This window comes from Ipomoea nil, unplaced genomic scaffold (assembly GCF_001879475.1).
Source record: "Ipomoea nil cultivar Tokyo-kokei standard unplaced genomic scaffold, Asagao_1.1 scaffold1317, whole genome shotgun sequence".
In the NCBI taxonomy this organism is placed as follows: domain Eukaryota; kingdom Viridiplantae; phylum Streptophyta; class Magnoliopsida; order Solanales; family Convolvulaceae; genus Ipomoea; species Ipomoea nil.
Window position 1 is genome coordinate 2,591,156 of NW_017617745.1, and position 72,089 is coordinate 2,663,244.

Consider the following 72,089-nt stretch of genomic DNA (forward strand, 5'->3'; position numbering starts at 1 on the left):
CTCGGTGACGATCAAGCGGATGCAACCAGCTCATCCGATCACCAGCCGAGCCAGCAGCAAGGTCAGACCATGGACCTCAATCTCAACCTTTCACCACCAAATCCGTCTACTACATATCCGGCCCCTCAACAGCCGGTGAATTACATTCAACCGGGATACCCGACGCCTGGTCAGCAATATCAGCAGCCGCTCCAGTACCCCGGTCAGTATGCATACCCGGCTCCACCTCAACCGTACGGGTACTGGCCCGGTCAACCGATGTATTACACACCACCGGTTGGCTATCCACCTTATACGCCTGCGTACACGGCTCCAGCCGCCGCCCCTACAGTATACGCGACTGCTAATGTAGAGCCGCAACATCAGCCCACTTCCCGGGCTCGACGCTCGGCTCGTTCGCGGTTGGGGTCGGGGGTGCTGATGCGATGGAGGCACCACGGCAAGCCCCACAAGCACCGGAGGTTCCAGCCCAAGCGGAAGACCCCGAGGAAGTCAATCAGGCGGTAGCTTTTGATCGTCTCCGACCGGCGCTGCGACAACGCTTGGGACCCCAAGACCCGAGCCGGCAACTGGGAGATGTGCAGATGCAGGAAGCCAGCCAGAAGGCTTCATCCAGGCATAGCGGGTCAAGATCACACCGTCGACGACGCGCTCGGGAGTCAGCCCAAGCCGCCCAGACGGCCGAGCTCAACGAGACCCGAGGATTGCTCTATAACCTCCAGGCGGAATTCGCTCGGTTCCGGAATGAGCATCCCGTGACACCCCCGATCGACCAGTCGTCCTTATTAAGAACACCCTTTACAGCGGAGATAATGGCTCAGCCATACCCGCTCGATTTGAAAGTTTCGGGGGAGAAAAGTTATGATGGCGGTACAGACCCTGAGGTCCATGTTAATGATTACTACGGCAACATGATGATGAAGGGCGTGACAGACGCCGTGATGTGCAGGGCTTTCTATTCCACGCTCACCGGTCGGGCGGCGGAATGGTTCCGGACGTTGCAGCCAGGGTCAATAGCTGATTTTAATACCCTGGCGATCAAATTCGTGAGGAAGTTCATCACCTCCAAGGTGGTGAGGAAGCCCTATATGTATCTGGAAACGACCAAGCAGCTCGAAGGGGAGAGCTTGACCGATTCCCTTGTCAAGTGGAAGGCTGCGGTCGGGGAAGTCGAGCCAATGAACGACGCCACTGCCACTCACATGCTCCACATTTCTCTCCGGGCGGGTTACCTATATCAGGATTTCATCCTCCACCCCCCCGGCCACATATGAAGAGGCCCTTCAAAGGGTCACAGATTATGCCAACGCCTGCGAGGTGAACGCTGTGAAACGCTCGCAGGAGGTCGGGTCCTCGTCCCGTAAACCGGCCGGCCGGGCGGAAAATCGATCGGGTGATGACCATCCCCGATCCCACACCAGGACTGGTGAGTTTACGGCTCTGAACCAATCCGCAGCGGAGGCTATGCAGTACGCGCAGTCCTGCAATCTCATTAAACTCCCCCATCCCGACCAAGATAACCCTGACAAGAGTAAGCACTGTGCTTACCATCGATGTGCCGGGCATGACACTGAGGAGTGTACCCACTTGCGCCAACTTTTGGAAGATCTTCTCAATCGTGGAAAGTTGGACAAGTGTGTAGGGAAGAGAGAGGAAACCAAGAAGAGTACCGATCGGAGGGATCATTGGTGTTCCCATCACCGCTCCGATCGTTCTGATCGTGATGGACGCTCTGATCGGTCGGGTCAGGACCGAAGATATGATCGAAGAGATGACCGTCGAGACGACCGACGAGATCCTGACCCCCCAACAAGTAGCCGACCGGCAGGCAAGCCGACCATCCACGTAATCTTTGGTGGATTGGATGACGCTTCCCGACCGAGGGATAACTACCCGGTCGCCATCGTAGATTCCCGAGACACCGGGAAACGAAAAAAAATGGAGCCCATAACCTTCTCCCTTAAAGATCAACCCAGCAGTGGTGACCACGACATGGAGGCTCTCGTGGTCACCATAGACGTGAACGGGACGGACGTTCAGAGGGTTATGATAGATACTGGGAGTAGTGTCAACGTCCTTTATTTGGACGTGTTTGAGAAACTTGGACTTGACAAGAGAGAGCTGACTCCGGTCGGTGTACCATTGTCGGGATTTACCAGGGCTCTTATCTACCCCGAGGGAAAAATCACGCTCCCAGTTGAGATCGGCACCTCCCCGAAGTCGATCAAGACCGAGATGGAGTTCGTTGTGGTTAACTTGCATTGCGTCCACAACATCATCTTGGGCCGACCCGCAATCATGAAAATCGGTGGGATAATTTCGATGCCCCACCTGTGCATGAAATTCCCCACCCCTAATGGGGTCGGAGTGGTCTGTGACGATGTCCAATCCGCCAGGAAGTGTTACACCCGAGCGGTCAATAGGCGTGACTCCGGTCTATTTTCCCGGATGAACACGATCGCTAGGGAGGAATCCAGAGACCGGAAGGAACAACCTGAGCCTTCCGAGGAAATAAAAGAAGTTGCCCTGTCCGAGGACCGACCGGACAGGAAGATCAAGATTGGCCGGGCCCTCACCCCCGAGCTCCGAGCGGAAGTCTTGGCAATACTCCGAGAGTTTGCCGATATCTTTGCATGGGGGCCCGAAGATATGCCCGGGATCGACCGAACGGTCATTTGTCACAAGCTAGCAGTCGATCCCGCAGCTAAGCCGGTCGTGCAAAAGACCCGGCACCTTTCATCCGATCACTGCGAGTTCGTCAGAAAAGAGGTCAAGAAAATGGCGGCGATCGAGCACTGATGCGTAGTATATTTGCAAACAAATAATACCCGGAGTATTCGGGTTATCGATCCACAGGGAAGTGGTTGTATCAAGCACTAGTTACTAACTTATTCATTAGAGCTAATCCTAACAATTACTTAGATGATTGATTGGCATAAAATAAATAAAATAAAACAGAGGTTCAGGATTTTGAAAACAATTAGAGAGAAGTTGAGATTCATGGGATCAAGTATTTAATCACCTAGTGCCAATTATCGTTTGCAATATTTAGTTTGGAATTAAGATTTGTGTGGGAATGCAAAGTGGAATCGAATTACTCCCGTAATCTCTATTCCTAGTGAATTTCCACTCCCATGGCTTAAACACCCAATAAGATCAAAGATCAGCATTCAATTATTCCTAATTACTACCATCTCCCGATGAGCAATAATCTAGAATAAACTTCCCCTAATAAGTTCCCCTTTCCCAAGGACCAACCATTAGGTGCAATCGTGTGTGCAACTCCCATTGGTGACACAAACATGGCTATGAAGCTAGTAACTATGGCCATTAATTACCAGCATCAAACAATATTATCACGATTGCAACACAAGTATTAAACCCAAATAATAATATATTAAAGAAACTGAGAGCTCAGACACATAGGTTCATAAACACTTCTACCCAAGAATCTCTAAAGAATTTAGCCAAGCATGACTAAATTATACATAGCAAATATAAATAAAGAATTACAAATCATCAAAAGAGTACAAGAATTAACCAGACGATTTTCCCAAATCTCCCTAGTCTTCTTCTTGGCTTCCTCCTTGACAACTTGTGGCTCTTGATTTCTCTCCTTCTTGTCTCCAAGAATCTCTGAATTCTCGGTCTTCCCTTAGGGTTGAGGAAGGAGGGATTTTATAGTGGGTACAAAGTTGAGATGAAATAGGAATCTTGTACAAAATTGGACTCAAATTATAATTCCTATTTAAATAAAGAATTTGGATGTTGAAGATGCTGAAGCCAACGCCCTTTTGTAATTAAGTTGGCGCATTCGCGCTTCGCTCGACGCGTCGAGACCAGCGAGTCTCGATCACAAAACATTCTGGAAATTTTCGACGTGTCGAGCCTTTGGCTCGACGCGTCGAGCCTTCTGGTCCCCGAACTTGTCCAAAATTGCTCCAAACTCATCCTTGAACTTCTTTTGCTCATAGAATTGACCTATAATGGTTCAAAAACGCTAACAAACACCGTAAAACATTCAAAACAAGTGTGAACCATAATTAAATGATAATAGCAAGGAAAATATGTATTAAATAAGCAAAATTAAAGAACTTAAATACTGAGATGATTCAAAATAACTATAAAAACAAGCAAAGATGTGATAACATCACCCCCTCACACTTAAGCTTTTGCTTGTCCTCAAGCAAAACTAAGGAATAAAATCACAAGTCAAAACATACAAATTACTCATGCTCTCTCTCGCACAACCTTTCAAACCACCAATCAACTTGCTACAAAACAACAAGTTTCAAGAATTAAATTAGTTTGGCACATAAGAGACCCATTTCCAAGCCAATAACCTAGCACCAAGAATTTAAAGTATGTGAGGATCAAGTGTGGACAAATACTCAGTTGAGATTATGCAAGACACGGCTCATGAATGAGATCCCATAGGCTTGCCCTTCATACTCCCCTAGATCAAATCTAAGAATTCATGCTAAGATCAAATAGGACTTTATTTAGCTTGTAATGGGGCTACGGGTGATAGCTAACAAAGAAGTGGTATGGAAAAATTAATCAAAAAGAGAGAATGTCACAATTTATCTAAACTTTTCAAAATTTGGAAGAGATGAGATAATCATAATTCCAAGGAGCAAATTTCTTTTAAGAACTTAGCAACTCTTTGGTAAAGTGGGGATCCAAACTCAAAAACTTTCAATCTTTTGTCTTCTTTTTTTTTTTCTTTGGACTTCTTTTGGATATAGCAAGATAATTTTAATCCAAACTTTCATGACCTCCACTCTTAAACATTTGTAACACTAGCTGTTTTTTTTTTTTCGTAGCACAACTCCATAAAACTCTTCTTACGGAAAAGATAAAGATAAAAGTTTCATTCTCTCAAGGGTGGAAGGGAAATATTTGGCCACGGGCTAAGGGTTATAATAATTGGGTAAATCAAAGAAAAATAATCACGAAGAGGGGATAAGTGCTTAGCACTTATTTGAACAAACAAAAGGCACAATGGGGACACGAAGGATAAAAATATATATAGGGACAGGTTTAAAGGGTATGGCTAAACAAAAAAAATTAGCCTAAATCACTTCAAAACATGCAAAACTTAGACATCACTTAGGGAGTAATGAGGCAAGTTCTAGCAAAACACCCATGACCGGAATCTCACATAAGCCTTCACTAGCAATGCAAAACACAAGATCAAGAATTAATCCAATTATTAAGTGGCTAACAAAGCTATTGGCAAGGGAATAGATCAAATATGTGTTACACCTCAAATCATCCATCACAAATTGAGATGCAGCAAGCACCACTAAACAAACCACAAACCAACAAGAGAGAATAATTGTAACTGCATGCTAAGACAAGTAGCTTATTCACCAAAAATAGCATATGAGTCATCCAAGCAAAAGCAAAAAATTTTAAAAATTTAAAAATATCCCCAAGTTAATGATTCCTCTCCCTCACACTTAAAACTTTGCATCATCCCTGATGCAAAATAAAAGAAAAGGAGAACAAGAGAAAAGAAAAAACTAAGAAGCAATAAAATAATCACGAACTAGAAAATAATAAAACTAAATAAGACGAAACTAGAAAGCAATAAATAAATAGGGAAAGTAATAAAAGATAACATGGGGTGCCTCCCATGAAGCGCTAAATTTAACGTCGTTAACTCGACGTTACCTCTCTAGCCATCAAGTGATTGGAGAAGAAAAATCCCCTTCTTTCCATCAACTTTCTCTTCCAAGTATTTCTTCAAGTGGTGTCCATTTATAAACTCTCTTAAGCTCGAACCCTTCACGTCATCATGTAAGGAACCACATTTGCCCGAATCAAGAATTATGCCTCCATTCTCTTTTCCTTCTTTTTCAACACTCTTTTGTTCAATAAGTAATGAGAGTCTCGGATCATTCACATGAACCAGCAAGTATTGGGAATCATTGGATATATAGATAGGCAAATGTGTGCCATTATCCTTAAGAACTCCAATGCCTCCCAAATTCAAAATTTCTCTGAAGTTCTCTCCAAGGGAAGTGTTCTCCATTGGTGAGACATCCTCATTCAAATCATGTGCTCCATTGAGAACTTCCTCATCTAATGGGCAACTCTCTATATGTTCCTTGCCATCATTACCTTGCAACTCTACATTTTCCTCCCAGCTTGGTGTCTCCATCTCAATGCATTTATCAAATATTTCTTCATCTCCCTCTCTAAGATCCTCATCATCCTTTTTATTTCTCTCAACTTCATGACCTTCATTTGGCAAGAGCAACTCTTCTAGAACCTCTCCATTAAATGAATCTTGAAGTGGCTCTTGAATTGTCAAATCTTGCTGTCGAGTCATCATGTGATCGAGTCGAGCATTCATGCGATCAAGTTGAGCATTCATGTGATCTTGTAACTCCAGATATTTCGAGCACAATTGCATTAACTTGGTCTCTTTGGACTTCATCTCAATTATTTGGTCAAGTGATTGACAATCTTGTTGAAACTCTTGGTACGACAACTCTTGAGCTCGCCCTTGATACTTGTAATTGGGATCCATGATAAAGCAATTTTCCGCCTCATGAGATCCACCACATATCATGCACCGTGAGGGTTGTGGAGTAGGTGGTGTGCATCTTTGATAAGTAGCTTGACTCATGTTGGCACAAAATCCTTGAGTAGATTGTTGAGGGATATGGTTGGTGGGGTTGAGCGTGTAACAATTTTCCACAAAGTGATTCCCACCACAAAATGAGCACCATTGGGGTTGTGATGTTTGATATGAACTTTCTTGATAATATCCTTGACTAGAGTTGGCAAAATTTGAGAAAGGAAATTGTTGTTCCATTCCTCCATATTCTCGATTCATATTCCAACTCATCTCATAACCTTGAGAAGGAGGGTAAAACGGTGGCATGGTTCCTTGGAATGCATATCTATCCATAAACTAAATCACACTCAAAACAATGAACTTGTTATGGGTTAGCAAAATAAAATAAAATAAAAAAATAAAAATGGACTAGTCTCCTAGAATAAAGATTTCACTAATGTTAATACTAGAAACGCCACTTCCCCGGCAACGGCGCCAATTTGATGCGTAGTATATTTGCAAACAAATAATACCCGGAGTATTCGGGTTATCGATCCACAGGGAAGTGGTTGTATCAAGCACTAGTTACTAACTTATTCATTAGAGCTAATCCTAACAATTACTTAGATGATTGATTGGCATAAAATAAATAAAATAAAACAGAGGTTCAGGATTTTGAAAACAATTAGAGAGAAGTTGAGATTCATGGGATCAAGTATTTAATCACCTAGTGCCAATTATCGTTTGCAATATTTAGTTTGGAATTAAGATTTGTGTGGGAATGCAAAGTGGAATCGAATTACTCCCGTAATCTCTATTCCTAGTGAATTTCCACTCCCATGGCTTAAACACCCAATAAGATCAAAGATCAGCATTCAATTATTCCTAATTACTACCATCTCCCGATGAGCAATAATCTAGAATAAACTTCCCCTAATAAGTTCCCCTTTCCCAAGGACCAACCATTAGGTGCAATCGTGTGTGCCCTAATTTATGCCCCAACTCCCATTGGTGACACAAACATGGCTATGAAGCTAGTAACTATGGCCATTAATTACCAGCATCAAACAATATTATCACGATTGCAACACAAGTATTAAACCCAAATAATAATATATTAAAGAAACTGAGAGCTCAGACACATAGGTTCATAAACACTTCTACCCAAGAATCTCTAAAGAATTTAGCCAGCATGACTAAATTATACATAACAAATATAAATAAAGAATTACAAATCATCAAAAGAGTACAAGAATTAACCAGACAATTTTCCCAAATCTCCCTAGTCTTCTTCTTGGCTTCCTCCTTGACAACTTGTGGCTCTTGATTTCTCTCCTTCTTGTCTCCAAGAATCTCTGAATTCTCGGTCTTCCCTTAGGGTTGAGGAAGGAGGGATTTTATAGTGGGTACAAAGTTGAGATGAAATAGGAATCTTGTACAAAATCGGACTCAAATTATAATTCCTATTTAAATAAAGAATTTGGAAGTTGAAGATGCTGAAGCCAACGCCCTTTTGTAATTAAGTTGGCGCATTCGCGCTTCGCTCGACGCGTCGAGCCAAGTTTCGACGCGTCGAGACCAGCGGGTCTCGATCACAAAACATTCTGGAAATTTTCGACGTGTCGAGCCTTTGGCTCGACGCGTCGAGCCTTCTGGTCCCCGAACTTGTCCAAAATTGCTCCAAACTCATCCTTGAACTTCCCTTGCTCATAGAATTGACCTACAATGGTTCAAAAACACTAACAAACACCGTAAAACATTCAAAACAAGTGTGAACCATAATTAAATGATAATAGCAAGGAAAATATGTATTAAATAAGCAAAATTAAAGAACTTAAATACTGAGATGATTCAAAATAACTATAAAAACAAGCAAAGATGTGATAACATCAAGCACATCCGACCGGTGATCTATCCCGAGTGGGTGGCCAACATTGTTCCTGTTCCTAAGCCCCCAGCTTGGAGGATGTGCATTGACTTCACCGACCTCAATAAGGCCTGTCCGCTCGACCCGTACCCGCTACCGAGTATCCACTAGATGGTCGATGAGACGGCCGGGGCCGAGTTGATGAGTTTCATGGATGCATTCAAGGGATATCACCAAATAATGATGCACCTTGAAGACGAGAGCAAAACAGCCTTCGTGACCCCGGACGGGTTGTATTGCTACCGAGTGATGCCGTTCGGCCTCCGCAACGCGGGAGCGACCTATCAGAGGATGGTCAATATGTTCTTCGCCGATCTGCTAGGCCGAACGATGGAGGCGTATATTGATGATATGCTGGTCAAGAGTCGGGACCGATCCGACCACACTCGGGATCTCCGGGAGTGCTTCCAAATCATGAGGAAGTACCAGTTAAGGCTGAACCCAACCAAGTGCACATTTGCGTTTCAGACCGGGAAGTTCCTCGGCTACATGATGACCAAGAGAGGAATCGAGCCCAACCCGGCCAAAGTCAAGGCAATTATGGACATGCAACCACCTTCAACCGTTCGGGAGGTCCAGAAATTGACCGGTCGGTTGGCTGCGCTCAACCGGTTCCTCTCCAAATTAGCCGAACGCGTTTTACCTTTCTTCAAGGTATTGCGTAAAGTCAATGGGTTTGTCTGGGACGATGAGTGCCGAGCGGCTTTCGACGAGCTAAAGGAATATCTCATGTCACCAATTGTGCTGTCGAAGCCAGAGCTCGGGGAAGATCTAGACGTGTACCTCGCCGTGTCCGATCGAGCAGTAAGTGCAGTATTGTGCCGAACCGATCCGGAAGGGGTCCAGCGACCGGTGTACTATGTAAGCTACGCGCTACATGGTCCCGAGCTCCAGTACTCCCGGCTAGAGAAGGTTGTCTATGCCTTATACATTGCCGCGAAGAAGTTAGCTCCCTACTTTCAGGGTCGAGCGATTCGCGTTTTGACCGATCAGTCGATCGGGCCAGTCCTCCGAACTGCTTCGTCATCCGGTCGCCTAGTCAAGTGGGCGTTAATGCTGACCCAGTATGTAATTGAATACCGACCAAGACCAACCATTAAAGGTCAAGCCCTTGCAGATTTCTTGGTCGAGTGCACCGCTCGGGATTCCCGACCCCCCGAGGTTGCGGACCCTGAGGCCGAGTGGTGGTCGTTGGCTACTGATGGGTCAAGCAGCAAGAAAGGGACAGGCAGAGGAGTGGTAGTCACGAGCCCGGAAGGATTCAAGGTCTACTTCACCCTTATGTATCAGTTCCATCCGACCAACAATGAAGCCTAGTACGAAGCCTTTGTCAATGGCTTACAGTGTGCTCGGGACTTGGGGGCTAAGTATATTCGGGCTCAAACGGATTCCGCGCTCGTGGTCGAGCAGGTCCTCGGTGATTATGAAGTGAACGGAGAACGACTGCAGCTATACCGAGACCTAGCCATGGAGAAGCTTGCCCAGTTCCGGGGGTATACCGTGTTAGGAATAAAGTGTAATGGTTTTGATATGCCAAATTTGTATTTGTAGATCCCCCAATTTTATTTTATAGGTCTAGTAGAGTCTTAGACCATGATCGGAAAATTATTTAATTATGAAAAGAGAAAAACAGAGGAAAATGGATGAAAATAGAAGAAGAAGATATAAAGCCGAAAATCAAGAATTTGTCTGGAGAAAATGACAAATTGAAGAAGAAGACGAATGATACAATATTCACGTCGCTACTACTCAAAGAAGATATCCCAGAAAATTTTCGTGAAGAAAATTAATATTGGAAGAATGCATGAAATTGACTTGGAGATCAAGCATCTATGGAAAGAAAGAAGTACATCAAATGTGATTGGAGATTTAATCAAAAGCTGTACGGATGAAGTGGATGATGCTTGACATATTATCCGAAATGGCTTAAGTTCAAAACTCACCATTAATAATTTTACAAGGTAAAATTTAAGAATGCAAATTAAATTAATCTGATGGAGTATGGGAGCTAGTTCGAAGCAATTGCACTTGGGAGCCGATTTCATAGAAATTGAAATTGGGAGCTAGTTCGAAGCAATTGCACTTGGGAGCCGATTTCATAGAAATTGAAATTGGGAGCTAGTTCGAAGCAGCAATTGAAATTGGGAGCCAATGTAGTGGGAGATTGAAATCAATATGGGAGCCAATTGAGGTTGTAGTATGGGATGCAATTTCAAAGTTGGGGACCGATTCAAAGAAGACATGGAGATCAAATTGAATTGAGATGAAATTCAATACCAGGAGAAGTCTGGGAGCCAATTTCAAAGTCAAAGTCAACAATTCAAATTGGGAAGCAATTGAAAGCACCAGGAGCAGTTGGGAGCCAATTGCTAGTCAAAGTCAATTGGGAGTCAATTACAATGGAGAAGTTCAAATTGGGTGCCAATTACAAGCCAAATGAAATTGGGTGTCAATTACAAAGGAGAAATTCAAATTGGGTGGAAGTTCAAAGCCAGTTTGAAGTCAGAGAACACCCAGACGTGAGAATGAAGAAGATGAAGCAGAACTTACAGTGAAAAATATTCTCACAAGGAAAATACTAGTCTAACTAGTATGGGATTAAATTGATGAATATTTTTGAATCCCAGAGATACAAGAACCACTTCAGAGCTGATCAGAGAAGCCATTCTACACCAAAACTGAGACCCAGATATTTTCCACTCAACGTAAAACCAGAGGAGTATCAGATGAAGTTTGGGAGCTCATTTACATGGAGATGAAACTCCATCAACGGCTAGCTTATCTCTTTCTGACATTTTTGCAGAAGATAAGATAAGATCTCTAACAAAAGATACAAGATTTCAAAAATGAGAGCGTCTCTTTCCAACGGACAGATTCTCATTACCAGCTATAAAATGATGAAGATATGAAGACTTGAAGATCAGGGAAAAAAAAAAGGAACTCACGAACAAGAGAGCAGAAAATTCGAATCCATCAAAGGGATCGAATAGAGCAATTAAGCTTGAAAGAGCATAGAGCAAAAATCTCATTTGGTACAGAGCATATCAAAAATCTTCAAGTGAGAAGTGAGAGAAGAAAAAGAACTCAGAGAGCTTCAAAAGAGAAATATTTTGAGAGTTCTTAAACAGAGCAAAGCAGAGCAAAATATCAAGTGCTTTACTTGATATATTCAAAGAGAGAAAACACTCAGAGCTATCAAGAGAAATCCTTCCAGAGTGTTTATCTTCATCAAAGAGACCTGCGCATCATTGAAGATCATCTACAGAGTCTCAGAAGTTGGAAGCAAGACAACACTTGTTTTGGAGCAAAACAAGAGAAGGGAGGAAAGTAGCACGGAGCTGTGAAATCCTGGATTGTCACACGGAGCTGTGAGATCCGAAGCAGCAGTGTCGGAGGCACTGGGCGTGATTGGTGTGGGCTTGGTGATCAAAGCACCAGATCACGGGATACGTTTCTACCGGAGTGTGGAAGACGGGGGGAAAGTAACGCGGAGTCGTGAAATCCTGGGATAGTAGCGTGGCGACGTGAAACCCGAAGCAGCAGTGTGGTGTCACTGGGCGTGATTAGTGCGGGCTTTGTGATCAAAGCACTAGATCACGGAAATTCATTGTATCTTGGAACCAAGGAGTGGTAGATATAGTGAATTGGCTCTTGGAGAAAAGAGCAAGTGGAGTAGGAGGATTACACCACCTCGCGAACCACTATAATTGTCTTGTGTTCTTTACTACTTTCTTTACATACTGCTCTTTACATATTTGCTCTCACGAAGATATACTGATCACACAATCTCACACACACTTTATGTTTATTTATTTCCGCTGTGCACCATACTCTAACAATCTAGTTATGAGTTTTGGTTTATCTCTGTCTTAGCAATTGTTGTGCTGTGCGAAAAAGTTTGAAAGTCTATTCACCCCCCCCCCCCCTCTAGACTTTCACCTTACCTCTTTTGGGACCAACAATTGTTATCAGAGCCTATAGCCTATTTGAGTCAGTTTGTACCAACCTTTGGTATTAAAACACGTTGCCCAACTGGGTTAACTGTTTTTGACTGCTAGGCTGATCCATTCTATAAAGTGTGTGAATTGGATTAATCTTTCATATCTCTCATGATGATGATGAAGAAAGATTTAGCTCAAAATCTATTATTCTCACTTGATAAATTTGATGATTGGAAAGTTCGTATGCAGGTACACTTATCGGCTTTACACGATGAAATGTGGGAAGTTATTTCCACTGGCCCTATAGAAATATTAAAAATCAATACGGCATTTGTTATATCCCCGGATGCTCCACAGTACGTACAAAAGCCAAAACCGGAATGGACATCGGACGATAGAACGCGGAATAATCTTGATAATATTGCCAAGGATATTCTATTCAAAGCCGTTGATGATACAATATTTCCGAAGATCCGAAAGTGTGCCACTGCCAAAGAAATATGGGAAACTCTCATCAAGATTGGCGAAGGAGATGAACAAGAAAAAGACAATAAGCTCACAATCGCCATGAAGAAGTTCGAAGATTTCAAAATGCTCTCAAATGAAAGTGTTGGAGACATGGAAGCTCGAATGATCAAAGTTCTTGGAGAGATTAGTGATCTTGGCAAAAATATTGGCCAAAAAGAAATTAATCTCAAAATCCTATGAGGCTTACCATCTGCATGGGATATGAAGGTTATGGCTATGCGCGATCACCGAGATCTAAGAATGTTGTCAACAGACAAATTATTTAGTGATCTAAAAGCATATGAGTTCGAAATGAAGGCCAAAGATGATGATGTTCATGAAGCTCGAAATGCTGCTCTAATGGCCGAACAACCGTCAACCTCCAGGTCAGTAGAAAATAATGTTGATTTTATGACTGACGAACAATTTGCTCTTTTTGTCAAAAAGTTTAGAAGGTTTATGCGAAAAGGAGACAACAAAAATTCTGCTCGTGGAAAATTCATCTCTCGCATAACACAAGAAGAAAAAGTCGAAGAAAATAAGGATTTGTGCTACAATTGCCGCAAACTCGGACATTTTAAAATAAATTGTCCGTATCCGATCGTTAGCAAGTATCAAGGCAAAAATATTGAATCTACACCGAACAAATCCGAAAGCAAAAGGTTCAAGCGTGACAAAAGAAAAGCTCTCGTTGGCAACGAACCAAACGAAAATGATGATCCGGAGGATTCATCATCAAGCGATGAAAGTTCATATTCGGATGATGATACGACGCTAATATGCAAGTCAATTGAGTTGAGTACAAGTGAAGATTGTCTTATGGCTCTTGAAGAAGAGGAAGAAGAGGTAAGTTCTAATTCTTTCAATTCTGTTAATTCCTCTTTTTCTCGTGAATCTATTGACAATCTAATGCGAGAATGTCAAGAGATTATGCTCACTCATCCTCAACTCAAGGAGCGCAATAATATTCTAATTCTTGAAAAAGAAGAAATGAATAAAAAATTGCAAGATGCTTTACTTGAAGTGAGTAAATTGAAGAATGAAAATATTCATCTTCAAGAAGAGTGTAAAGCAAGAGAGGTTAGAGAACATAATCTTAGAGCTACTATTGCTACGTTCACTAATTCGTCTAAAATTATAGATAAAATGGTGAGCATGCAAAAGCCATCAGGAGATAGAACCGGAATTGGTTATGACTCCACATGTTCTCAAACCCCTCAAAATCTGACTAATTCTACTACTACTTTAAATAATAAAGTTCAAGTGGTAAAATTTGTTAAAAGTCAGAATAACACAATGAGACAAGGACTTGGCTATCAATCAAACGCAAAGTTGAATGTTGAAAGGCCGAAACAAGTTTATAATACGGCTAAGCAACAAAAATTCGTCAAGCAAAGATATGCCAAAGAGTCAAGTGCAAAAAGATTTCATAGAAAAGAGGGAAGCTTTTCTAGAAATAAAGTTGGGAGATTTCATCCCACTCAAAAAGACTGGTTGTGTAATAGATGTAATGCTTTTTATAGACCAAAGCAACCATTCTCTTCCCAGGTGCCAAAATATAAAAATAATTTTCAAAACCCGGCGCCAAAAATATTTTCTAATGTGAGTTATGATTATCGTGTCTCTAATGGTTACAAATCACCTCATCTTAATTCAATAAGATCAAGGTGGGTTTGGTTACCAAAAATCACTAACAGTAAAGGACCCAAGCAAGTATGGGTACCCAAAGTTAATTAATCTTTTTTGCAGGATGTTTGGTACATCGATAGTGGTTGCTCACGCCACATGACTAGAAATAAATCATATCTAGTTAATTTCAAAGAAATCGATGGACCAAAAGTTATATTCGGAGGAAATCAAAATTATGGAATTACAAAAGGAGTTGGCACGATCAAGAAAAATGGTTTAAAGATTGAAGATGTTTCTTTCGTTGAAGGATTAAAATTTAATTTGTTGAACTAGTCAATTTTGTGATAAAGGCTATCTTGTAGAATTTTCTAAAGATAATTGCCTAATCAAAAATGAGCTCACAAATGAGATTATTTTATCTGGAAAACGGCGAAAGAATATGTATGTTGTTGATTGGAGCACAAGCAAAGATTCAGTGTGCTTAATGGCCAGAAATTCGAATGAAGCTAATTTGGAATGGCACAGAAAGCTCAACCACTTAAACTTCAAGATCATCAATCAGCTTGCAAAGAAGAATCTAGTAGAAGGCTTGCCAGATATTATCTTCAAGAAGGACCAAGTGTGTGATGCATGCCAACGCGGAAAGCAAATCAAATCATCATTCAAATCAAAGACACACGAGTCAACGTCAAGACCGCTAAGCTTACTACATATGGACTTATTTGGACCGGTTGATCCAATAAGTGTAAGTGGTAAGAAATATACTCTCGGGTGTTGTTGATGATTTTTCCAGGTACACTTGGACCGTGTTTCTCAAGAAGAAAAATGAAGTTGAGCAAGTTCTACCGAAGCTGTTGAAGCAACTACAAAATGAGAAAGAATTGCAAATATCAAAAATACAAACGGATCGCGGAACCGAGTTCGTGAATGGAGTTATACAAGCTTTTTGCAATTCACATGGAATTTCTCATCAATTATCTGCCGCAAGAACACCGCAACAAAACGGTGTTGCCGAAAGAAGAAACTGGACCCTCAAAGAAGCCGCACGAGTGATGATTAGTGCTGCCGGTCTCCCGAAACGCTATTGGGCGGAAGCTATCAACACTGCTTGTTACACGCAAAATCGAAGCATGATCCATAAGCAGCACAAGAAGACGCCATATGAGCTATATAAAGGGAGAAAACCAAATATTGGTTATTTTCATATTTTTGGATGCAAATGTTTTATTCATATTAATGATAAATTGCATCTAAAAGCTTTTGATGAGCGTGCAGATGAAGGAATTTTTCTAGGATATTCAGCTACCAGCAAGGCGTACAGAGTTCTGAATAAAAGATCAATGGTGGTTGAAGAATCCATACACGTGGGAATGGATGAGTTGGAAATTAATTCTCTAGAAAATCCCATCCCTCACTCAGAAGAAGTTGGAAATTCTTTAAATAATAATTTTGGGAGTGATGCCTCACGTGGGAATGGAGATGCAGTACAAGTTGGTGATCCAATTAATGATCAAATTGCATGTGATGTTGGTAATCAATTTCAAGACAATTTAATTGATGAAATTCGAACCAACACTGCAAATTCACAACAAATGGATCCACCCAGTACCATGCACCCATTTTAACCAGATTTAAGATGGCTCAAAAATCACCCTCCAGAATTAATTATTGGGAATATCCATGAAGGCGTGAAAACAAGATCATCTACCATGGAAGCATTGTTCACGTGTTATCTATCTCAGATTGAACCAAAAGAAATTGACGAAGCTCTCAATGATCCGGATTGGATAAATGCTATGCAAGAGGAGCTCGATCAATTCAAAAGAAATGATGTTTGGGAACTTATTCCAAGACCGCCGAACCACAATGTTGTAGGAACCAAATGGGTCTTCTGGAACAAAGCAAACGAAGAAGGCGTGATTGTTAGGAATAAAGCAAGGCTCGTTGCAAAAGGATACTCTCAAGAAGAAGGAATTGATTTTGATGAAACCTTTGCACCGGTGGCTCGACTTGAAGCAATCAGAATTTTCCTAGCCTACGCCGCACACAAAGATTTCACCGTTTATCAAATGGACGTGAAAAGCGCATTCTTGAATGGTCTACTTGAAGAAGAAGTTTATGTCGAACAACCCCCAGGTTTTGAGGTAAAAGGCGAAAGTGATAAAGTCTACAAACTTAAAAAGGCATTGTATGGGTTGAAACAAGCACCTAGAGCTTGGTATGATACTTTATCAATGTTCTTAATAAGCTGTGGATTCACCAAAGGTCTTGTTGACAAAACTTTATTTAGAATTCAAGATGGTGATCATATTTTATTAGTGCAAATATATGTTGATGATATTATGTTTGGAAGCACTAACAATTCTTTGTGTGAGAAATTTTCGAAGCTTATGCAGAATAAATTCAAAATGAGCATGATGGGTGAATTGAATTACTTCTTGGGCTTACAAGTCAAACAACTGAAAGAAGGAGTATTCATCAATCAAGCAAAGTACACCCGCGACTTGATAAAGAAGTTTGGCCTTGATGGAAAATCATCGATCAAAATTCCAATGAGCACATCAATAAGGCTAGACAAAGATGAAGATGGAAAGGATGTCGATCAAACAAAATATAGAGGAATGATTGGTTCACTTCTATATCTTACTGCAAGCAGGCCGGACATTTCTTATGCTGTGGGAGTGTGTGCAAGATTCCAAGCAAATCCAAAAGAAAGCCACCTCACCGCAACAAAGAAGATCATACGATATCTGAAAGGCACAATCAATGTTGGATTATGGTATCCAAAAGGTACAGATTTTACTCTAACAGGTTTTTCAGATGCGGATTTTGCAGGTTGCAAAATAGACAGAAAAAGCACTTCCGGGACATGCCAGTTCTTGGGGGAAGGCTTGTTTCTTGGTTCAGCAAAAAGCAAAATTCCATCGCAACTAGTACCGCCGAGGCCGAATATATTGCTGCAGGGAGTTGTTGTGCGCAAATTTTGTGGATGAAGCCACAATTGAAGGATTACGGAGTAAATTGTGATGACGTTAGTATTTATTGTGATAATACTAGTGCAATCGCTATCACTCACAATCCGGTGCTTCACTCAAGAACCAAACACATCGACATTCGACATCATTTTATAAGGGATCACGTTGAAAAGAAAAATCTGAAGATCGAATATATCCCTACGGAAAACCAAGTTGCTGATATTCTCACGAAGCCTTTATGCGAAACGAGATTTTCTAACTTAAGGCACGAGTTGGGAATGATCGAAATGAGCTAAGTATCACTGGACTTAATCTCTCTATTTAAATTGATACTTGTGCTCAAAATAAATTGTTCTATATGAATAAATTGTTTTATGTGTTTATATGCATGTTTTTATTTGAAATATTTATGTGATAAAATTTCAATATGTGTTAGGAATTTATTTGTGTTTTTGCATGTGTTATTTAACGTGAGATCATATGCCATGCAAATTAATTTGATAAAATGTGCAATTCGTGATTTATTTGATAATTTGTATAAAATTGCATGTTTTAATGTGTCAATCAGTTTTTGAGTATGTGTTCATGTTTCTGTAAATTAACTAACTTGTTTGCATGAACGATTTGCTCTAAAAATGATTTACCATGTTTATTTGATAATATATATGTGCTATGTGCAAAATGTGATTTAATATGTTATTTGTATGTGTGTTTCGTATATATGCAGTATATGTGATATAAATTGCTATAAAATGTTTTAGAAATCAAGAAATTAGTATTTTTGTTAGTTTCTAAAATATTTTGGAATCTGATTAATATGTTTTTTATATAAAGTTGTTTCTAATTATAAATTAGGAATATGTGTGTTAATTGTGTTAATTTCCAAATTATATGTATTTTAATTAGGAATGCCGTGTATATGTGTTTAATATAATTGGTATGTGTGACTAATTATTTGTGGAGTAATTTTTGCTACTAACGAGATGTTTGAGTATGTTTATATCTGTGGTACACGATTTTGAGAAGGAAATCAGGAGATAAAGGAGGAAAATTTAGAGTTTAATTGGGCATCAAACCTCCACCCATAAACTCCTACACTTTCTAAACCTTCACCCAACCTAAACCTCCCCCCATAATCCTCTCCTAGATCAAATCTTTCCAAGCTGATATTCTCTCTCTCAAATCGGCACCCCATACCTTCTCTCAGCTTAATAATATCAATCGTCTCCCACAAAGCAATTAAAACCTAACCCCTCATTAAACTCTCCCCTCTAAACCGTTGCCCATCAAATCTCTTCCCATCCACCGCCATCTTAGCCAATGAGAAGTCTTGCCGCTATCCATCACATCTGTAAACTCTAAACGACGGCAAGAAGAATTAACTCTCCATCGGCAAGTGAACCGATTACACTCCTGATCGCCCTATATATTGGGAGACAGCCGAGACATACCTGTTGTGGAAGATTTTGTTGTTTGAATTTTTGCAGGTGCAAGATGGTGTCCAGCGAGTCTCAAGAAAATGAGATAATGAAGCAAAGTCAGAGAACCTGGGAGAAAGTTCTCAAAAAACCCCGAAGGGCAACACGCACAGACGGACGAAAAATGGCAGGAGAAACACCAAGCAACCCTCTGGTGTTAATATCTGATGAAAGGGAGCAAGAAAAGGAGTCACCAAAAATTCAAGCTGTAGCAGAATCACCACCGCGTGAGCCGGGCTTTATCTATGAAGAAAATGATGGTGCCAAGAAACCATTGGCGGAACAAGAGAAAGTGGAAGGGTCTGAGCCTCCATTCATGAAATTCTCTCCGGTTGTTCAACCTGACATATATGCTGAAATTCTGAATATGAGCAATTCAGAATATCTTCAGTATTTAAAACAACTGACTTTTGGACCGGTTCTACCTCCTCCCGGTTTCGGTTTTGATGGGTTTTATCAACCTCCACCTCCACCAGAGCCTCTCCCGAAGTTTCCACCAAGTCTGCCAGTTCTTGCACCTCTGCCACAAGAAATCCCTGCTCCTCCACCGCCTCCTCAGCAGATGCCACTCAACCCGTTCATCCGTCCTCGAGTGGACTTTACTAGGTTTTTTAATCAAACCTATTCATCTTCAAGCTCAAACGGGTCGATGTTCGAGGAAAGTGAGTCCAGTGGTGACTCAGGACCGGGATATGCTCCTTCACCACCAGGAGGCTATGACTCAGAAAACTGCATGAGTACAGGCTTTTCTGCCTGTTGAAGAAATGTTATGCTATCTCTCTCTCTCTCTCTCTCCTTCTCTGTAAGAAGGAGATAAATAAAATTTTATGGAAGTTTTTGCTACTGATCTTGTCTATCTCTATTTTCTCTCTGTCTCTTTCTCCTACAAAATGAAAATCCCTACGGCATATAAAAAGAAAAAGTTTCATAGCCAAAAAGACACAAAAAATATATGAATAAAAATAAAATAAAAAGGAATTAAAAATTTATATATTATGGCTAAAAAAGGGACAAAAGAAGAAAAGAATTAAGAGGAGAAGTGTCAGTACGAGAAGAAATAAGAGAACAAGTGTCAGAAGAAAGAAGAAGAGATATACCAGTGGAAGTTGCAGTAGAAGTTGCTACTGAGAGTAGACTGCAAATCACAGAGGATTTATCCAGTGTATTGCCGGTACACCATACCGAGTCTACCATGACTACCATGGACCCTGTTCTAGAAAATGAAGATTTATTTACAGAGAACTACACGAGAACAGAGGTCTTAGAAGAAGAAATTGGTGATCTCAATCAAGAAGCCGAATCACCTGAAGAAGAAGGGATGCAACTTATTGACACAGTTATTCTCACAGATCCGAATAAAAGTCCACTCGGATCCCCTCAAAATTTTGTGCAAATGGATGAACAAGAAGATGACATATTTTCATCCTTATTTGCCAAAATGGCCGAATCCAGTGATGTTGTTTGTCAAACTATTGGAGAAAAATTGGTTGAACAAAACCAAATGCTAGAACAACAACACACGGATACCCGAGTCAATCTGAAAGAATTAATGGAGCATCAAAATTCTTTGAAGACTCAGATTGACAAAGCAGAAAGAATTCTGAAAGGAGAATTGGCAAAAGGCTTACTTGAAGTGCTTCAGCTCATGAAGAAGGAACGTGAAGCAGCTGAAAAGATTCACAACGAACGTCACTTGCGACAAATCAAAGCAATTCAAGATCAAGAAAGCCGAATCAACAAACTTGAAGCTGAACTCGCAGTTACAACAAACAAGCTGGACAACGTGCAAACCGTTTCCATTGAAACACACAATAGTGTTGAAACTGTGAAGGCAAACCAAGACCGAGATTTTAAGACCCTTGCATTTTTGGTTGATAACGCCAAAAGGGGGGAAGAAATTCTTAGTCACTTGGCTTTGCAACAACAAGAATTTATTCTTGGAAGTCAACAACAGCCAGTAATGTCTACTCAAGGTAGAGGCCGAAGCCGCGGACAATCCTCACAAGGATCATCTCAGATTGGTTTTGCTCAGTTCGCGAATCCTAGTCTTGGTACGAGTACATCAAAGGTTGCTGAACAGCGTGGCTGGTTCGAATGCTCTAAGGGTACCGCCACTCAGACAACAATATGGACCAAAGAAAATTTACCAAGCATGATCAAGAAATGGCCTGCAGCCGATCAAGCCCAATGGATCTCGGAGAAAAATAAAGAAGAAGAAGGCAAAAGGAAAAGAACCGAGATGTGGTATGAACTAAGAGATTTCACCGGAAATATGGGCATGAATCTTGGAGAAGAAAGAAGCTTCGAAGAATGTGTCTTATGGTGGGAAAACGGAGTTCTTCCGGGTAACAATATCAAAGAAGCTTTTGGACATTACATGGTCGGACAGCTTACAAAGAAATTTCAGAATGCAAAGTTCAAAGATGATTTCTTCAAGCTCAGAGAACATGTCAAAGAAATTTTGAAGAAAGACTTTGGTGTGAAGAAACCCAGAAGGTAATCTGAAAATTCTCTTAAGCTGATATTCTCTATTTTCGAACCTCTGTTGCGTTTTTCTCTATAAATTCGAAATATATCAATAATAATTTCCCATGGTCTATTTTGAGTCTTTAATTTTATTTGTTTAATGTAATTAGACTTTCGTGAATTAAAAGACAAGAAATATGTCAAACACACGACAAAATTAAAAAATTGATGATGATCAAAATAAAAATAATTCAAGATGCGTTTAGGAGCTTGTCTAAAAATTTAATTCACACGTTTCTTTTAATTGTGTCTAGAAAACCATTTGTTAAACTCATCTTGGCTTTGTCAAATAAAATTGAGCAAAAAGATTATTTTTCAAAGACTTAAAGCCAATGACTGAGTATAGGTTTTGGCATTATCAAAAGGGGGGAAATTGTTAGGAATAAAGTGTAATGGTTTTGATATGCCAAATTTGTATTTGTAGATCTCCCAATTTTATTTTATAGGTCTAGTAGAGTCTTAGACCATGATAGGAAAATTATTTAATTATGAAAAGAGAAAAACAGAGGAAAATGGATGGAAATAGAAGAAGAAGATATAAAGTTGAAAATCAAGAATTTGTCTGGAGAAAATGACAAATTGAAGAAGAAGACGAATGATACAATATTCACGTCGCTACTACTCAAAGAAGATATCCCAGAAGAATTTTCGTGAAGAAAATTAATATTGGAAGAATGCATGAAATTGACTTGGAGATCAAAGCATCTATGGAAAGAAAGAAGTACATCAAATGTGATTGGAGATTTAATCAAAAGCTGTACGGACGAAGTGGATGATGCTTGATATATTATCCGAAATGGCTCAAGTTTAAAACTCACCATTAACAATTTTACAAGGTAAAATTTGAGAATTCAAATTAAATTAATCTGATGGAGTTGGGCGCTAGTTTAAGCTTTGGGCGCCAATTACAAGTGGAAATTGGGTGGCAATTGAGATGCAATTGCACTTGGGAGCCGATTTCATAGAAATTTAGAAATTGAAATTGGGAGCCAGTTTCAGAAAAATCAAAATCAATTGAAATTGGGAGCAAGTTTCACATGGAAATCAATTCAAATTGGGAAGTTGGGGACCGATTCAAAGAAGACATGGAGATCAAATTGAATAGGTTGTAGTATGGGATGCAATTTCAAAGTTGGGGACCGATTCAAAGAAGACATGGAGATCAAATTGAATTGAGATGAAATTCAATACCAGGAGAAGTCTGGGAGCCAATTTCAAAGTCAAAGTCAACAATTCAAATTGGGAAGCAATTGAAAGCACCAGAAGCAGAAGTCAAAGTCAACAATTCAAATTGGGAAGCAATTGAAAGCACCAGAAGCAGCAAATTGGGAAGCAATTGAAAGCACCAGAAGCAGTTGGGAGCCAATTGCAAGTCAAAGTCAATTGGGAGCCAATTACAATGGAGAAATTCAAATTGGGTGCCAATTACAAGCCAATTGAAATTGGGTGTCAATTACAAAGGAGAAATTCAAATTGGGTGGAAGTTCAAAGCCAGTTTGAAGTCAGAGAACACCCAGACGTGAGAATGAAGAAGATGAAGCAGAACTTACAATGAAAAATATTCTCACAAGGAAAATACTAGTCTAACTAGTATGGGATTAAATTGATGAATATTTTTGAATCTCAGAGATACAAGAACCACTTCAGAGCTGATCAGAGAAGCCATTCTACACCAAAACTGAGACCCAGATATTTTCCACTCAACGTAAAACCAGAGGAGTATCAGATGAAGTTTGGGAGCTCATTTACATGGAGATGAAACTCCATCAACGGCTAGCTTATCTCTTTCTGACATTTTTGCAGAAGATAAGATAAGATCTCTAACAAAAGATACAAGATTTCAAAAATGAGAGCGTCTCTTTCCAACGGACAGATTCTCATTACCAGCTATAAAATGATGAAGATATGAAGACTTGAAGATCAGGGAAAAAAAAAAGGAACTCACGAACAAGAGAGCAGAAAATTCGAATCCATCAAAGGGATCGAATAGAGCAATTAAGCTTGAAAGAGCATAGAGCAAAAATCTCATTTGGTACAGAGCATACCAAAAATCTTCAAGTGAGAAGTGAGAGAAGAAAAAGAACTCAGAGAGCTTCAAAAGAGAGATATTTTGAGAGTTCTTAAACAGAGCAAAGCAGAGCAAAATATCAAGTGCTTTACTTGATATATTCAAAGAGAGAAAACACTCAGAGCTATCAAGAGAAATCCTTCCAGAGTGTTTATCTTCATCAAAGAGACCTGCGCATCATTGAAGATCATCTACAGAGTCTCAGAAGTTGGAAGCAAGACAACACTTGTTTTGGAGCAAAACAAGAGAAGGGAGGAAAGTAGCACGGAGTTGTGAAATCCTGGATTGTCACACGGAGCTGTGAGATCCGAAGCAGCAGTGTCGGAGGCACTGGGCGTGATTGGTGTGGGCTTGGTGATCAAAGCACCAGATCACGGGATACGTTTCTACCGGAGTGTGGAAGACGGGGGGAAAGTAACGCGGAGTCGTGAAATCCTGGGATAGTAGCGTGGCGACGTGAAACCCGAAGCAGCAGTGTGGTGTCACTGGGCGTGATTAGTGCGGGTTTTGTGATCAAAGCACTAGATCACGGAAATTCATTGTATCTTGGAACCAAGGAGTGGTAGATATAGTGAATTGGCTCTTGGAGAAAAGAGCAAGTGGAGTAGGAGGATTACACCACCTCGCGAACCACTATAATTGTCTTGTGTTCTTTACTGCTTTCTTTACATACTGCTCTTTACATATTCGCTCTCACGAAGATATACTGATCACACAATCTCACACACACTTTATGTTTATTTATTTCCGCTGTGCACCATACTCTAACAATCTAGTTATGAGTTTTGGTTTATCTCTGTCTTAGCAATTGTTGTGCTGTGCGAAAAAGTTTGAAAGTCTATTCACCCCCCCCCCCCCCCTCTAGACTTTCACCTTACCTCTTTTGGGACCAACATACCGTCCGGCACATACCCCGACTGGATAATGCTGATGCGGACATCTTGTCCAAATTGGCCCAAGACGCCCCGGAACATATGTCGAAGATCGCTCAGATTTTGGTGATCCCGAGACACAGTGTCTACCGGTTAATCCTATCCAACCGGCAGAAGACAATTGGATCACCGATCTGAAGGAGTTCCTCGAGCATGGTCGGCTCCCAGACGACCCTCAGCGTGCTCGAAAGGCCAAGCTTAGAGCCCCGAGGTTCCAAGTCTTGGACGGTGGCCTCTATAGACGATCGTATGGAGGCCTCTTATGCGTTGCTTGACCGCATTTGAGGCCGATCTCGTAATGAAGGAATTGCACTCGGGCATCTGTTCGTCACATCAAGGAGGCCGATCGTTAGCTCGTCGAATCATGCTGATCGGGTATTATTGGCCGTCCCTCCAGCTGGACTATGAGAAGCTCGCTCGGGAATGTGAGACGTGCCAATTATTTGCCCGGATGCCTGGACAACCGGCCACCTTTTACCAGCCGGTCACGACTGCAATTCCCTTCGCAAGGGGGGGGGTGGGGGGGGGACATTTTGGGACCATTCCCTCAGCTTGCGGGCCGGAGAAAGTTTGTCATTGTCGCCATCGATTACTTCTCCAAATGGATTGAAGCCGAGCCGTTAGCCACAATCACCTCTCAACAATGTGCTCGGTTCTTATGGCGCAATGTGATTTCCCGCTTTGGTGTGCCCGTGTATCTCATCAGTGACAACGGCCGCCAATTTGTAAGCCAGTACTTCCAGAATTTCTTGGCCACGATCGGGACGACCCACGTCCGGTCGTCGGTGGCTTACCCACAGGGAAATGGACAAGTGGAGAATGCTAATCGGACAATCCTGGAAGGTCTAAAGAAGAAGCTACACTCGGCTGGTCGTAGTTGGGCCGATGAGTTGCCGTATGTTTTGTGGACTTATCGGACGACCCCGAGAGAAGCGACTTTGGAGACTTCATTCGCCCTTGTCTACGGAGCTAAAGCCCGACTCCCGATCGAGGCACGGATCCCGACCGACCGAGAGCGAACCTACAATGCAGAGGAAAATGAACACTCGATGGTCGTGGACCTCGATGGGGTCGAGGAAAAAAGAGAGCTAGCCGCTCGGCGTATGGCCGAGTATCAGAAGAGAGTCAAGAGTTCAAAGGACGTTTGGGTCAACCCTCGGTATTTTCAGGTGGGAGATTATGTTCTACGTCGACGGGAGGCCAGGCAACCTTTGGAAGGCGGAAAGCTAGCTCAGAATTGGGAAGGGCCGTATGTTATCAGTGCTGTAGTGCGGTCGGGAACGTACCGACTGGAGACGACGACCGGTCGGGTGATCGAGGGAACTTGGAATTCCGAGCACCTCGTTATGTTTAGGCATTAGCCTATTTTTTGTAATTTTAGGCGAAGTGGGGGCTCGACCTCTGAGTCGGCTTCGTTCGTCGTTTGATTGTAATTTATTGCTGAAAATATTTGCCTAACCGCCTACGAGCGGGAGAATTTAATGTATATACGATCGGTGATTGCTCGACCGTTTGCACATAGCAGCCCGGTCGTTTTTTTCATTAATCTTAACCCCGTTCGTAATCTGCCCGATCAAGGCTCGACATCAACATGGAAGAGGGGCTCTACGCTCCACGAACACCTCTCCCTCGATTCTTATCGATAGGGGTGTGCAGTCAGGCTTTAATAGCCGTCAATATTTTGGCTCTAATAGCTAAACTTAGCTCAACCGGGCAAATATATCGACCGGTCAAGTGCGCTCCTCTTCGGCGGACACCAGGGTCACGCCACCGATCGAGGAAGCCAGAGCTCCATCATAATTCCCCGATCCGTCCAACTTCTTTCTACTATTGCACCCACTCATGCCTCGAGCGCACAATAGTGTGGGGGCTAGGATGAAGGAAGTGCTATAGGTCCGTCGTTCGGGTCCGTCGCTCGGGAACACCCCGATCAAAGAGGCTTAATAGTTTTCAAAAATCGACAAGGCCAGAAGATCGGGTAAACCCGATCGGGTAGGCCATCAGAACGTCGATGTTCCGGTCAAAAGATGCACGACTAGGCCATAAGGCTACGAGGTCGGGTATTAAACGGGTCGAAAGATGCATGACCAGGCTATAAGGCCACAAGGTCGAGCATTAGGTGTTCGACATATAAGTAATTGAAAATAAAAATGCAATCAGAACGAGCCACACAAGTTGAGCAAAAAAAAAAATTTATTAATCCAAAAGATGCCCGGTACAAACTCGGGACCGGGCTCCCGATCAAGTTCATTACAAAAACGAACAAGTTAAGTCTACTTCTTCGAATGTTCCGCCTCGCTCGGGGTGGCTGCAGCAGTCCCGCTCGGCTCAGCCGTCTTTTCCTTCAGGTCGAACGGTGGTGGCCCAGGGTCCGGAATGTCCTGAGGAAGCGTGGTCAAGACCAGCTGAAGGTCTTCTCCTTCGAGCGCTTGTTCCATGATCTTTTGCGTTTTTTCACGCATCTTCCTCTGGCCGGCTTTGTACGCCCACCGCCCGAATGTCCAGACCAGTTCCTCCCCGACCTTGGTATCCCGAACGGACCAGTGGAATCGTGTACCCGACTTGTTATCCCGGAAGAGGAATTGGGCCAGCTCGTTCGGATCGTTCAGACGGGCCTTCAGCTCTGCGACCTCCCCGACCGCTTGTTGGGCGACCTTTTCGGAGAGATCCCGTTCCTCCTTGGCCTTCTTTAGCTCCGCCTGGAGGTCCCGGACTTCTTGCAATCGCCGGTTGGCGACCTTCTTTAGGGCTTCGGCCTCGTTGGCCTGCAGAGCCCGATGTTGAAGAAACTGAGCCGCTCGGGAGATTTGCAATACGAAAAAACGATCGGAATTAGCTCGAGAGGGGTTACTTGCGTATAAAGATGAAAGGAAGAAAGTTGTACCTCGGCCAAGTCATAGCCAATCTTCTCGGCCACCTGGGTCGGGGTCAGCTTGCTAAGATCTTCCTTAGCTGGCCCGGCGTTGCCGATCCGAGCAAGAATGGACGAGCCGCCCTTGCTACCCCCGTCCGAGGGGCTCGGGTTGCGCTGTTCTCTGTGGCGCTTCAGGGCGCCAGTCTCAACCACGCCCTTCTCGGGCACCTTCTCCTTGCCCTTTGCAACAGCCACCCGGGCAACCAAGACATCGGCCGAGTCGACTACATAGCCTTCCGGCGTAGTGACGGTCGAGGTGCCCATCGGTCGGGCGATCGGGATTTCCTTCTCCCCGGTTGGTTTGGTCTTGGACTTCTTCTTCCCAAGAATTATCATGGCGACCGGGGCCGGGGGGCGTCATCGTCACCAAAACCTGCCATCTCTGTAAACAAAAAGAAGAAGATGGTTAGACCGGGAATAAAGGGCGTTCGGGGTGTTAAGATCGGGGAGGATTGGTTAGTGTTAGACCTTTTTCCTTCCGCTTGCCCCGAGCGGGCACCCTTGCAACTGTTACGCCCATTGGTTCGGGCTTGTACTTCTCGGTCAGGTCGTAGACCGGCTCGGGTAGTTCGGCCGCCTCGTAGCTTTCGGCCGTCTGGAAGATTCTGTATTCGTAGACCTCGCTCGAGATCTTCGTGACCGCGTCCCGGAGGGCTTTTGTCTAGACCGGAATGACTTGTTTCTGGAAACACTGGCTCTAAACCCTCTCAACCGGGAGGATCCATGGGTCGTATTTGACCGAGAATATCCGGTTCTTCCACCCCTGGTTGTTCCCGGGCAGACCCTCGATCGCACACATATCCGCTCGGGATTGGGTCATCAGGAACCCGCCCCCGTATGAAGCCGCCAAGACCTTCACCTGGTATATGAAGTTGAATAGCTCCATTGTACAGGCTACGTTGTGACGACTTCATATATGGGGAAAGCACGCGATCATCCGGTGTGCGTTCGGGCAGATTTGTCCAGGGACGACCTGGTAATAGCCCAGGAACGCTGTGAGAAGGCCCGAGAAGGGGAAAGTGATCGGGGCCATCAGGGAGTCGTAATGCATCCTGATCCACTTTCCCCGGTGACGCTCGATGACATTCCCGAGATGGCGACTGGTGTCGAATTCAACCCAACCGCTGAGTGTTGCGGCGATTTTGGCCGCTTCTCCCTTCGCCAGCTTGCTCATCTGACCTTCGACGCTCTCGCTGTTTAGGAACTCAAACCCGTCCGCGGCCGGGTCTTCCTCAGCTGGTTCCGCAGCGTTCTCTCGGTCGACTTCTTGGGGCTCGGTCTGAGGATAATCCCCAATTACCCTAATAGGCGTATCCCGAACGCCCTCAGTCGGGATATTCCGCCCGCTCGCGGATGTCTCCCCGCTTTCTTCGCTCGGGCTCTCCGACCCGCTTGAGCTCGACCCCGATGTTCCTGATGAGCTCGATGACCTATGTCGCTCGGGGGCTCGCTCGGGAGTTTGTTGTGGTCGTTGAACGACCTCTGGCGAGTAGGACATTATATCCACTTCCTCGCTGATCTGCTCGACCTCGTCGTCATAGTCCACGACTGATATATTCTGGCTGTCCGATTCTGACATTTTTTCTACCTAAAGGCCGGTCGGGATTAGTGTGGGACTCGGGACGTTTAGGTCGAGGTCAGTTTTGCCCTACCAACCGCTAGGCGAAAACGTAAAGTAAATCATAAAGCTGAAGACTAGAGAACTTACCGAATGCAGAGACTTTGAGAAGTTTGAAAGCTGCTTGCTCGACTGATCTGCTGAAGTACTTCGCTCGGGACTCTCTGAGTGTGTCGATCGATTCAGAAGGTTGAGGAAAGTTCAAATGAGTACCTCAAAGGCCTATTTATAGGAGAGCGTTTGGGCGGGAAACCAGTCCACTTGCGTGACCCGACCGCTCCTGATTCCGAGGCGACCGTTGCAGTCGCAGAGGCCGGCAGTCGTCGACACGTGGCAAGGGAGGGAATGACAACTGGTCGGTCGGTTTGGCGGTGGACGGTTGGCCTTCATCATCACGTCCCGTTTTTTTCCCGGACGGTCAAAAAGGCGCGGGCTGGGGGGCTCTTGGTAGGGAATACCCCGACCGACATGCCTTCGTCCTTTTGTTCTTATTTTTGCAGGTTACAGGTCGGATTTCGTAGAAGAACCCGGTCGGTTCCCGACCGGGTAGTACCCGACCGGCGTTGTCGACCACCGATCGGTAGCCCTTAGGCGAGAAAGCTGAGCAGAGACGCGTGGCAACGCTACGTGCTAACAGGCAGGGCACCCGGGAGGGCGACACGTGGTTGCTACGTGGGCGACATGCCGGACAGCCGGACTTGTGTCTCCGGCTCCACGGCTATAAATACCCGCGATAGCGACAGTGTGGAGGACTTTTGGACGATCGATAGGTTGTTATTAGAGAATCCCGACCGCAATTAGTTGGTACTCAGAGCAACCACTTAGATTGTACTTAGGGCCTTCACCTGGATTAATAAAAGACATTTAATTGCTTTAATTGGTCTCGTGTTTATTTAATTACCGCATTACGTGGCAATTAGTACTATCATATATATATATATATATATATATATAAATATAGGGAAGGGATCAGGTGCATTTGTGGCTTCCCGTGCGGTTGTGAAGTTTGACATTAAGCATTAAATTGACGCACTTTAAGTACACAACACACGCACTTTAAGTACACAATACACGCACTTTAAGCACACAAACAAAACACCTTCAGAACACAACCCCACACACGTTAAGTACAAAACTTACGCATGTTAAGCACAAGGCTCACGCACCTTAAGTACAAAATTCACCCATGTTAATTACAAAACACACGCACCTTATAAGTTTCAACAATTACTCACATTAACCACAACCTCACGCACGTTAAGCACAAAACTCACGCATGTTAAGCAAAAAACTCATGCACTTTAAAGTTTCAACAACAACTCACATTAAATACACACTCATGCACATTAAGCATAAAACTCACGCACCTTATGTACAAAACGCACGCACATTAAGCACAAAACTTTGTACACACTCACACACATTAATCAAATGCACGGAAAACACTTAAATGCACCTGAACCTCTTCATATATATATATATATATATATATATATATATATATATATATATATATATATATATATATATATATATATATATATATATCTTCATCTTTATTACAACTCTGTGAAAATGTAACATATGTACAAAAGTAGCTGGTAGGATAAGATCCTATCTTATCTTTATCACTGTAGATAGTAGGTATCTGTAATATCTTAGAACCTTCTATCTCTTGTATAAATATGTGTGATGATCTCTCCGTAATGCACACATAATCAACTATCTTATACATCCTAATGAAAACCCCTTTGTTCATAGGCTCTAAATTCTCACACTAAATTTCTTTGCTCCAACTTCTTCAAATTTCTACTAAGAGGTATAATTCTAACTTAATCTTCTTACTTTATGTTAGTTTTTATTTTTGTTTTTACTCATATGTATATATTTATCCAATAGACGTAAATCCTGTTTGAGCCAAAGTAATCCATGTAGTCTAGAAAACCTTTGAGGAAGAAGTACCAAAAAGGAAAAAAAAAAAAAAAAAGTACCTAAATAAGGTTCATAGATGTTAGGATTGTAGATGGAGAAATCTGGTAGTAGGTTAGGTGTGAAAAGGTGAGTGTTTTAGATAAAATATGATTAAATAGTAAGCATAAAAACTAACATGATAAGATGAAGGAGGATCATATTTGGCAGTAGTAAAGAGAAGAAAAAGGAGCAAAGCTTAAAAAACTGTTTGAAAAAGTAAAATTTTGAAATATAAATTTACAAACAACGTTTGTGGAAAAAACAATTTCTAGAAAAAATTGAAAACATGGATAAAAATCTTATTCAAAACTACTTTGGAAACAATGAAAATTTTCAAGTAGAAAGAAATTTTGGAAACAATTTTACGACATATTATTTAAATGAAAAATCTAAAGATAAGAATTTTCTTAAATATACAACAAATATACCAAATTTTAATATAAAAAATTTATTACCTACTCAAAAGATTTTCCTACCCAGACTTGGTAAAACAAATTATAAAGTATTTAAAATTTTCCACATTCCAAGAAAAAATTATATTAGACAAAATTAAAGAACAATTGAAATAGATTTTGAAGAAGAAAAATTAGAAAATTTGGTTGAAGAAATAATCGAATTAATTTCCCAATCATGACACATTAAAAATTTTGAAGCAGAATTTCATCAACAACATGCACACGTAAATTTTTAAATAGGAGAATCTGCAGATATTCAACTCCTGTTTATCCCATAAATTATGATAATTATGAAAATTATTACATCGGAGCTTAAACTAAATAATTTTAGCAAGTTTTATTAAAAGATGGAAGAAATAAAAATTAACAGACCTTTTAGAAAAGAAATTTGTATTAGAGACCCAGACATAATTACACTAATTTTCAAACTCCTACACCATCTTCTATTTCCGGTTTAGTTTTCAACTCTTACACACCCCCAAACTCTTCATCCAAAATTATGTCCGAATTAATGATTTCAAACTACTATTCTATTTTTTACTATTCCCTACTATTCCTTAATTCATTACTCTATTTACTACATGTCATTAATAATTATTACCCAATTAATACATGTCCTTCATGAAACACTATTCCCTAATCTACTTTTCGAACTCCTACACTCTTCTACCCTATTCCACACTATTCCTTAATCTACTTTTCAAACTCCTACACTCTTCTACAAAGTAATTCAAGAAACAATTTCACTAACATTTTTTAGTTTTCATTAGAGGCCTAACTTTATTGGCTCTTATTAAGTTTGTAAATATATATAAATGTATACACTAGTATAATATTATTGTTAGCATTCAAAAAAAATAATAATATTATTGTTAACTTAAACATAAACACACTATTAGTATAATATTTGGTAGTGCTGGTTGCTTGTTTTGGAGGCAATGATGCTTGACTTTATATCAAGTTTAGCCTTAAAAACGCAGGTGTCAGCGGCACAAGAGACACCCTAGTCCGGACTGAATGGTGGTGGGGCATGATTCATCAAATCCGTTGACTTAGTTACGCTTGTTGTTGGCCAACAGTAACTGGATCCCTTTTGGGTTTCGGGTGGAAATAAAATGGGTGTATGCCTTTCTTTCGTGTCTCCTGCATAGTACTTCATTCATTTATTCTTTATTTTCTGCTTATTAGTTTGTTTATTGATTTATTTGAGGTGTGCATGTTTTTCTTCTTTGTATGCGTCTTTTCACTTTCTTTTGGCCTTCTGAGATATGTTTGATCTGGAGCTTTCTTGGTCTTGCCCTTATGGGTTGTGACACCCCGAAAATCCGACTCCTTAAGTAGGATTAATTGAGAAATTAATCCTAAAATACCTTGGTGAATTCCTTTCCAAAATCCTGAAATTTAATAGTCAAGGGACTAGAAGTTGACTAATTCCTTAGTCAACCATGAGTACCTTTTGCTTTGTGCTGTACCTAGCCTTTTGTCTTCCTAACCTTTTAGTAAGGGTAAACTTGTCCTTTCACACATGATTGGTGTTCAAGCTTGCCCTAGCAAGACACATTTCATTCATCCTCTTACTAGCCAATATCCTAAATTAAACTCTCTACCTTCTCTCTAAGAAAAGTTGGCTTATCCTCCAAGCTAAAATAAGAACACCTCATCTTTGCAAAGAATCATCCCAAGACTCCACCTTTCCATCTCCCAAGCTTAGGAAAGGGTAAGACCTCTAGTTGTTTAGTGTTTTTAGCTAGCTTAAATGTATCTTTATCTTATTTTGGTGTTTTTCCTTGTGGTTTGGTTTGGTGAGAAGTCCTTGGTGAGGAAGAGCTTCAAGGTGAGGCTTAGGAGGGTAAGAAGAAAGTGGTCTTTGGTCTACAAAGGTAACCCATGCTATACAAAACCTATTTTGTGCTTGCTATTGGTATTTCTTGGCTTATATTTGATGATTCTTGATGTTGTGAGTGATTTGATGCATGCTCTTGTGATAATGCATGTTTAGAGCTTGTATTTAGGTTTCTTGAATGCCATTGCTTGGCTTATTCTTGGGTTCAAGTCATATCTTTGTTGTGTGTGAGATTTTGGGTGTTTTGGACTTGAACTTGGCTTTGTTGATGAATTTTCCCGAAGGGAAAAATGTTGTACAAGATGTGTACCCCGCGGGCAGAACTGTGGGCAGTGGCCTATCCGCCGCCCCACCCGTGGGGAACGTGGTGGTTCTCGGGGTGTACCCCGTGGGCAGGCCCACGGGTGGGGGCCTACTCGTGGCCCCACCCGCGGGGGACATATATGATGATTGCGGGGATTTGTTCCCCGTGATCCTTTCTTCTTGGTATTTGATATTTTGACCTCCCGTTGTTGGATTGTTGAGCATTTGTGAGTCTTCTTGTTGTTTCGTATGTCTAGAACGATGTGTTAGGAATCCATGTTAGGATTTGGTGTCTTGAATCGTGCTAAGGGTCCAACCTTGTGATTCGTTGGGCTAATATGAGTCTTAAAGGTTCGTTGGAACCATTTTGGTTACCCGTTTGATGAGCATGCTAGTTTGATGTTGTTATGCTAGTATGTATGGTTTGTTCCTTCTTGTTGAGGATTGGCAACTCGTGTTGCCAATCATTTTGATGTTGGATTGTAGTCCTTTGTTGTTAAGTATTGCCTCATGTCCTTGTTGAAACCTCTTGGTTGATTCTTATGATGTTATCTTGTATAAATCGTTGTACCCTTTGTTGATACTTGATTGTGCTATTGATGAGCCTTAGTCTTATTGATGATGATGACTATGTGTGAATATGAATGAGATTGGTGGTAATATTATTGAGCTTTGCTCACGAGATCGGTGGTAATATTGTGTTGCTTAACGGTACGGTACCCTCGTGTACTATGAGATCGGTGGTAATACGGTTCTGATTGGTGGTAAAGATTGGTGGGAGACGACGGTCCCAGGCGGAATAAGGTTGGACTCAGAAGTACAGGGTGGCACTAGGAGGTAATGGTTGGAACTGTGATAAGGTCGGGGGTAGCCATAAGGTTGGAACAGGGCATAAGGTTGGAACTTGGAACTATAATGTGAGTTGTCATTGTGTGATTGTTGTGCTTCTTGCCTTTGAGCATGTTTATGATGAACTCTACCTTGTGAATGGTAGGTCGCATCTAGAGTTGTGTTGTCCTTGTTGATTGTGGTCTTTGTTGTCTTGTTGAGGTTGATGATCCTCGGTCTTTATTGAGGGTGTGATGAGTCTTTGATGTTGACCTTCTTCTGGTTTTAAAATGACTATATACTGTATTCCTCAGTCTCAAACGTTTTTTATTATATCTATCTATACATTATGCTATTTAACGCGTACTGATGGGTTACCAGCTTTATTCACTGACCGGGTGTTATCCCTTATCTTATACAGGTTGAGTAGATGACGAGCGCGGTAGTGAAGACTCTTAGCTAGTGTAGCTTTACCTTTCGCTTAGTTGTTGTTCGGCCTGTGAGCCATAGACTTGGATTTTGAATTAGTTGTTTTGTTTTGCATGTGCATCTTTAGTACTTTAAGATGTGGCATAATCTCTCCGTTTAGACTTGCTTCCGCTTAATGTTTAATGAATGATTAGTTTGCTTATCTTGCCTTTTAAGTTTTAAAAATGTTGGTAAAATTTGACACACTAATCAAACTAAAATGTGAAACACTAAATCAAACCAAAAATCAAAATTATAAAATTTAAAATGTATTTTTAAGTGTACTGTTTTTTTCAAAGTAGCCAAAAATGCACGATGTAATGTTGAAATGTGCACCGTATAGTATTCAAAAATGTACAGTGTACTTATAAAGTTAAAAAAAATTACTAAAAAACGTCACAACGTCTCAATAGAGTTTAGCGTCCCTTCGATGAATTTCTTGAACGCTAAGTAGAACAATTTTAAAGAGTAAATCCCATTTTTAGTCCTCGACTATTGTGGCGTTGCCACATTTAGTCCTACTCTTTTAATTTTGTCATATTACATCATCGACTTTAATTTGATTGTCAATATTAATCTTCCGTTAAAATTTCCGTTAAAAATAAGATCAATAATGTAATTTAATAACTTGTCTCAAATACATATTAATGTAATCTTTTTTATTAAACTGTCAATATTAATGGAGATTTATTTATTTATTTTCTTTTCCTGTTTAAGTTTGCAGTATCCTAAGAAATTAAAACAATTGACTAGGCTCTAGTAAATAAATAAAATCACATACATGATGCACTTTAATTTATGTCTTCTGTTATGATAAAATGGCGATGCTAGTTACTATAATGGCACGTTTCGTTCGCAGAATAGGCATGGAATGACAGCATTTCTAATAATAAACTTATTTCTTTGTTTGGTAAAAATTTGTATTTGAGGAATAACTATTGATCCTCCTTCACTTGCATTAGACTGAATGATATTATTGCAGATTTCTTAGCTATGACATGATCCATATACTGTAAGTCTGTAACACAGATTGATCTATGAAAGCACATGAAAATTGCTTCTCTTATTTTTTTGGTTTGTCAGTGATTTCATTCAAGATCTGCTTGCAGTAAGTTTAAATAAATGCAACTTAGTATGTAAATTTATGTTTTTATTTATTTATTTATCACAGATGGAGTATCAAATGAAAACCTATTCACCTGTAGGAAATGTTTGACACATAAAGACTTCTTTTGTTATTGAAAATTCCATTTTTAATGGATTATTTTTTATATGTATTTGATACAATCATACAAGTTAATTAAATTCTCAATGCAGGATGTAATTAAATTCTGCATTTTTAAACTTTATAGATTTAATTACATAGCAGTTTAATAAAAAAGATTACATTAATATGTATTTGAGATAAGTTATTAAATTACACCATTGACCTTATTCTTAACGCTAGATTAACGAAAATTTTAACGAAGGATTAATATTGACAATCAAATTAAAGTCGAGGATATAATATGACAAAATTAAAAGAGTAAGAGTAAATGCGGCAACGCTACAATAGTCGAGGACTAAAAATGGAATTTACTCAATTTCAAATTAGAGCAGTAAATCTTGCCAAAGTAGATCACTAATATAAAATTAATCTTTGTAGTAATTGTTTTTTTTTTTTTTTTTTTTTTTTTTTTTTTTTTTTTTTTTTTGGTGAAGTAGAAGCCCTTAAGGAGAGCTTTATCTAACCCTTAAATAGGGTGTGTTACATAAATCGGCCGAAAGAAGATCGGTCAGTCCCGTAGGCGCTTGTTCCAGAAGAGTAGTACCCCAGTCGATCGCTTGGCCCAGATTAATTAGCTAGCCAGTCAGCACATTTATTCCCTTCCCTTTCAATGTGGGTGAACCGGATTGTGTGAAATCTCGACGCAAGGTCGATGCAATCCTTGACTAATGTTATCATAGTCTCGGACTTCTCGTTTTTGTTCATGATCGCTATAATGGCTGCTGAGTCCATTTCCAGCCAAAGTTTGTCGATCCCCATTCTCAGGCTGAGCCGTAAACCCTCCCTTAGGCCCCACAGCTCAGCCGAGAAGCTATCTGTAGTACCAATCTTGATAGCAAAACCCTTAACCCAAATGCCTCCCTCGTCTCGGATTAGGCCCCCTGCGCTAGCCATGACGGGGTTGGTTTTCTTTGCTCCGTCCGTATTTAATTTCCTCCATCCTCTTTGTGGTGGCAACCACATAATCCATTTCCAAAGACCATCTGATGTCCCCCTATTTTGCGTGAGATTATCCTTGGCTTCTTTTGCCAAATTGTGAGCGAGAATAGCCACCTGGCGCGGAGCACCAACGTTGCTATTGAAGATGAAATCATTTCTTGCTTTCCAGAGAAGCCAGATAGTATACGTGAACATAATGCTCCAAGGGGTCCTATCCTGCATGATCTTCGTGCTTCGGGCATTACATTCGAACCACCGGCAGAAAGGTGCAAAAGGGTGAGAGGTCATCCCTCCCATGTTCTGGATGTGCACCCAACACTGAGCAGCGAAGTCGCATTCCCGGAGGATGTGGTTCGTCGATTCTTCTTCGTTCTCACATCTCAAGCAGTTGGCATCATCGGTGAGGTTACGCCTTCGCCGTTCTACGTTTGTGAGAAGCTTGTCCTTGTGTAGGAGCCACAGGAAGAACTTGATCTTCTCCGCGCATTTCATGTTCCAGATCCAATCCAAGTTGTTATTCTCCATCTCAGTACCTGAAATTAACCTGTACGCAGATTTAACGGAGAACGTACCTGAAGTGGAGCCTGGCTAGGTGAGTCTGCCGGAAGTGGTCTCATCAACTGGAATGGGGATGGTGCGTATTTTGTTGATGAGCTCGGCTGGTAACACATCCTCTAAGGCATGCGAATTCCAGTTCCTGTCCTCATTAATGAAATCGGCTACCTTCATGTTGTAGGAGCTTTCAGGGATGTCTATTGAATTTTCTAATCCCAAGGGTTTATCATTGATCCACCCGTCAGACCAGAAATCTAACGACTCCCCGTTCCCTACTCTCCATTTCGCCCCGATTTCAATAACACTTCTCCCTTTGATAATACTTCGCCAGCTCCAGGAGGCCTTCTTAGGAGTGCCAGAAGTGAAGAAGTTACCATTATGGACGTATTTATGATTCAGGGCTGTGACCCAAAGCTTGTCCGAGTCATTGATTAGTTGCCAAGCTAGCTTCGCTAAGAGGGCCAAATTAAAGTCCGCGGCCTTTCTAGGCCTAAGCCTCCGGCCTCCCGTGGGGTACAAACCTCCTTCCAATTCACCGAGTGGATTTTTTTTTTCGCATCGTTGGAGCCCCACAAGAAGTCCCTGCAAATTTTATCAATTTCATTGCACGTACCTGAGGGGAGAGCCATGGATTGCATCAAGTAGACAGGTATGGTTGCAAGGGCGGACTGGACCAGCACACGTCTGCTAGCAACAGTTAACGTGTCAGCCTTCCACTTCGTCAGTTTTTTTCTCATGTTGTCCAAGTTATAAGAAAAGTGTCTCTTAATAACTCTCTTTTGCAGTATGGGCATGCCAAGATATTTCCCAAGGTTTTTCGTCACTGGAATGCCCGAGATGGTACCTAACCTCCTATTGACCCTACTCAGTGTGTTAGAAGAACAGAAAATCAAAGATTTATTGAGATTAATTTGCAAACCTGACCAACTAGAGAAATCGTGCAAGCAGTCCATCGTCGTGTGGATTTGATTCTCCGATGCTTCTCCAAAGAGCATGAGGTCATCCAAAGAAAAGGTGCGAGATACCAATTCCTCCCCTTGAGATGTGGATAGGCTTCCAATTGTTCCTGTTGACCTCTTGCTGAATCATATAAAACAACTTTTCCATAGCTAAGTTAAACAAATAGGGGGCTAGGGGGGTCTCCTTGTCTTAGACCCCTCCCCGGTTGGAAAGGAGCGAGCTTCTCTCCATTCCAGAGAATCTTGATGTTGCTTTCTTTGAGGGTGAAGAGAATTAGCTTGATCAAACGACTCGGGAACCCAAAGTCAACGAGTACCCTTTCTAGGAAACGCCAGTCTATGCTGTCATAAGCTTTATGAAGGTCCACCTTCATCACAAAGGCACCATTTTTACCTTTTCTTTAATTGATGGTGTGGACAATCTCTTGAGTGAGTCTAAAGTAGATCTCCCCGGTAAAAAGCTGTTCTGATGGGGACCAATCAAATTATTCATCAGCGGTCTCAACCTATTGACAATGACTTTCGAAACAATTTTGAACATGACATTGAGGAGGGTGATAGGCCGGAAGTCTGCAGCGGTTTCCGGGTTGTCTTTTTTTGGTATCAAGGTGATGAAAGCCTCCAAAAGAGAATGCGGAACTGTGGCCGAGATAAGGGCCTCATTCACCATCTTAGTTATAGATCCGCCTACCTCTTGCCAGAAGTCTTGATAGAACGCTGCCTGAATGCCATCAGGGCCCGGACTACCCATACGTTTCATGCCGAACACTGCAGCTTTAACTTCGTCTACGTCAGCCGGACGGACAAGTTTCTCGGCATCTATTGGATTGAGCTTTTTACCATAATGGCTCGTTGGTGCATTTCCATCTTGGTTGGCCCTACAAAAAAGGTTAGAAAAGAAATGGATGACATGATCTTTAAGAGTCTTACCATTGGTATTCCATTCGCCGTTAATTTTGAGGGCTCTGATTCTTCCTCTACTTCATCGAATGATAGTGGAACGGTGAAAGAAGCGGGTATTCTTGTCCCCGTCTTTGATCCAAGCTTTTCTGGATTTCTGGAACCAAAGGAGCTCTTCTTGGGCTAGCGTTTTATTAAGATCCTCCTTAAGTTTCTTTTCCAGAACTTGGAGCCCCCGGGAGTGATACCAAGTCAAGTTTTGGATACCTTGTAGTCTGGCTTGCAGCTGACGTTTTCTTTTGAAAATATTACCAAACACCTCTTCATTCCATTGCTTGCTAAGCCTTGTAACTTCATCGATGGCTTCCACCACATTACCATCTCTGTCTTTCCAGGCAGTTTTCCAAATCCTTTTGTAGTCGTCATGAGTAAGCCAAGCTGCTTCGAACCGGTAAGGCATATTACCCCTTACCGGGGCCGATCCAGCATGTCTAATGAAAGCAATAGGGTGGTGATCCGAATGTGTTCTAGTAAGGACTTTGGCTTTAGCTTCCGGGAAAGCCTCTTGGGCTTCAATATTCCAGAAGACACGGTCAAGCTTACGTCTAGTGATCATCCGGCCCCCAATATGTCTACACCACGTGAAGGACGGTCCTATGGAGTTGACTTCCATGAGACCACAGTTCTCAAAAGCTGTACAGAATCTGTTCAGATTATGGGGATTAACATGATCATTTCCCCAGTGTTCATTTCTTTTCGCAATGTCGTTGAAGTCCCCCTGTATGACCCACAGCCCAGTTATGGACTTAGAAAAGACTCTGCAGTCATGCCAGAACACTTCTTTGGCCCTCAAATTAGGCCTAATGTATGCGAAAGAGTGATACATGGACGAGTTCCCACCTTCCTTGACTTTACAGTGAATAGTTTGAGAATTGCTTCCCACCACTTCTAAGTTGAGGAGGTTACTGTTCCAAACTAGAAGAAGACCGCCTGCAAAACCAAGCGGATTAACAATAAAAAATTTATTAAAGCCCCACTTACTGAGCGCCTTGAGAAGGTTGTCGGTTTTGCTCGTCTTGGTTTCAAGGAAACAGATAGCTCTCACGTTGCTGTTGTCCATGACTACTTTGGCGTGACAGATCGTTTCCTTGTTCCCAACACCCCGATAATTCCACGAAACAATCGTCATATAGGGGGTTGAGGGGACAAGGAAGTTAGGACACTGCCTTCCTTAAGCGTCATCAAATTGGGAGTACTAGGCATTGTGCTTTCTCTCCCTTCTGTAGTTTTTTCCAAACTGATATCATTGGAACTGTTATGTTGCGTTATTCCAAAGACAAAACCACCAGCAAATCTCTGGGTAGACTGAGGAGCTGGTTGGTTAACCTTCACGGCAGTAGTCTGATTAGAGTTTTCCACGTTTTTTTTTGCAGCTTGCCTCTTCTGCTTCTCGGAGGTTTCTTCGTGGTTTTCTGCTTCCCACTAGGATCCCCTTCCAGAAATATGGGAGTTTCATGCAAGTCGTCAATCTCCTGTAAAACAGAAAACCCATTACTAACATTTAATGCAATAGGGGCCGGTGGACTCACCTTGTTCACCGGAGGGGATGTCATTTTGGATTTCCCTTGCGCAGCTGCCGTCTTACTGGCTTCAGGTTCAACGTCAACCACCACCCTTTTGCCTTTATTAGTTGACTCTTTAGGTCTGGTTTTTGCAATAGTCGATTTTGGTGGGTTGCGACTATCATTCTTGGATTTCTTGTCCTTATAGGACACAATCATCCAAGGACCATACTTCTTCAACGGAGCCGCCATCGGCGTTTCTTTTTCGTTAGCCTTCCCAGCGCCGTCGACGTTCATCTCCGACATAGGATTGGTGTTCGGAATATTCTGTTCCGGCGACTTGTTCAGATTGCAGTGGTTGGAGACATGGCCTACTTCCCCACATGTGAAGCATATGGTATGCAGGCCTTCAAACTCCACCTTTTGGATCCGATCGAGAACCCATATCATCGAGACTAGAGGTTTCAATAGATCTACCTCAACAGCCGCTCGAGCGAACATGCCACGATCAATACCCGATGTGCATCTATCAAGTTTGATCGGCTTTCCCACGTGATTGAGTATATTCTTGACTGCGTCGTCGCGGTAGTATTCCGCTCCTAGGCCCGGAAGACGAACCCACACAGTCATCTTCTCCATTTTAGCAGTCTGGGGATCGAAATTTGGTCTCCATCTTTGCGGGATGACATAGCAACCAAACAACTTCCATGGCCCATCAAGGAGGACGTGCCTGTACTCAGAGGCAACGTTAAAGCGGATGATGTAGTAACTAAAGTCGATGTCTATCATATCCACCTTTTCGTTGATGTTCCATAGTTTGGTCAGTCTTTGCTTCAAGAGAGGGAATGCCGGTGGCTTCCCTAAAAATTTGATAATAAGCGCCTTACGCCAAGGTTTCACAAGATCTTCCCGGAAGGCCTTGGAAAACTTCGCGACTGGGATGCCATCTCTCGTATCCTCTGTTTCTTTGTCTGGCTCAACCACGAAGCCTTCCCCCAGCCAGTCATCGTCCGTCACTTCAGCCATCTGGTCATCGTCTAGCATGGGATGGATTGCTGCGGTTTCCGCAAAGGAACGTTTGAGGATCTTCACTCTCTTGTTTGTGTGGGAGGCCCTTCGTGACTCACCTTCTGCCACCGGCTGGGCGGCTGACGGCGACCCTCCGGCCACATCGTCCATGAAAGGCAAGTTCCACCGAAGGTGGATCTACCGGAAACTTACCAAAGGACACAACACGCGAGAGGAAAGTTGGAGAGAAATAGCTCGTTTAATTCATGATTCGTCTGCGATATCGCTCTTGATGTTTAACCATCTTTGTAGTAATTGTTGATTTGCTTTGTCCGATCCTTCAGGTCTCTTTATATAGTGGCAGCCAATGGATACTAAGGACTGAATGTTTGTTGCGTGTGATCTCCTCGAAATAAGGTGAGACATTCAATTCAAATTGGCTTTGTACAATACTGAAATTCTATCGAGATTCACCTAGACGGACTCTCTTAGGCACAACAACTGTCAGCTACGAATGGAAGACGACTAAAGCACAAAAGTGTAACTAACGAATTAATTATGACCATATTTGGTAAAATGATGTTAGTTTTAGCTGATTGGGTTAATTAGAGACTATAATAGTTGATAACATCAAGTAATGGTAGGAATGTGCGGAGTAAATTAGCTGTTAGCTGGTAGCTGTTTAGTATAATTTCTTTTCTTAAAAAGCTAATTGAAAAAGTTGATTTGAATAGCTTTTCGAATTTTGGCATTTTGAAGTTACAAAAAGCTAATTAACTAAATACTTATATTGATTTTTTAATCAAGCCAAATAATTAATAGTGGTCAAATAAGTCAAAATTATCTCATATGCTAACATTTTACCAAAGAGACTGGGCCTATATGGTTTGTCGTCAAATAATTAGCCAATAATAAAGTGCTAAAAGGTGTATTATTTATATACTTACAAGATTGATTCTTAATTTTTTATTGAAAATATGTCTTTATTACGTGATCTTTTTCTATATATTTAGACTCGAGAAGAATAGTGACTTTGTATATCCATTCTTTCCAAGATTGAACCCAAACCTAAGGGCCCCCAACACCCTGACTTCGGTCTGACAGAATATTGGGAGGATGTAAATCATGATAACTCAACTGAACATGAACCACAGAGGTCAGACTTGTCACACCCATCTCGGCCCGACAGAACATATGGGAGGATGTAAATCATGGTAACTCAACTGAACATGAACCACAGAGGCCAGACCTGCAAGACCTTTGCTTACTGCACACAAGGAGCCTCTCACTTTGAGAGGTTGCTCCCACACTGTCGCTGGTGAGACTCAATCACTGGTCATTCTTTCCAACTTTCACCTCTATGACCAGTTAAAGTGTCCATGCGGGCATGTATATCCACATTTCATTATTAAGGCATACGCATGAGTTAATTATTAACCAACCAACTTTATAAACTCTAGTACTTCAATGGAAGGTTTAGCTATGTTCCTAGGAAGCTTCCTTTATGTTGCTCCTTTAATTTGTCCATTCCCCACTCCCCCGAGTGAATAAAAACGGACTGATCACAAGAAACCCCAACACAATTGAAAATGGAACAACGCTGCTCTTTCTCCCTTGTCTGCTTCTTCCTCTTTCTCATTCCTCCGGCAACCGTGACGCCGGCCGAGGCCACACCATTCATCGATCTAATCAACTCAACCTGCACGCAGTGCGCCCAAAGCTCGGCCGTCTTCAACTACGACTTCTGCGTCACCTCTCTTCAACCCATCCCCATCACCCACGCCGCTAACCTCGAAGGAATTGCGGTGGTTGCAGTGGAGCTGGCTCTGCAGAACGCCACCGCCACGGTGTCCACCATCCAGGAGATGCTGGCCGGCGCGGCGGCGTTTGATCCCTTTGCGGTGGGGTGCTTGAGAGACTGCTTGGAGCTCTACGCCGACGCCATTGTGATGCTTGTGGACTCCTTTTGGGAGTTCTTTACCAGGCGTTTTAGTACCGCTAATATACTGTTGAGTGCCGTGATGGAAACCGCGTCGACTTGCGAAGAGGGGTTTAAGGAGAAGGAGGTGGAGATGGCGGCGGCGCCGCCGTTGACGGAGGAGAATGAGAATCTTTTCCGGCTCAGTGAGATTGCTTTGTGCATCACCAAACTTGTTTCCGGCGGAGAAGAAGTAATGAGGAAATTTTCTTAATTAGTTGTTGGTAATGGTAGGAATTGAAGGCTTCATTAGATCAGGAAATGTGATTATATTTCTAAAACTTTTGTAATAATTTCATGCATTAGCTAGCTATAGCTTGCAGTACTGCATGTAGACCCACTAAAAACACCTTCAAATTAATGGATAGTGTTTGACCATATATAATAATATAAATATAAATGTGCAATGCAACTATCAACTTAATTAAGATGATGAAATATTATCTTTCAATTTGATATTAAAGTCAATCTCATGTCAAAGGTCATAGGTTCAAAATTCTTACAATGGCCATTGGTATTTTTGTGCCTCCTGACAATGAAACAAGTTTTAAGTGAGACTTCTTGTTCACTAGATCAATAATCTGGACTGGTAGTTGTTTTTGTGGATGTTTGGCGCCTGATATTATTGCTTCACAGCCTGCTGGGTTGATGCTTTCTAAGAAGTAAGAACCTCAAGTTTTGGCGGTTATTTATTACTTGCTTCAGTGCTTGTCCCATACAACCACTCACATTTATTAGTCAGATCAGAACCGCAAAAGAAGATATTGTTATCATGTTTAAAATCACAAAAATATATTTGTTTTCTTCTTTGTATCAATAATTTCGGTTGAAATTGAAGGAGTTTCTTTCTTTCTTTTCATCTGGAATAATTCTAGGCTTATCTTCAAGTTCAGTTCTTTGTACTTCCATAATTTTTATATTAAAAAAAAAAAAAAAAAAACCTTAAGTTTTAGCCATGCATCTATGAAGATTCTGTTGGGTCTTTAATTTAATGTTGGGATTATTATATGCAAAAATAAATAATAATTATGTATATTGTCAAATATTGTTTAACTGATTTAAAATAATATAATCAAATTTTAGATAATTTGTGGTTTAAGATATATGCCATTATGTAGCCTTGATGTGAAAGTTTTCTCCAATCCCAAGACTCCTCACATTTCGACCAGACGTATTTATTAATTTTGTGATGAGTTGTTGATTCTTAATAATACATTAGATCTCAAGAAACTCATTCAAGAAAACTTTTTAGGTTCAGGTTCATTTCCTCGTACTTTGCAGTAAACTTTTAAGAAAAATCACATATTCATCTCTACTTGTTAGTTGTGCTCACTTCTTGTCTCTAGATTATAACTGGTGATTGCAAATTTCATCTTTTTTCTAATAAAACATTAAGGGAAAAATTTACAACATCAATTATAGCTTAAGAACAAAAAATGAGAATGAAATTTACAATGTCAATAATATCTTAGGGATGAGAAGTGAGAACAACCTGTTAAAAAAAAAAAAGAGAAATTTACCATGTCAATTATGACAATAAAAAATGCAATTTTCCCAAACTTTTATCTTAATGTTATAATAAGCATGCATCTAGGAAACTTCCTCTCGTATGTCCATTCTCTACCCACCACCAAGTACATAGAAGCCAACTTCACTACCCACCAAAATGGAAGACTACTACTCTTCCCCGCTGCGCCTTCCTTTTCAGTTCCTCCCGCAAACACCAACCCCCATTGCTCGACCATCGGCCACTTTGATCAACTCGAATTGCACATATGCACCCAAAAGTCGGCTGTCTTTAGCTACTTCCTTCGAGCAGTCCATAATATAACCTCAACAGTAGAGCGATCATAGCAGTAAAGCTAGCTCTGAACTCAAAACTTTCAACAGTATACCAAGTGCCCCTTTTGATGGACTGCTTGGAACTTCATACAGGTGCCATTCGAACGATTGTAGACTCCACCGGGAAGTTGTAATCTGGAGATTCTAATGCAACAAATATATACCTGAGTGTCGCGATGACAGACACAGCATGGGAAGACAGATTCACAGAGTCGCCAGACGAGTCCCCATTGAGGTGTTGACGGGAAAATTTCAATCATTTTCAGCTAACTGAAATTAATGAAGGTGACATTTACATTATAAACATTCTGAATTTGTAACTGAAATTAATGAAGGTGACATTTACATTATAAACATTCTGAATTTGTAATTGTAAATATCATTACATTGTTATAAGAAATAACATTTTCCTAAAAACACATTAAAAAAGATTTAATACAACATTATAAAACTTAACCCCATAGACAATTTAATTTCAATTCTCTTAACTGGCTTTTAAGACCATGCATTGAATATGGAAATACTCCATACTGGTGCAATCAAAAGAACAATTTTTTTTTCTGCACTTTTTTAGCAAGGAGAAAAATTATTGTTTAAGAATCTCAACTTTGAGCCCAATGTAGGACAGACTTGAAACTTTCAGCAACTATGGTGATAACTAGGTAGGTGTTGAAAGAAGTTGACTAGACTAGTAGCAAATAACACGTCACTATGTAAATAAAAAATATAATGACTCATTAAACAACTAGCATTTAAAATGGAAAAATGAAAAGCAAAATTACAAATGAATTTCACATTAATTAGATGAAGATTATTGGATAGATCTCAATTTATTTCATATTCATTTATTAAGTTATTTCTTTCCAGATAAAAATATCAATTTATTTGTGTTTTCCTTTAAATGAATTACATAATGACAGATCACCTATCAATAATCCTGTAATCTATTTTCCAGTGCCCGCTAGCCACCCACATTTAACCATTTAAAATTGGAAGCTAAGAACCTATATTGGTCACAGATAATGGCTGATTGGATCAAAGCAATCAAGAACTTTGTTTGCAAGAGCAATGTTAAAATCAAGCATTCAGCTTTCAATTCAAAATTTCAAGTAGAACGGTAGAACCAGAGAATAGCACTAAAGTTAGAAGTAACAGAAGTTTAAAAGAAAATCAAGTTACAAAGTAGGATGTGATACTAATAGATAATTGAAAGAGTTTTAATTCATTTTTTTTTATTTTTTCCACAAGATATGTGTCATTTGATGCAGAAATTCTATTCAAGATTTAGAGTTGCTTGTTCAAGGCTCAATTTATCCTTCTAGTCATATGAAGCAGTCTGTCATATTCCATCGAACAGACCATTGTCAATAATTTGCCTTAATTTTTGCTTCTCAACCATCTTAGACTTGAGCAATATTCGAATTAATACAAAGGTTTACCTCAGGTACAAGTTCAGATTAGCCTTGCCCCATTGGTGGAACTGCACTTGATAAGAGAGTCCTGCAAACCAAAGAAGTAAATACCTTCGCTAGAGCAGTGGTATCATGCATGAAATACATAAATTGTACTACATTTAGCAAAGTACGACTCAAATTTAACATGCAGTCATTTCTTGGGGTGAGAGTAATTGCACATTGCTCAGCAAGCTTGAGCATTAGAGAAGGATATTATTTTCCACTTTGCTAGCCAACAAAAAACTAGCAATTAACACCACTCAATTTAGAATGAATTCCACTCGAATTGGATTCAGGTAAACACATGGGTTCTATGCCTCCATTTAGTCTTAATAACAGAGATGAGTCCTATGTCTCCAAGTAGAGTTGGTTGGTAAAAGAAGAGAGTATGCATTGAAAAAGACCATAACCAAATGGCAAAAGATTCCCATGATTGTGCACATATATGAAGTAAAATAGTAAAATAAAATAAGGTATACTAATAATGTCAGAAATGCTAACCTCTATATTCTTAATTTCCTTTGCAGTTGTCACTTGTCAGAAATGTAATTAATGGGCTTACAGGACCTGAAGTTCACTCAATATGACATTTTTTACTTTTTTCATGCAAACTGCATCCAACTTAAATGACCACAATAATACAGAAGACTAAGAGTCACTCAGTAAGATAGGAGAATGTGACTTACAGAGTTAAGAACAAAGCAATAGGATAACAAACTCTTTCCCCCCAGATCTCATCATGCGGCCTGAATGGCTGTCCAGTTATAGAGAAGGGAGGATTTTTTGCCTCATTTGCATGCCACTTTTCTAATGGCTAAAGTAGTATACTAGTATCCAAGGAAAATAATAGAAATTTGTAATTTTTTGTAATGCACATTGTAATTAATGTCTATAAACATATTTGACAATCATAAGACAATATTCTGAAATTCCTTTTACAATATTTCCAAAATGAGTTGCAAATTGTAAGTGGAAGTATTAACATTTTTTGAATATTCGCAAAAGCACCATGAAGTGTTTGGAAAATTCAAGGGATTTGTAACTGCATTTCCAAAACATTTCATACTAACATAGGATAATAAGCTGGCAACCAGAACTACAAAGTATGAGCACACTCACAATTTATCTTTCAAGTCTTACTTCCTCTATTCCTTCATTCCAAGGGTTATAGTACTTGGTTCAGTTGGTTGAGGTGCACATAATAAACAAAAGTTCCAAAATAAATGTGTATACATATGTCTGTTAGTGCACCCATGCATGTGAATGTAATAAAAGACAAAGCGGAGGTAGGCGGTTGAAATGACTTAATATATTAAATTGGATTTCATATACAAGCTGCTCTATCTGTTATCTTTGTTTGCAGATATATTTAACAAAATAGCTTGAATATAGCATCTTTTAAAAACATCAGATCAGCTTACATTTGTGCAGCATGAAAATCTTTCTCATTATCTTCATCACTCCCATCATTTTGACTGTCATCCTCATTACCTGTGTCCAATTGCAAATGTTTCCCTTCTGTCATGTTCCTATCATTTATAGTTGAGGGCAAATCCACTGCTAAAGCATTTCTTTTGTAGTTCCAGACAAGCATTGAAATGTAGTCCTGAGGTGAAATGAGGCCTTGTTCTTTGAAGCAGTGGCGCTGCTCCTCCAATGTTCTTGAGTCATCAAGCTTTATATATTCAACCAATGCCTTCTCATGATCAGGCCTCCACCCAACAGGAAAGGGGGTGTAATCAGTTTCTGGCACAAGGGACATGCGGGTATACAATAGCCCATCAATTGACTCCACCAACCCCATTCTAAGTAACTGCTGATACTCTGGAGACTGTCCCTTTTTCTCCTTCAGGGGACGGCGAAGATCTCTAGAACCAATCTTGAAAACTTTAGCTCGTGACCGAAGCTTATATTTTGCAGCATAGAGCTTTGCAAGGGAACCCCTTATGATATAGGCACAGAAATTGACAACCTTCTTTCTATTGTCAGCATATCTATACCACTCAACCATCGTAGCCAATAACTTATTCATTTGGGCATTTGTATGGGCTTGAGTAGCATGAAACATTCTAAAGCATGGCTGTGGGTCTGGGTCTCTATCTCCCTTAAGGAAGCTCAGTTTTCTAAATTGTTTAATGCACTGCTTCAGGCTAGCTGTAACAGATAACAGTGTCCCAACACCTTTTTCACTAATTATTTTGCCACCAGTAGCAGTATATCGGAGCGTGGGATACACAACTCTACGGCACAAGACATGATCAAGAAACATAATACCTTTAGTTATGTGTTCAATAGGAAGGCTCTCGTTATCAAGCTTAAGCATATACTTCTGATCACAGAACTCAATCAACTGCTTTCTCAGTGTTGCTGCATCTGCCCTAGGACCCCTTACTCCAATCAGAATGTGACCACCAAAACGAATATAGTCCATTTTCCTGGTCTTATCTGGCCCACTTGTAGGAACAAATTCTGGCCATGAAGTATTTCCCTGTTCAACTTCCCCTTCAGGGCTATTCCAAATGACATCACTCTTTGAAGGTCGATAAAATTCCTTGATCTTACCTTCCATCCATCTGTCTAATTCATCAAGACAAATGTTAGCCAAAAGTGGACTCAATATACCACAGTGACCCCATGAAGGAAGTTTTTCAGCTTCTTCAGGTGCGAAGCCAAAGAAGGTTTCCAGCCAGTATGGATCTGGTTTTGGTTCGTCGTCTGCCAGAACTCTCTTCTTCTGGTACTTCCTCTTCTTCTTTTTCTTCTTCTCACCATCCTCAGGCCTACTAGTTATCACTGGAGTAGTTAAAGCTGCCTTAATCAAATCAATCACTTTCTTGTCCCTAACATCCCTCATCAAGGCACTTATCACAAGCCCAACCTTCATTCCATCCAACACTGTACTCAAGTCCCCTTTTATGTACCACAGGTAACCTGCAAAGCTCCTTCGTATCACCCTCAAAACGGTATGTGCAGTCCTTCCTGGTCTAAATGCAAAAGACTTCTCTGAAAACCGGGCCTCATAAATTGGCTCCAACATAAGAAACAACACCTCTTGAACAATTCTATCCTGGAAAGGGGCTGGCTGTGTGGTAGTCAGGATAGCCTTGATCTTCCTCTTAGACAATGAGTCATACTCAGTCTTATCTCTAGGAGACTTAATAAAAAATTCCAGCCTAGCCCCCCACTTGAACCTATTATCCAGAACTGCATTCCTCAATGCCAACAAATCCTCTAGAGCTGACCTTGTTATTGAGCTTCGGGACATATATGCACCAGTGTCATCCGCACAAACCTTCTGGTATGCCAACACCCACAGCTCAAATCTCCTCAAATAATCAGTCAAATTGGACACATTTCTCTCCGGTTCCCGAAAATTCTCAATCCACATTTTAGTACAAGCTGAGACCCCATCCTCCTTCATCAAGGTAGCTGGATCATTAGGATCTGATGTCCTTCTGGTATGTGTAGAAGTGTATATAAATTCTCGAAACAAAATAAATCCTTTATTTACAGGGTTGCAAGTATTCAATGACTGTGTCACTACAGCATACTTTCTTTGTGTCAAAACTGAAGTTCTTGATAGCACCTTATGACTTAATACTATCAACTGTCCACGCATCATACTTTGAGGAAATGGTAACTGTAGTCCAAAGTTTACCACTTATTCCGCCTAAGTCCTTAAATTTGTTCTTAAAAATAAAACACCCAACGTTATCACTTTTCAAAGGAATACAGTTCCATACCAAACTCACCGATAAACTTATATGGAAAATGAGTCACGTACAGTGTACTGTGCGAAATTTGATTTAAAAAAGTTGATAAACATCACCAGATGCACTTATCCTAATTAAACTCCGCAAAGGTACCATTCTTCACTCAGGCATTTCATCGAACAGCATACGCACTTCATTTGTCTCGCTTTAGCTTCATTCTTCTCAATACAGGCAGGCTTCCGTAAAGGGGAACTTCCTGTGTTTTCCAGAGGCTTGAAGTTCAGGCTTCTCAACTTTCAGAAATGTGGCTTTTTGCTCTACCGGTGTTCTTTGAGATTGGTTCATTAGAATTACCCTCTCCAAGACACATGGCAAAATCATGCGGGCAATAAATTAAGTAAATTCTGTACCTGCTCGCTGGTGTTCTTGCACAGAATCCTTTGGCAAAATGGCCATAACATGAGATTTGATGAACAAAAAGGTTCAACGCTTAAACCCTACCATTGAACCCTAACTGAAATGGAACTTTGGAAGTTAGCCTATTCGGATCCTTTGATGGACTCTGCGTACTGAACAAACTCCCAAAGTATTAGGCTTCAGGCATCGCATGATAAACTATTTTGTTTGGACTGAATTTATTAAGGCCCGAAACATATGTGAAATGATAAAAGGCATAGAGCCCAAAATGACCAAACTCTACCAATCATTGGTCCACACAAATTGTATGGACCATATTTTGTATACTGTAAAATAATGTACATTCAGTATAAAAATAATGTACATCTAATACAAAAAAATGTATATTGTATTCAGGGAATGTACATTATTTTTGTACTGAGTGTACATTATATTGTATAATATACATACAGTATAAAAATAATATACATTTAGTATATTAAAAATATACTTTTTGGTATGGTCCAAATAACATTGTGTGGACCATGGTCCAAATAACATTGGTCCACACAATAATTTGCCAAACTCCACCCATCCTTATACCAGCAATAGTTGTGATGTGCATAGTGCACACGGTTGCAAAACGACGTCGTTTTAAATAAAAACGCGCGTCCCATTTAAAAAAAAAAAATCAGTTTTGATTCTCCTCAACAGCATTATGTTGTTCATTCATTGTGGATATTTAGTTCATTCATTGTGGATATTTAGTTCATTGATTGTGGATATTTAGTTCATTCATTGTGGATATTTAGTTTATTCATTCTGAATTTTGTGTTATTCGTTCACTGTGGATATATAGTTATGAATAAGTGGATATATAATTCAAATTATGTACAAAAAAATGCTATTGCCAGGAATCGAACCTGATTTTTTTTTTTAAAGTGGGACGCGCGTTTTTAGTCAAAACGACGTCGTTTTTGGACACGGTTGCACAGCATAATTTGCGTTATACCAGGGGCAAATTATATCGTGCACCGCGCGTCAGACACTACAGTGTGTCTAAATCGACACTGTCAAAACAACGTCATTTTATTTAATGAAAAGAAACAGAATCTTCGCAAAAAATAAATCTGTTCTTCAGTTTCATTTTGTATACACTGCAGTTTCAGTTCAACACAACTACAGTTTCATTTCGATATAACTACAATTTTATTCAATATTTATACACTCAAATATGTGAAAATGTTATTTAATTTTATTTTATATACACTATAATTTCATTAAAACACAACTACATGATCATTTTAATATAATTACAGCTTCATTGTACAATATACACTCAAATATGTGAAATGCTATTCAGTTTCATTTTATATATACTGTAATTTCGTTTCACCACAACTACAGTATCATTTTGATATAACTGTAGTTTCATTTGATAATATAAAAATAATATGTGAGATAGTGTCAGTTTAGACACACTGTAGTGTAAATTGCAAATTGCAATGTTTGTATTTTCAGTGATTTGGAACAAATTGTTGCTTCAAACTGTTGAATAACCATACACTTTTTTTTAGCATTTTGATCTTTGGGTTACATCATATTACCAATTGTCCAATATTTTTGGGTTACATTATAATTAAAATTTTCCAATACCTTTGGGTACTATTTAAAAAAAGTTTAGTAACAATTATAATGAATCTCCTATATTACATTGTATTCATATACTATGAGTTACATATTTAAATAAACAAATTCGACATTAAATTACTTATGTATGAACTTCTCATATATAATCTTGGATTGATATACTTTCAAATACTTATTTAATTATAAACATTGGGTAGAAAAAAAATATAAAAAATGACCGTCAAATTATTAAATCAAATGAATGGTTTAGTCATTAATTTTTTTTGCTAAATACCATTAATTCACCATTAGTCTAATTCTAATATTAAAGTCTTAATAGAACTTTAACCACAAATCATACTGTCAGAATCTCCTCAAATAATATTAGTATATATTTAATATTTTATTCCCTAATTTTTATCTGCTATCTCGTATATCCCGTATTTGGTTTCAGACATACCCATACAATTATCTACTATACTAATAAGAGCCCAAGAGAGTTAGGCCTATAATGGGTAGAAAAAATGGCGGTCAAAATTTTTAATTAAATGAATGGCTCAGATTGACCAATTTTTTTTTTTTTTTTTTGAGATTTCCTAATTTATCCTTAATAATATCATTATCCGTTAACTTTTTCGTTAAATATTATCGTTTTCGTTAGTTTATATTAGTTCACCGTTAACTTACTCATTAATTTCAATAAGAAAGGTCTTAGGTTCGAACCACATCTCAATCAAAGTTGGCATAATTAGTACTCTATTTTACTCTTATTAAATTACTAGTTTTTCTACGCGCTTTGCGCAAATGGGATAATGCCCAATACTTATTTTTAAATAAGTATTTCAAAATATATCAATGCAATATTATATAAAAGATGTTCATGCATAGGCAAATAAATGTTGAATTTGTTTATTTAAATCGGTAATTTAAAGTATATAAATGCAAGATAATATATGAGAGATTAATTATATATAACTGTCACAAAAATAAATGTTTGCAACTTTGTAATAACGCTAATCTAAGTGCTAAGTCTAAATAAATACTATTTTTGGTTTAAATTTTTCTAATTTTCTTTTGGGTAGCATTTTTATTGTTTTCATTTTCAGTACATGTCTTTTTTTTTTTTTTTTTTTTTTTTTTTGGTAGTGTGTCATGTGTAATTGAGTTATTGGTGGTATCATAGAGGAATTCATCATGCAATGAGATTAAGGTGTATAAAGTTTTAGATTTGTCTTGTTGTGTATATGACTGAGATCTTAATTGTGCTATGAACTATTTATCTTACAAGCACATGTTGATATTTGGTAGTGGTAGTTTTCCCCTACATGTTTCATGCGTTGTGAGACATCTCATTCTAAATTAATTAAATGCATATGTATTATTTTTTGTTGTAGCCACTAATTTATTTTTTAATTTAAGTAATAAGAGCAATAAAGTGGGAAAATTATGCTGTGGAACCATGTCCACCTTGCAAGGTGGACACGGTTCCAAAACTGTTCATAATTATGAATATATAGTTCAAAATTATGAACATATAGTTGTTTAATTATGAACATAGAGTTGTGAACATAATTATGAACATATAGTTCTGTAATTATGAATATAGAGATTTAATAATTGTGAATATGAAGTTAAAAAATTATGAATATATAGCTTTATAATTATGAACATATAGTTCAGTAATTATGAACATAGAGTTCTGTAATTATGAATATAGAGTTCAATAATTATGAATATGAAGTTCAAAAATTATAAATATATAGCTTTATAATTATGAACATATAGTTCAGTAATTATGAACATAGAACTGTGTCCACATTGCAAGGTGGACACGTTCCATAACATAACGATTGAATAAAGTGGCGTACATACTTTTCATCCACGATAATGAAATCATTGATTTTTTTGAATTTTTATTCGTTGTTGAGACAAATTGTTTTGAGAGTTTGTCAAATTAGTGTCAATAGATGATGATAATAAATAATTCAAAATATAAGGTTACAATAGATATTATTATAATAATATAGTAAAAATTAACTTACAAATTTCTTTAGAAGTTTTCATGCATTGATAAAGCATAATTGAAATATTAAGTTTTGTTCTCAATAATCAAAAGAAGATTAATTAATCGAAAAAAAAAATTGAACTTAAATTTATTATTTTTTTAATGAAAGAAAATCAAATGATTTTCAAAGTTCTTGATTTATAATCATTGAGTGCTACGTATTTAGTCGGGCTAATTATTTGACCAAAGTTTATGTTAAATTTTATATTATATTTTTTAATACATTTTAACATATTCGTAGTATATGTTTAACAATTATGCTAACTCTAATTGGAATGAGGTTCGAACCTAAGACCTTTCTTATAGAAATTAATGAGTAAGTTAAGAATAATAAATAGTTAACGGAATATTCCGTTAATGAAGTTTATACTAACGGAATTAAGGTTATTTAAGGAAAGAAAATAATATAATAAAAGGTAAATAAGGAAAATCATTAAAAATTTTAAAATCAAAATAATATGAACCATTCAATTTAAGAAACAATTAGTACCGATATTTTTTTTTTATTTCAGTTAAGGTCCTAACATTATTGGCTCTTATTAGAATTGTGTATGTAAATAATAATTTAGTAGCTACAACAAAAAATAATACATATGCATTTCTTTAATTTAGAATTATGTATGTGTCTACAATGTCTTTATTCAAAAAAAAAAAATTATTCATTATCAATAAATTAAATAAGAGAAATAATTTCATTAGTTATATTGTCTTTATTTTTCTCAAATATAAAAATTCTTTACATTCAAAATTCAAATTCAACAATTGATTATATTCGCTATAGTGTCCCCTACAATATTTTTATTAAAAAAAATTATTCATTATCAATAAATTAATTAAGAGAAATAATTTCATTAGTTATATTGTCTTTATTTTTCTCAAATGGAAAAATTCTTTACATTCAAATTCATCAATTGATTATATTCACTACATTTTGTGCACTATTTTTTAATTAAATATTAAAGTTATAATACAAAATAATGATATATATTTATTTACCAAGTATTTTATTAATACCATGAAAACATTTAAATTAATAAAGCCAATCAGAATAACTACTTGAGGGATTTGTTGACGAGTATTCAGATCACACAACAAATTGAAGTGAAAAACTACCTCGCAATGTCCTTGTTTGACAATCAGCAGCTAGCGGTTAGCGTTAGCAGATTATATTAGCGGATTTGACCAGCGAATTATATCAACGATTAGTAAAATGATATTTAAAAAAATTAGTTGTTTAAATTAACATTTAAAATGACCTAAGAGTATAATAATAATAATAATAATAATAATAATAATAATAATAATAATAATAATAATAATAATAATAATAATAATAATAATAATAATAATAATATTATTATTATTATTATTATTATTATTATTATTATTATTATTATTAATTGTTTTAATAATATATTTTTTTTAAATATAGATGTGTTTTGGTGAAATCATTCTAAAAAACACTAAGTGAAAATATTGTAAATTTCAATGTTTGTATTTTCAGTGGTTTGGAATAAATTGTTGCTTCAAACTGTTGAATAACCAAAACACTTTCTTTAGCATTTTGATCTTTGGGTTACATCATATTTTCCAATCGTCCAATATCTTTGGGTTACATTATAATTAAAAAATTTAAATTTATACTACATATAAATTCCTTAAATTAGGAATTTCTTTATTCATAATAATTTATTCAACAATAATGGTTGAACTAAATAAACACTGAGCAAAACACCTAAAGGACTAGTACCGTTGATTCATTCATTGATCTTGTATATATGTGCATTCATTAAATATATTAGAACCCTTTGCAACAAAAATACTTGGTTACTATTTAATTTTTTTTTAGTAACAATTATAATGAATCTCTTATATTGCATTGTATTCATACACTATGAATTACATATTTAAATAAACAAATTAGACATTAAATTACGTATGTTGAACTAATCTTGCATTGATATACTTTTAAATTTTTATTTAATTATAAACATTAGATAGAAAAAATGACCGTCAAATTATTAAATTTAATGAATAGTTTAGATTGTTCAGATTTTAATTTTTCATTGAGATTTCCTAATTTATCCTTAATTATATGATTATCCGATCCGTTAACTTTTTTATTAAGTACCGTTAATTCACCGTTATTCTAATTCTAATATTAAAGTCTTAATAGAACTCTAACCACAAATCCTACTGTCGGAATATCCTCAAACAATATTAGTATATATTTAATATTTTATGCTTTAATTTTTATTTTTTTTTGAAAAATATATGGTGCTTCATTAAAAGTAGGCCGAAAGAATATCTGGTGGGAGCAGATCCCAATACATAGTAGCAGATTGCTGATAAGCCGTAGTTGCTAATGCATGAGCTAAATAATTATCTAATCTAGGAATTAAATGGAACGAACAAGACTGAAATAACGATGCAGTAAGTCTGCAGCTGTCAATGGCATAGCCTAAGTATGTGCGCAGCACAACGGTTGGTGTAGTAAGATAGTGATGTAGTGTCAAACAATCCGTATATATCTCGACATTCTGTTCTCCCCGATCCTTCAACCATGATAGAGCCTCCTTACATGCGAGCGCCTCGACCATGAGTGGCGAGGAGCATCCTTGTAGCGGTCCACTGCATGCTGCGACGTAGCCTCCGTTCGTATCTAGCAAGACCGCCCCAAATGCAGCTTGGGCCGTCCCTTGCATAAATCCTCCATCCACACGACATATCCTCCTGGGCGGACCATGTGATGTTTCGGCAGCATGCAACTCGACACCATGCAGCCCGGATCCCCCTTGCGGTTGAATCGTCCCAGATGGCAGTGTAACAGCTCGGGCTGTGGGCAATGGGTGCGCCTGCGTCCATGCTAATCCGGCAGCAGCAGCGGCTTTGAGTACCGCCTCGGGGCGCGGTAACTTTGCCTCCTAGACTGCCATGTTCCTTGCTCTCCAAACATTGTATAGAATTGCTGCTGCATATAACATTCCATCAAAGTCTAGAACATTTAAGAGTTCACCAAACCAAACATGAAAAACATTTGTGACTATATTGGGGATCGTGAGGTTAGATTTTTCCCAAATGTTTCTTGCATAATCACACAACACTAGAGCATGCATTGTGTCCTCTTGAGATATTCCACACATGGCACATTGTGGTTCCACATCCACCCTCTTTATAAGCAAGTTTGTAGTGGTAGGCAATATATCACTAACGGCTCTCCAAAGCAACATTTTCCATTTTGGTGGGATTTTGAGTTTCCATAGGTGCAGCCATTTTGTAAATATCCCATTATTTCCTTGATATTCTCCCACTATTAGCCGGTACGCACTCTTAACAGAATACTCCCCTCTTGGGTCCCCATACCAGTACCAGGTATCATCATAATCCAGTGAGATGGGTACTTTCAAAATCTCTGTTACATCACTAAGTTGAAATAGATCAGTTAAAATTGAGGGGTCCCAATTTCCAGTCTGTTGATCAATCAAACCTGAGACCCTGGCTCCTTGCAGCTGTAGTGACATTTCTGTCTGTATCATAGGGTCATGATCATTCCGTAACCAGGGGTGGGTCCATATGAGTGTAGATTCCTCGTTACCAACTCTGCGCCTGATCCCACCACAAACTATACTCTTTGCTGCCATGGTGCTCCGCCAGCAGAAACTAGGATTATTTCCCACTTGTGCATCCATAAACGATCCCTTTGGGAAATAACGGGCCTTATACACACGCGCCACCAAGGACTCAGGCTTGGTCAACATCCGCCATGCCTGTTTCCCTAACATTGCTAGATTAAAGGCACGCAAATCTTTAAATCCCAACCCCCATACTTTTTTGCGATACACAGCCTGTCCCATGTCTTCCAATGTATTCGCCTGTCAGTCCCAGAGTCCCACCAATATCGATTCATAACTCTCTCTATCGCCGTACACACGGATATAGGCAGCAAAAAAACACTCATTGAGAACGTAGGCATAGATTGCGCTACAGTTTTCAATAAAATCTCCTTACCCGCCTGCGAGAGCAATTTTTTATTCCATGACCCGATCCTTTGACGGATTTTATCCTCAATATACGCAAAAGCTGCTTTTTTGTGTCTTCCAACAAAAGAGGGGAGCCCCAAATACTTGCCAAAATTCGCTGCCTGTGTCACTCCCAAAATCTGAGCCACATTATCCCTATCAACATTACTTGTATTTTTACTGTAACATATATTCGACTTATGATAGTTAACTGCCTGCCCAGACAGATCCTCGTACACAGATAGGCATCTTTTAACTTCAACCGCTTCCTCCACATTGGCTTTAAAAAACAAAAGACTATCATCTGCAAAAAAATAAATGAGAGATTGGGGGGCACCTCTCGCTACCCTGCATCCATGTAATGATCCCACAGCATGTGCCTGCTGTAATAATAAAGATAGTCCTTCTGCACAGATAATAAATAGATACGGGGATAAAGGATCCCTTGCCTTAATCCACGAGTAGGTATAATAGGATCACATCTCAAGCCATTCACCTGAATATTATAGGAAACTGTGCTGACACACTTCATAATCAATTCCACCCAACCATCATGAAAACCCAATGCCAGCATCATCTTATGGATGAAAGACCATTCCATCCGATCATATGCCTTTGCCATGTCCAGTTTGAGAGCACTCCATCCCCCCACCCCACATTGCTTTCTATTCAGAAAATGGTCCACCTCCGCAGCTAAAAGTATATTATCCGTTATCAGTCTATCCGGGATAAAAGCACTTTGCGACTCAGATATTATCCCCTCCATTAATGGCTTCATTCTGTTAGCCAGCATTTTTGCCATAACTCTATAGACCACATTACTAAGGGCTATAGGGCGCAAATCAGTTACAAACTCAGGGGTGTTCTTCTTTGGGATCAAAACAATATCAGTTTCAGTCAACCCGGGCGGGAAATCACAGGACTCTACACAATTTATTATAAAACTCGCCACATCCCCCCCTACTACATCCCAGAAATGCTGATAGAAGCCCGGATTCATTCCATCCAGGCCTGGTGCCTTATCCGGGAACATTGCAAACAATGCACCCTTAACTTCTTCCAATTCAAAAGGCCGCAGCAAGTACTCATTCTGTGCCTGTGTGACTCGCGAAGCAATCCCTTAAAAAAATCCCTCCCCAGTTCCCGGAGTTCCAGCAGTAAAAATACGATTATAATATTGCAAGATAACATTTTTCATAGGCTCCCCCTCCACCCAAATCCCATCATCATTCATCAATCTAGAAATAGTATTCTTCTTTTTTCGGTGAGAGGCATACCTGTGAAAAAACTTCGTATTAGCATCCGCCTCCTTAAGCCAATGTTGCTTGGCTTGCTGTCTCCAATAGGCATCCTCCTGAGCTTCAGTGCAGCTTAACAGCTATTCTAGGCGCTGGAACTCTGCAAGCGAGGCCGGATCAGTACGCCCCATTAATCGCTGTTGTTCCCTTGTCAGCTCGTTGATCCGTTTTCCGTACTTATGGTACCGGTCCCCACCCCATCGTGTTAATCGATTCTCACAGTACCGAATGCAATTCTGTAACCCCTGGCTCCTCCCCTCCTGCCAAGACTGCTCTACCACACTCCTACACCCCTCATCATGCAACCATGCCATCTCAAACCGGAACCCCCTCTTCCCAGGCCCACCACCCCCACCGTAATCACGTATCCCCAGAAAGAGAGCCGAGTGATCAGATTTCCGGGTTCTCAGATTCATCACCTTAGCCCCCGTCACCATACCCCGCCACTCATTTGTCACTAAGACCTTATCAAGCCTCTCCTCCATCCAGTGTTCTGTCCCCTTCCCCTTTTCCCATGTGTACGGATAACCAGTCATAGGCATCTGAACAAGCCCACAGTCCTCAATAGCTTCCCCAAAACCGCGTAGGAGACTATTCGGATGTGGATTCTCCCCTCTCTTCTCATTCTGATACAGCAAATCATTAAAGTCTCCGATGACAACCCATGGAAGGGTTGACCTGCCTGACAGTGTTCTCAAGAGATCCCATGACTCAGTGCACCTCGTTCGCTCCGAGAAGCCATAATAACCCGTCATACGCCATTCCGGAAAGCCATCAACAGTTACCCCAACATCAACGTAGTTCGTTGAGTAACTCAGCAGCCGGGCCGTACAATTCTTTTTCCATAATAACGCTATACCTCCACTCAACCCATCACTATCAACATAAAAAAGACCCTCATATCCTATCTTTACACGTAATCGCTCTGCATGATCGCGTGCCACTTTCGTTTCCATCAGAAATACAAAGTCGGGTTGCTTTCGGGACACCATGTCCACAATCTCACGAACTGTCTGTGGATTACCCAAGCCACGGCAGTTCCAACTGAGGGTACTCATTGATCCGGGCGGGTCTGGGAACCAGAACCCGCCGGCTGCAAGTTTTTTGAAATCTCGGCCATCACAACATCCCCTCCCTCATACGTCCGTTTCTCACCACCCACCTTCTCCCGGCGCCTCTTAGCCACCGCCACCACACCCTCCTCTACTACCTCATCAGCTCGGTTCTCAACCCCCGGAGACCTGCCCACCGCCACCTGGTCATCCTTCGGATTCCGGCGCACAGTGTGCCGTTTCGGCGGTAAAAGCCAACTCCCGCCCACCGGTCTAGGGCCACGAGCACCCCCCCGCCCGCAATTCCGGGCCGTACAAATATTCCTCCACCGGCAGCTTCGAATCTCTGGCCCCACGACAAAACTGATATGAATGACCAAGCATCCCGCAGAAATAGCAATAAGTATGCAGGCGTTCATACTTGAATGTTACCCAGCAACACGTCTTGTCCCGTTTAATAAAATTCATCCGCCTTTTCAAGGGTTTATCAACAGACAACGAAACCCTAATCCGGTGAAACACCTTCCATGGGACATTGTCGAACCGATCATCAATCTTAACAAACGTACCCAAGAAATTCCCAATTTGTTCCAAGATCCGACTGGACGAGTATCCTTTCGGTACTCCATGCAACTGAACCCATAGGTCTACCGTATCCAAAACTACATCAGCCGGCATGACCCCGTCCGGGACCTGCTTACATACCAACGTGCTATTGTCAAACGCCCAGGGCCCCTCATTTAGAACACGTTCCATGTCCGTTACGTGATGGAAAACAAATAGAAACCTGCCCGGCTCCACCTCCGTTGCCTCAACACCGCTCACAGGTTGCCATACCGAAGCCAGGACCTGACTCATGAATTCCAACCTGACTAGCTTCCGTGTCAAGAATCTCCCCACAACCCCCCAACTCTCCTCCACATCCTCCGCCGCCTCCTCCGTGTCCGCCCCTTCGTCCGGCATGAAAGCCGCCGCTTCCTCCTCCAATACAACGTCTGCCCACCTGGCTGCTATTCTCTCCACCTCCTTCTCCACTGGTGTAAACGCCATCCCGCATGCAAGATTTACGAAAACCGCTTGTAGTTGCTTCGGATTCACCGTAGAAAGCTGTGTCGATGGATCGACGGGAAGGACCTAGAAACCCTAGGTAGAGAGAACGTTCAGTTACGCACGCTAGATGCTTTAATTTTTATTTACTTTCCCTTATGTCCCGTATTTGGTTTTAACCATATCCATACAATTATTTTATTGACAATTATAATCAATCTTGACTATATTATCTTGCATTTGTAAATTTAGAATTACCAATTTAAATACGCAAATTCAACATTCAATTATCTATGCATGAACAATTCCAATATAATCTTGCCTTGATATACTTTAAAAATACTTATTTAAGAAAAATATTGGGCATTATCACAATCGCGCAATGCGCATAAAAAATTAGTTTTATTGACAATTATAAACAATCTTGCCTATATTATATTGCATTTGTAAACTTAAAATTATCTATTTAAATACGCAAATTCAACATTCAATTATCGTGCATCGCACATATACAAATACTAGTAATTATACAATAATCATTACCCAAATTATCAACTATACTTAATTTACAATTACAAATGTTTTAAAAAATTATATATTATTATTTAAAAAATATTTTAATATAACTAATATTTTAACAGCTGGAGAACTGTCCAATTAGTATGGATAAGATTATTGACAGAGATAACATATGTGTCAGCTGGGTACGCAGAGAGAGTAGCTAGACTACTCTTGGGTCACTCCCCTCCTTTCATATAAAAAAAATATATTTTAATATTGAATGTTATTTATTGACACATAGAAAAGAGTCAAAAAAACTAGTAATGTGTATAACTCCGTATTTCATTACTAAAAATATGATTTAAAAAACTTCACAAAATATATTAAATACATCTCCTTAAATCTGTGTCCATCTTTAGGACAATGATTTCTAAACTTGATTGGCAGATGATAGAGTTGACTTAGCTTTGGAATCATCAAGGTAATGCTGATAGATATAAGACAGGAATCCCCAAATTGCAAGCAGCAATGCAATGACCTTCACCCCATCCATCTTGTCCCCAAAGAATATGACGGCAAGAACCGGAACGCTAGGCAAACCCAGCGTACTAATAACGTTGGAAAAAAGAGAAGAAACCTCAAAAATCAACCCCAACAACCCCACAGAACAAATCTGCCACGACACCGCCGTCCAAACCAACGTCATCACATACGCCACCTTCCCCTTCTCAAACCCACCCATCTCCGCCGCCATACCCCTCCACTCTCCGCTCGCGAAAAGCCCCACGACGCAGCAGCAGCTCGCCACGCACGACGGGAACACCTGCATGTCCACCACCGCGCCGAACGTCTCTCTTCCGATCACCCTCTTGAACGACAGCTCCATCAGGGAGAGGTAGAGGGAGTACGCGGCGGATGCGCCCACCGTGCACAGGAATCCTATGGCGTAGTACTTTCTCGAGACACCCGCCGTGTCGCCGCCGCCGTCGGCGTGGACGGCGAGGAGGGCGGCGGACACCGTGAGGAGGACGAGGGAGTTGAGGATCAAGGCGGTGAACTTCTGGGCGTTGATTAGGAACGAGAAGACGGCGTTGAAGGCTAGCTGGGAGGCGCAGAGGAGGGAATAGGTGGAGACGGGGATGTAGAGGAGGCCGTAGGAGTACATCATGTTGTCGCCGGCTAAGAGCAGGCCGAAGAACACGTAGAGAGACAGCATGGTTGAAGAAGTACGAGGATGTTTCGGCGGCGGCGATGAAGAATCAGTGTATCGGCGGCGGAATAAGAGCGGAATCAAGACCGGGAATCCGGCGGATTGAACCAACGTTGCCATCCACTTGCTGTTCCCTCCTTTGTCGTAGTAAAGTCGTCCCAACATCGTGGCGGCGGATTGCCCGGCCACCGTGAATACGATGTACAGGCTTATCCTAAACCACCATGTATAATTCTTGCTTCTCCAAATCTCCACCTGGTTCGTGGAGTTATCATTATTATTGCCTATAAAAAAGAAATAAAATTAGTTGAATATTGCAAAAGAAATTAAAAAAAAAAAAATCTATGAATAACGGAAACCTCTGCTTTGGAGTTCAACTTCTTGAGAGGCATCCATGGCGTTCCTCTGCTTTGGAGTTCAATGGAAATGCAAAGTATATCATTGAAGTCTATAAAAATATTGACCAAACAATTGTATATGTAGTGTGAGTGTGTTCGGTTGGAATCAGATTCGGAATGAGAAGATCAAATACTTGGTAATTGTATGGGTTTTGGTGAAAATATTTTAAATGTTTAATAGTATGGTGAAATTTGAATGATTATCAATATTGATATTTGATTATGTATGGCACTATAATGAGAATAAATGTTTTAAAAGTTTAAAAATAAAAAATCAAAACAATTATCCTAATATAATGACATTCAAAGCACACTAATATTAACAAAAAAATAATAAAAAATAATATCTTTTTAATTAGGAAATGAAGTTTTTAATCGAAGTGGTAATCAAATTTCATAATTGTATTTTAAAAAGTTGTCAACCAAACACTAATTATGATTGATTCTCATCCCTAATAGATAAACACATGAACCAAACACACCTCAAGTCTTAGTCTTTGAGATTCTTTGTTCAAAGGCAACAATAATTTTAATGTAAACTCGATCATGACTAGTTGACATTTTACAGCGCAGCTAACTATGTTTGACTAATTTGGTTACTTTGATCAGTTGACTAAGGAAAGTATACGCCTCACTTATCTGATCTAACTCGTAACAATTTGTGGTTCTAATTCACACCGCATGTCATTGGAGACTATGTTACAAGACAACATGTCAAAGATTTTGTCGCCAAGAGATAAAAGATTGTCTGTCACTCTAATGAAAATGTTACATATCCGATTCTAGAATAATGTTATCCGCTTTTAAAAAATTTCATCTCCTCATAATCTATGCTGACATTTTTTATTAAATGGTCCAATTTTTTATAACAAATTAGTAGAGTTAACCATTCATGACACTTAATAATTATATGTCAAGAGGAATTTTAAGAGGAAATTTTTTTTAAAGTGAACAAAACTTTTTCCTTGATTTTAATACCTTAAATATACCAATAATAATAATCTACATCTATACTTCTATACATCTATATACAATTCTAATAAAAGCTAATAATGTTAGGCCCTTAACTGGAACAAAAAAAATGTCGGTATAATTGTTTCTTAATGGTTCATATTATTTTGATTTTAGTATTTTTTTAATGATTTTCCTTATTTAACCTCTATTATATTATTTTCTTCCCTTAAATAACTTAAATTCCGTTAGTATAAACTTTAATAATGGAATATTCCGCTAACTATTTATTATTTTAACTTACTTGTTAATTTCTATAAAAAAAAAAAAAGTCTTAGGTTCGAAACCCATTTCAATTAGAGTTGACATAATTGCTAAACATATACTGAGTATGTTAAAATGTACGGAGTATTAAAAAATATATAATATAAAATTTAACATAAACTTTGGTCAAATAATTAGTCCCACTAAATACATAGCATTCAAAGATTATAAATCAGAAACTTTAAAAATCATTTGATTTTTATGCATTTTTTTTATTAAAACAAATTTTGGTTAAGTTTTTTTTTTCTTTTGTTTAATTAATCTTATTTTGATTATTTAGAGCAAAACTTAATATTTCAATTATACTTTTGCATTATTGGAATGATTTAGGTTATTATGGTATTAATATTTTTGTATGTATTTTTTATAATGGTACAACTGTACATTATTTTATAAATGAGTTAATTCCAGCAATGGCACTCTGACTATTGTGATTTTCTAAAATTGGCCATCGTCTTTTAATTTGGACAAAATAGACCCTTGACTATCAAATTTGTTCCACTATTGATCCTTCCTTGAACCAACCGTTAAATAGGTGTTAGTGAAAGGGTTAAAAGGGTCATTTGCTCTAATTATTTGCTTTCTTCTTCCTGATTTTAAGTCACGCTGATGGTTCACGAAAGATGCAGAGTGATACTAGAAAGGCAGAAAGTGGTGCCTTCAATCAATTTCAAACTTGGAAAGTAATTGAATATTAAGGGTACATTGGATTCAAGCAAAACACAAAAATAAAAGTAGAGCAATAGGGCCGTTTACTAACTGGAAATTTCTGGAAATTTCCAGAAACTGAAAAATAGAAAACAGAAAACATGTTTACTAACACAGTTTTCCATTTTGAAAACTGAAAATAATTTTTGAAAATTTATGGAAAACTGAAACACACTTAAAAATTATTTTCGAAATTGAAAACAGAATCATCTATCATCTATTTAGTTATATGTCACTATAATCACATTACTATGATTACATTCATTATCATCTTATTTTACTCATCACTATCTTCTATCTTTTTTACTTACTTTACTTATTTAAACATAATTTATTTGCTTACACTTTAAAGTTAGACATTATTTACATTATCAAAATTACCGTCGGCTCCCGACCGCTGCTCCCCGGCTCTGGCCCTAGGGGGCCTCAGAGTATAATCGTCGTGCGGCATGATGGTACCCGGCCCCGGTCGTAGCCGATTCATGTCCGCCACGTGCCGCCCATACCGAGAACCCGGAGACTGACCCCTTTTCCCCCCATAAATAGTGTATTAAATGCTACTAGAAAGGGACTTTTGGCATTAAATTGGACTGGAGCTTCACGACCCACTGTTGAGAACCCGAGCTCCAACATTCACGTATGTACGTACCCATAACCGTATATACAATATCAATTATCTAAACTAAATTTTAAGTAAAAACTAAAAAATTAGAAAATAGAAAACAGAGAACAGTTTTCTGTTAGTAAACAAATTTTCTAAATAGAAAACAGAGAATGAAAACTGAAAAATTAGAAAACAGAAAACAGAAAACAGAAAACAGTTTTCTGTTAGTAAATGGACGTTTGCTTTCTTCTTCCTGATTTTAAGTGCACGCTGATGGTTCACGAAAGATGCAGAGTGATACTAGTAAGGCAGAAAGTGGTGCCTTCAATCAATTTCAAACTTGGAAAGTAATTGAATATTCAGGGTACATTGGATTCAAGCAAAACACAAAAACAAAAGTAGAGCAATAGTGTTTGTGTTGGAATATCTTTTCTGGCCAGCTTGCTCCTAAGTCCTAACCTTGTTGGCTCCTATCTCTCTCACTTCCTTTACTCAACCTTTCTCTTCTCCTCTTACAAAAATTTCTTTGATCGGAAGGTTCTGTTTAGCTGTTAAACAAAAAAATAAACCGTTTTTTTTTTTTTTTTGAAAAACTAGGCTGGCATTTCATTTTCTCTACCCGGTCTACTTTGACAGTTATTAGAGAGAGAAAGTTCAAACCTTTATAGAAGGGGAGCGCTCATGGACTGTCGGGACTGGTTGTTATCTTGATGTTGTAGAATGTTGGTGGAAGATGTATGTGTTCTAATCAACGCTATTTTCTTTTGTGATAGAAAAACAAAAAATCAATCTTTTGTTCCATATAACAGTTAGATAGGCATTGAACGCCATGTACTTGCCGTCGTACTTGGCCATCATCGACGACGACTCGAAAGCGGTGTTGGTGATCTCCGCCACCGAAAGCTGCTCGTGAAACGCCTTGGCGGAGGAGATTACCGACGCGTCAGACGAAAGCATGAAGTGGATTCTCGGCTAGGGAACTAGGTTGGTCTGAAACTCATTGATGTCCACGTTCAACGCGCCGTCGAACCTCAGAGAAGCAGTCAATGATGAAATAACCTGCGACACCAATCAGTTGAGGTTGGTGTACATGGGGCGTTCGATGTCGAGAGACCGCCGACAAATGTCGTATATTGCTTCGTTATCAAGCAACACGACGACGTCAGTGTGTTCCAGGAGAGAATGGGATGAGAGAACATTGTTGTATGGCTCGACAACGGAGGTTGAAACCTGCGACGATGTAGTATCACTCTGCATCCGTGAACCATCAGCGTGCTCTTAAAATCAGGAAGAAGAAAGCAAATAATAAGAGGAAATTACCCGTTTAGCCCTTTCACTAACACCTATTTAACGGTTGGTTCACGGAAGGACCAATGATGGAACAAATTTGATAGTCAAGGGTCTATTTCGTCCAAATTAAAAGGCGATGACCAATTTTAGAAAATCACAATAGTCGGAGGACCATTGCTAGAATTAACTCCTTTATGAATATTATAGTATTATTTTTTTTATCGGACAAAATTGTTCTTACATCATTGTCAGACCTGCGCGACCTAACTGCAAAGTTGTTGATCATAAATACAATTACACCTGGACTCTAAAACGCTATGACCATTTTCCAAAGAATTGACAATGTTGACATCAAACTGGCTCCAATTGAACAAGTTTACACATCAAAATTTTATCAATGCATAATGAAAACTTTTAAAGAAATTTGTAAGTTAATTTTTACTATATCATTATAACAATATCTATTGTAACTATATATTTTAAATTATTTATTATCATCATCTATTGCCAGGAATTGTAACAATTTTCATTGACAAACTTTCAAAACAATTTGTCCCAACAACGAATGGAAATTAAAAAAAAAATCAATAATTTTATTATTGTTGATGAAAAGTATGTACGCCACTTTATTACTCTTATTAAATTAAATAAATTAGTAGCTACAACAAAAAATAATACATGTGCATTTAATTAATTTAGAACTAGATGTCTATAATGCCTTTTGTTGGTTTTTGGGTTTTTAGGCCCAGGGTGGTCCAACACAAACTTGGTCGGTGGATTCACCTTTCACATGCGGCTTATAGAAAAATAAGTAGAAAAAAAAAATAACTCAAGGCTTTTGTACGTGGAAACCAAAAGGAAAACCACAGGCCTTTTTGGGCGGTGCCAAGCCTAACTTCACTATGTATCTTGGATGTGCCTTTGTACATATTGTAGGGCTATTTTGTACATGTAATATGGATATATTGTGTGAGGAGGGAGCTATACTTGGTACATTGAGATAGAGTAGGCTTCTTGACGCGTGGAAGAGTGGTGGAGTCTTCTTCATGTGGTCTTCTTGCTTGGATGAATGGAGAGTAGTTGTGGAAGAGTGCATCCTCTTTGGGAGAGTGATGGAGCCTTCTTGGTGATGAAAGAATAGTGAGTGGTAGCATTTGGGAGAGTCCTCCCACATATGGATGAATGAGTGGCGTGGGAGGAATATTATTTGTTTTGTGGCATAGTGCCATTTTCATGATGAAGCCTCCCCTTTCCCTTACTCCTTCCCCCCTTTTATAGCTTAAAGGAGTTTAAGAGATGTTGGGGGGTATTTACTAGGAATTATGGGTATTAAGTTGGGGGTTAGGATGAGGTAGTTTAATAGGATATTTACTTTGGGGGGTTATGGATATTAAATTGGGTAGTGATGGGATGGTAATGAGGTAGGTAAATAGGGTAATAAATAGGAGATTAATATGAGCTAACGGCTAGTTTAGTCCGACCTTCTACTCGTGCCGACTTCTGGGTCGAGCCGACTCCTCGGTTTGACTCGTATCTCTTTTGGGCTTACTCCATTTTCTCGTGGGCTTCTCTTCTTCTTCTTGGGCTTGATCTCTTTTCTTCTTGGGCCCCGAGCCCACGGGGTTCACACCCTATCAACTAGTCCCTCACTTTTCTATGTCTCGTACTCAGCAGGGCATGGAAAAGTATATTGTCTTGCCTCAAAACTTGCTTTATTAGCCGCCTCGATTTTTGCCGACTCTTTGTTTAAGATTCCAAACGACTCCATCCTCATGACTTCTCTTTGTTTGCCATATGACCGACTGCTTCAGTGGATGTGACCCTCTGACTTCGAGCCCCTTTTTTCTTTAGCCGTCGAAGTGAATCTTGGCTGTAAATTTTCCTTTCCTTGATAAACTTCCAAGGGTTTGGACCCTTGATTCTTTCTTTCCTCGCCGAGTCCCTCAGTCGAGGCGACTTCCGGTGATGGCTTCCTTTTTCTATAAGAAATGGCTAGGGTTGGAACCCTGGTTTCTTTTCTCTTTTCTTGCCGAGTTCCTCAGTCGAGGCGACTCCTGTAGGCTTTTTCTCGGAAACGTCTAAGAGTCTGGGCCCTTGTTTCCTTCTTTATTCGCCGAGTCCCTCAGTCGAGGCGACTCTTCGGCGGTAGTTTCTTTTCTCTCTAATAAGTGTCTAAGGGTCGGAACCCTGGCTTCTTTTCTCTTTTTCTCTAGAAACGTCTAAGGGTCGGAACCCTTGTTTCTTTTCTCTTTTTCTCTAGAAACGTCTAAGGGTCGGAACCCTTGTTTCTTTTCTCTTTTCTCGCCGAGTCCTTCAGTCGAGGCGACCCTTTAGGCTTTTTCTATCTCAGAAACAGTTTAGGGTCAGTGCCCCATTGTTTCTTTATATACTCGCCGAGTCCCTCAGTCGAGGCGACTCCTTTTGGCTTTTTCTTGGAAACAACTAAGGGTCGGTGCCCTTGTTTCCTATCTTTTCTCGCCGAGTCCCTCAGTTGAGGCGACCCTTTAGGCTTTTTCTATCTCAGAAACAGTTTAGGGTCAGTGCCCTATTGTTTCTTTATATACTCGCCGAGTCCCTCAGTCGAGGCGACTCCTTTTGGCTTTTTCTCGGAAACAACTAAGGGTCTGGGCCTTTGTTTCCTATCTTTTCTCGCCGAGTCCCTCAGTCGAGGCGACCCCTTAGGCTTTTTCTTTCTTATAAACTGTTTAGGGTCAGTGCCCCGTCATTTCTCTCTATACTCGCCGAGTCCCTCAGTCGAGTCGACCCTTTAGGCTTTTTTTCTAAGGTTCCTAGCCCTTGTTTCTTTTCTTTTCTTGCCGAGTCTCTCAAACGAGGTGACTCCTGGCTGTGATTCTTCTTTTTCTAGTAAACTTATTGGACTCTCAGTTCTTTTACTAACTCGAGTGACTCTCGGTTATAGCTTCACTTTTTCTTCCCTTCATATAGCCCTTGTAGATGAGAAATTCCATGAGCAATATTTTGGAATATGTATTCATTCTCTGCCACTAAATTTCCATGCCGAGTCGTGCCCACATATTGCATGCCACATACGTAATCCTTCGATTTTTATTATTTTCCCTGGCTTTGGAGAGATCATCGGTACTTTTTGTGTGTCACTCTAGGAGTCGGCCTTGAAGCTGATTGAGCGGACGATCCAATGTCCGACACGGAATGGTCGGCCCAGCGCGAATGGGCGGACCTACTCGATCAGACTCTAGGAGTCGGCCCTCGAAGCGCCTTAGTATTTCCCACTGAGCTGCAAGAATTTCAAAGCCATGTTTTTGTTTTTATGAGGAAAAATATAAATGTTGAGGCGAGAGGAGTCAAGGCCTGGCCTCCTTATTTTCTTCCCAGACCTTTGCCATTCCTACGCAATTGAATTTTTGAATCTCCACAGCATTGATTTTAATGTATGCCAAGATTGTGCGTATAAGACAACCATGAGCAAGTTCTCATACTTCGTGAT

At 39.8% G+C, this 72,089-nt stretch overlaps 4 protein-coding genes across 5 annotated transcripts; 1 reads left to right on the forward strand and 3 right to left on the reverse strand.

Annotated features, from left to right (window-relative positions):
- Nucleotides 1-37,748: 37,748 nt before the first annotated feature.
- Nucleotides 37,749-42,315, reverse strand: LOC109185243. Its single transcript, XM_019335224.1, has 7 exons — nucleotides 41,164-42,315; nucleotides 41,013-41,106; nucleotides 40,616-40,804; nucleotides 39,739-40,564; nucleotides 39,181-39,552; nucleotides 38,329-38,795; nucleotides 37,749-38,116 (listed from the first exon to the last, which is right to left on the reverse strand). Exons 1-7 carry the CDS (start codon nucleotides 42,313-42,315, stop codon nucleotides 37,749-37,751), a joined length of 3,468 nt encoding a protein of 1,155 aa, XP_019190769.1.
- A 1,295-nt stretch (nucleotides 42,316-43,610) lies between these two features.
- On the forward strand, nucleotides 43,611-44,447 carry LOC109185304 (putative invertase inhibitor). The gene has a single exon (XM_019335282.1). The coding sequence runs from the start codon at nucleotides 43,734-43,736 to the stop codon at nucleotides 44,334-44,336; it is 603 nt and encodes a 200-aa protein (XP_019190827.1). The 5' UTR covers nucleotides 43,611-43,733; the 3' UTR covers nucleotides 44,337-44,447.
- A 1,190-nt stretch (nucleotides 44,448-45,637) lies between these two features.
- LOC109185410 (uncharacterized mitochondrial protein ymf11) lies at nucleotides 45,638-51,701 on the reverse strand. The gene is made up of 3 exons (XM_019335434.1): nucleotides 48,840-51,701; nucleotides 47,404-47,464; nucleotides 45,638-46,234 (listed from the first exon to the last, which is right to left on the reverse strand). Exons 1-2 carry the CDS (start codon nucleotides 51,038-51,040, stop codon nucleotides 47,422-47,424), a joined length of 2,244 nt encoding a protein of 747 aa, XP_019190979.1. The 5' UTR covers nucleotides 51,041-51,701; the 3' UTR covers nucleotides 45,638-46,234; nucleotides 47,404-47,421.
- Nucleotides 51,702-63,464: 11,763 nt separating this feature from the next.
- LOC109185160 (probable purine permease 11) lies at nucleotides 63,465-64,817 on the reverse strand. 2 transcript variants are annotated; one of them, XM_019335139.1, is made up of 2 exons: nucleotides 64,708-64,817; nucleotides 63,465-64,632 (listed from the first exon to the last, which is right to left on the reverse strand). In XM_019335139.1, the coding sequence occupies exons 1-2, from the start codon at nucleotides 64,742-64,744 to the stop codon at nucleotides 63,569-63,571; spliced, it is 1,101 nt and encodes a 366-aa protein (XP_019190684.1). In that variant the 5' UTR covers nucleotides 64,745-64,817; the 3' UTR covers nucleotides 63,465-63,568. The 2 variants fall into 2 exon arrangements, with proteins under 2 accessions (XP_019190684.1, XP_019190683.1); XM_019335138.1 differs by having other exon boundaries at nucleotides 63,465-64,640; nucleotides 64,707-64,806.
- Nucleotides 64,818-72,089: the final 7,272 nt, after the last annotated feature.

Excerpts from the sequence above, each read along its gene's own strand:
- LOC109185243 (XM_019335224.1), bottom strand. The coding sequence starts at position 42,315 with ATGGACGATGTGGCCGGAGGGTCGCCGTCAGCCGCCCAGCCGGTGGCA. Across the intron at positions 40,805-41,012 it reads ACCTCCGAGAAGCAGAAGAG|GAAGGCAGTGTCCTAACTTC; the intron begins GCAAGCTGCAAA and ends ATGACGCTTAAG. Across the intron at positions 38,117-38,328 it reads ATCCATGGCTCTCCCCTCAG|CCCTGAATCATAAATACGTC; the intron begins GTACGTGCAATG and ends TTTGGGTCACAG.
- LOC109185304 (XM_019335282.1), top strand. The coding sequence starts at position 43,734 with ATGGAACAACGCTGCTCTTTCTCCCTTGTCTGCTTCTTCCTCTTTCTC.
- LOC109185410 (XM_019335434.1), bottom strand. The coding sequence starts at position 51,040 with ATGATGCGTGGACAGTTGATAGTATTAAGTCATAAGGTGCTATCAAGA. Across the intron at positions 47,465-48,839 it reads GATTTTCATGCTGCACAAAT|GACTCTCTTATCAAGTGCAG; the intron begins GTAAGCTGATCT and ends TTTGGTTTGCAG.
- LOC109185160 (XM_019335138.1), bottom strand. The coding sequence starts at position 64,744 with ATGGATGCCTCTCAAGAAGTTGAACTCCAAAGCAGAGG. Across the intron at positions 64,641-64,706 it reads GTTGAACTCCAAAGCAGAGG|TTTTATAGGCAATAATAATG; the intron begins TTTCCGTTATTC and ends ATTTTATTTCTT.